Source organism: Taurulus bubalis, assembly GCF_910589615.1.
Source record: "Taurulus bubalis genome assembly, chromosome: 8".
NCBI lineage: Eukaryota > Metazoa > Chordata > Actinopteri > Perciformes > Cottidae > Taurulus > Taurulus bubalis.
Window position 1 is genome coordinate 3783862 of NC_136596.1, and position 69527 is coordinate 3853388.

The window sequence follows — 69527 nt, forward strand, 5'->3', positions numbered from 1 at the left end:
AGGGAGAGCGAGAGGGAGACAGGGAGGGAGAGAGAGAGAGGGAGGAAAAGAGAGGGAGGGAGAGAGAGAGAGAGGGAGGGAGAGAGACAGGGAGTGAGGGAGAGAGACGGAGAGAGACAGAGAGAGAGAGAGAGAGAGAGAGAGAGAGACGTCATGAAACAGTATCCCATATGTGGCCGCTGGCCCCGTCTGTCATGGGCAGAAAGCACCGGCTGCATTCCTCCGCGTTAATCATTGGTCGCGGCCATTAAAGGACACCGCCGCCGCCTACGAAACGGAACGCGGCCCTCACTCCTGCGGGGGTCACGCGCTTTATTATACTTTTTCTTGTCGTTGGCACATCCTGGATGCATTTTTGGGGAATTCGTCCCGACCTTTTTGTTTCTCTGCGCGCCTTCTGCGGTTGAGACGCGTGACGCGTCGCTCGGGATAAGAGAGAGAGAGAGAGAGAGAGGAAAGGGGGCGTGGCCAGAGGAGCGCGTGAGGCCCGGAAGGAAGCCTGCGGTGTTAATGTTCTCCCCGCGTCCCTTTTGATCTGGCATCGCGGCAGCTGTCATTGATTAGTGTGTTTGCAGATGATTACTGAAGGAAGTGGGTGGTCAGACGCAGGTCATATCTCTCATTCACATTTTATGCCTACACACACACACACACACACACTCCCCTTCAAAAGGCCCTCCGGAAGCCTGTTTGGCAGTAGCGGTGCAGACCCAAAATGACTCTACATCAGCACCTTCGCCGCTGCAGCTCCGCAGTAACCGGCTGCTACGATATTAGGAAATGATGTCAGCATCTACTGTAACTGGGCTCACACTGCGGAAGTTGCCTCCCTCCCCATTTTGTTGCGGTGGGTCTGCGTGTTTGGGAACAAATCATTAGCGCAATGGTTGCCACATGGAATATCTGGCATCGTTGCTCGTTTCGCCAGAGATAAGACTCACCGTGAACCTGAACGTGAGGAAACTCTCCCCACTTTTTTGTCGTTGAAGAAAGTGAGACGAGCGCGTCGCAGAGGAGAACAAAAAAAAACTGTATTTTATTTCCACGTGACAGAGTTTCCTATAAAAAGTAGAGAATGCAAAGGAATGCTTGCCTTGTAGGTGTTCCGCCCCCTCTAGTTAAATATTTCACAAAATAAATAAATCATTACAATACAGTCAAAACGCAGTGGTTAAGTATCAAACATTTGCTCTAAATGTGTCGTCCGCCGTTGTTCAATTGCCGTCGTGACCGACCGGCCGATCGTTTCCAATCCTCTCACCGGGGTTTCTATCATCTGGTGACTCGCGGCCCATAAGTAACGTCTCCAGCGTCTAGCCGGGACAGGGGGGTCGTCCACGTTTGCACACACACATATCAGTCCAGTTGCAAACTGGTTGGCACAGAAAAAAAAGGATAAATATTGCATCCCCGTGCCACAGAAAAACACACACATCATCATCTCCCACCAAAATAAAGTCTCAACCAGCAGCAGAGGCTCATTTTTGTACTTTCTTTCTTTTCCCCGTAACAGTGTTAGTGCCTTGTTTCCAAACTGTCTTTATATTTTACAGCTTTTTATTGTTTATTCTTGTCTTCCAGTATTGAAAAGTCTCTGTCCAGTGCTGCATGTCATCCTCCTCTTCCTCCTCCTCCTCCTCCTCCTACAGTCGGAATCCCCGACGTCTTACGGCATAATCGGCAGGAAGTGGGTGGCCGTGTTCTTCCTGCGCGTCTTCTTCCCCCTCAGCGGCTTCCCGTGGACGTTCAGGCCCACGAACATCTGCCGCTTCTTGTTTCTCCACTCGGCCGACGCGTACGTGTTGTAGCCGTTCTCCTCGATCCGCTCCTTCAGGGTGCAGTCCACGCCGAACTCTCTCTGGAAGAGGAAAGGATCAAGAGTTATAACCTTTTTTTGTAGCCCTTTAAGCCCTAACCCTAATAACCCTAACCATAACCCCTAATCCTATTTATTGTTTGAGTTGTGTTTAGAGGTTGTACATCGGGCTTATATATTATTGTAGCCCTGATTTTTATGTTTAATTTGATACCTAACATGTTTGTTTCTTTGGGGGAGAAGGATTTATACCATGATTTTGTCTTGATTTTCCTGATATAAAAGGGTCCCCCGATTGGGAGACCCTAGGGCCGAGCACATGGTCATTTGATGGTGCCAATCAAACTCGCTTATTCCCTGAAGTTTAATCTAGATCGTGTGTTCAGAAGTCGACCCGGCACAGCCGGAAGAGTAAAGATAAGGCCTCCTTTGCTAAGGACAGGAGGGTCCAACACTATCTCTCCACGATTGACCCCTTGACCCGGATACTAACCGCTCCGTACAGCTCTCCCCTCCTGCTGATGGCCAGATAGTAGTTGCTGTTCAGCCCCTTGATGGCCACCACTCCCACGTCCACCGATGTGATCTCCAGAATACCTGTGGGAGGCAGCAGAAAAGAGTCACAAATTAAAAAGAATTCCAGACAAATGGAAAACAGAGAAAGTTCTGTTTTCTTTTTGCCTCGACTCTCGCTAAGATTATTATAGAAGAATCAACACCCTGGGTCGAATCCATAAAGTTTTATTTTACAGACACAGGCCAGGCTAAGTAATGGATATTGCGTGCGGTTGTGGGAATGCTGCGTATCATTTTTGGGGGCGATATTATAGAGCTGCTTTACGGCTTGCACCTGTGCAACAGATCCCAGCTGCGCAGGTCGTTAAGCCGGAGAATTAATAGGTGGATGCGCCGCGGAGATTCTCAGGTTGTTTATGCCCCGTTCGGCATTCGGCCCCTCCGAGTCCCGACGCGAGCGATCCGGGGCTGTTAGAGAGGCTAATTTATACCCCTAGTTAACGAGGGCCTTCTAGTGCCGCAGACAGCTGTGGTTATTTGTGTGGTCTCGGTATCAGAGGTCAGAGAGATATAACTTACTAATGTGTCCTTTGACCACAGAACCCACTTGTCTCGGCCTACGTGTGTGTGTGTGTGTGTGAGTTAACCTCCCCTGTTCCCATGACATGTTTGATTCCATGCCTCCTCCCTCCCCGACTTCCTCTCCCCCACTTCCTGCGAGCTGTCGTTGTTTCATCCCGATAAGCACACACTCTCTCACACACACACACACACACTTCAGCGTGGGGTGTGAAGTCCAGAGAGTCGACGACACCCTTTGATCAGATCAGCCCCCCTTCCTTCTCTGTCTGATGACTGTTTGTGTGGCAGGGCTCTGCTCCGCTGTCAGACCCCTCCTCTCTCCGGTGGCTCCGGGTGGGAAGGGGGGCCGGCCGCACAGCCTGGTACGTTCGTGGACATCCTGGTGCATGAGTGGACAGTCTGGTACATGAGGGGACAGTCTGGTACATGAGGGGACAGTCTGGTACATGATGGGATAGTCTGGTACATGAGTGGACATCCTGATGCGTGAGTGGACAGTCTGGTGCATGAGGGGACAGTCTGGTACATGAGTGGACAGTCTGGTGCGTGAGTGGACATCCTGGTGCATGAGTGGACATCCTGGTGCATGATGGGATAGTCTGGTACATGAGTGGACAGTCTGGTGCATGAGTGGACAGTCTGGTGCATGATGGGATAGTCTGGTACATGAGGGGACAGTCTGGTACATGAGTGGACATCCTGGTACATGAGTGGACATCCTGGTGCGTGAGTGGACATCTTGGTAGGTGAGTGGACAGTCTGGTGCATGATGGGATAGTCTGGTACATGAGGGGATAGTCTGGTACATGAGGGGACAGTCTGGTACATGAGTGGACATCCTGGTACATGAGTGGACATCCTGGTGCGTGAGTGGACATCCTGGTAGGTGAGTGGACAGTCTGGTGCATGAGGGGACATCCTGGTGCATGAGGGGACAGTCTGGTGCGTGAGTGGACATCCTGGTGCATGATGGGATAGTCTGGTGCATGAGTGGACATCCTGGTGCATGAGTGGACAGTCTGGTGCATGAGTGGACAGTCTGGTGCATGATGGGATAGTCTGGTACATGAGTGGACAGTCTGGTGCATGAGTGGACAGTCTGGTACATGAGTGGACAGTCTGGTGCATGAGTGGACAGTCTGGTGCATGAGTGGACAGTCTGGTACATGAGGGGACATAATGGTGCATGAGTGGACATCCTGGTGCATGAGTGGACAGTCTGGTGCGTGAGTGGACATCCTGGTGCATGATGGGATAGTCTGGTGCATGAGTGGACATCCTGGTGCATGAGTGGACAGTCTGGTGCATGAGTGGACAGTCTGGTGCATGAGTGGACAGTCTGGTGCGTGAGTGGACATCCTGGTGCATGATGGGATAGTCTGGTACATGAGTGGACATCCTGGTGCATGAGTGGACAGTCTGGTGCATGAGTGGACAGTCTGGTGCATGAGTGGACAGTCTGGTACATGAGGGGACATCCTGGTGCATGAGTGGACATAATGGTGCATGAGTGGACAGTCTGGTGCATGAGTGGACAGTCTGGTACATGAGTGGACAGTCTGGTACATGAGGGGACATCCTGGTGCATGAGTGGACATAATGGTGCATGAGTGGATATCCTGGTGCATGAGTGGACAGTCTGGTGCGTGAGTGGACATCCTGGTGCATGAGTGGACATCCTGGTAGGTGAGTGGACAGTCTGGTGCGTGAGTGGACATTCTGGTACATGAATGGACAGCCTGGTGCATGAGGAGACAGTCTGGTGCGTGAGTGGACAGTGTGGTACATGAGTGGACAGTCTGGTGCATGAGTGGACATCCTGGTGCATGAGTGGACATTCTGGTACATGAGTGGACAGTGTGGTGCATGAGTGGACAGTCTGGTACGTTCGTGGACAGTCTGGTGCATGAGTGGACAGTCTGGTAGGTGAGTGGACAGCGGATGGCGTGCAGGTCCCCCTTCTCTTAAAGACATAGCAGCGTCCCCTCCTCGTCCGAGAGGGGCTCTCTACCGTATCAGTTTTCCAGTTCAAACGGTGGCACCTCGGGGCGGCGAGGTCCTAAGCGTCCAAGGGCGAGCGTCTTTGTTTCTTCTTCTTCTTCTTCTTCTTCTTCTTCTTCTTCTTCTTCTTCTTTCGGGGGGACTGTGACACGACGGCCATTGAAGATCTGAGAGGCTGCTGGTTCCTTTTATGGGATCGGGTGTCGGTGTACGGAGCGGGGATGTAAGACAATCCACGGCGGTCCTCTGGCTGCTCTGTAAACATGGGAGGGATGAAAGGCGGGAGAACAGAGGAGGACAGAGGAGCCGTGACAGTGAGACCGGGGGTGGGGCGAGGATTAGTAAGGCTGTAATGATCACTGATCAAAGTCAGCCACCGGAGGCAGGGGCGAGACGGGGGTCGTATGTACACACACCGGAACACACTCGCGTACACACACACACGCACACGCACAGAGCTGATATTGTGGCAGGTGAGGGTGCACTTGCACGCAAACTTGCAATCTGGCTGCGAAACCGTACAACATCTCCATTCTCCGCTGAGCGCTCCACAGGTGGAGAGCAATGAGCTCACGGCTGGCAGTGTTACGGGACAAGGCCATCGATCCCAACCCTCCGCCCTGCAGATTACAACCTTAGATCTCAGATGTGACGACTGTTCTTTACATCTGTAGCCGGGTTCTTTTTTTTCGTTTCCTCTGTTGTCGGTTGTGGAATGGAGGCGCACAAGGCCAGCGAGTGGGATGTCAAAAGACATGTGCTTTGCAGCTTTTATTGTTTCTCACTCTTGCTTTGCTCCTTTTAAAAAGAAGAAGAAGAAAAAAATATGTACATTTTTTATTATAGGTTGCCAATCCAATGCAGAAAAACCCGTAGTGGGGCGTAAATAAGGGTAGTAACACATGATAAGGGACCACACTGAGTGTATTTACATCCACATCTCTTTTCCCTTAAACCTCCATAAAAGAACCATCTGTTGGTTTTTCTTGATGTTGTTGTCCCCACTCAACATACACCGTTAGCTTGGCTACCAGTGTTAGCTCACAGAAACACACTCACACACACATTCACAAAGATACATTCATGTCCAGACTGTCTCGCACACACAAACACACACACACACCGTCTCAGCCGCGGTTAACCGCCCGAACCTTTTTACCGCTAATCCGTTGCCTTAACTTTAGCGATATTGCACCCAGAGCTGCAAAGTTCACGCAGATAGCCGCTTAAGCTGACTTCAACACCACCTTCCTCTCTGTAACCTCAGCTCAGGCTCCCAGCGGGTCGGAAAGCCATGTGGGACAGTTTTGCGCTGGCATCCCCATAAAATCTGCGGGAGGTGTGGATGCTGGCTCTTTAACAGACAAGTGAGCCCGGGGTCCTCGCAGGGGCCACAGGCAGCACCCGAAGAAAAACCCCTCCACCTCCCTAGACACCATCTTGGACGCAACATGATAAGTAATATAGGTTTTTAGTTTTTAAAAATGTGTCTTTTCTTTGCAACTTTTGGCTATAGGAAAAGGCGAGCCGTCCTCCATGAAAAAAACACACCAAAAAAACTTGATATTTTCTCACTTCAATGGAGCATGGAGGGTTCTACAAAGGACGTCAGCCCTGGGATCATGTCCAGCCCCGGGGGGCCGGAGCTGAAGACCGAAGCTGCCGTTGTGTAGTATCCTTTACCGTGAGAACCCGATACGGGGGGCACATAATCCACACACAGTGTCCTCAGACCCCCCCTCGGGACACGGCTTTTTGATGGCACCAACCATTGATACTGAAGACGCGCGGGCTTTGATGTGGCCACAATGATGCTCAGCCTCGGTGTCATTCATGAACTTGTGCCTCCAGAGAGAGAGTCCCCTATGTGCGCTCCCTTTTCCCACTCCCTCCCCCAACGCTCATCGGCAGTAACTCCCCCCCAAAAAAGAGAAAAAATGCAACAACACGCTCTTAAAAATGAGACGTTTCAGGAGGTCAAACAAAGAAGACAGAAGGAGTAAATCCTCTCCCAAACGCACGTAAAGATTAGAAGGAATTCACACGCCACTGAGAGTCCGACATCCTTGTTTTGCAACTATAAAGAAACTACACGCAGAAAAAGTGGTTCTTTAAAAGGCCGTGTGGTTCCACGAAGAACCATCACCCACTAAAGAACCATTTAATCTATTGGGTGGTTCTGCATGTTTGTCATATTGTTTTTTTGCAATATTAAAGCGTTCTTAATTCATGTTTGATGATGGGGGGGATGGTATAAATGAGCAAAATAAATCAGTTTAAAAGGTTCTTTAGAGAACTTTAACTTCCACCAGAAATGGTGCCTCAAAGAACCATTTTTTACGGCTCCTGTACCGGTTCTTTGAAGTTCTCTTTGAAGTAAATGTTTTCTTTTTAAAGAACCTTTTTCTAAAAACCTTGATCTGGACGGTTCTTTGTGGAACCGGAAACGCTTCTTCTGAGGTCGTCACGCTAAAGAACCTTTTTCTCCGGTTCCAGGCGTTACTTTTATCTTTCTCGGTGCACCTCTGCTCACGTATGGGCGGCAGTAAACGCATCACGATGTCATACGCTCGGTAAATAAAGTCGCCTCTGTCGTGACCTTGTCAAAACAAACATCTCCCCCTGACATTCTGCCCACACACACCCACACACACACACCCCCACACACACCCTAAAAGTCACTTTGATTGAACGTGTGGTTTGAGCTCTCCCAAGAGGAACATTAAAGGGTTCCGTATACACGGAATTAGGTTGGAAGGAGGGACGGGGAGAAAAAAGAAGCTGTGAGAGATGTATATATGTGTGTGTGTGTGTGTGTGTGTGTGTGTGTGTGTGTGTGTGTGTGTGTGTGTCGGAAATAAGCGAGCACATGTGTTGTCGTCTGTGATCACACACCCGCTGGAGCATGTGAGTCGTCGGTTGGGAAATGCTGGGAGACACACACACACACACACACACACACACACACACACGGAGAGAGAGTCTAAAAGCATCAATGAGTGAGTATATCCTTCATCCCCCACCTCCAGGCCCTGTTCTCTACGTGGTTGGTTATCAGCGCTGTTTACCCAGGGCTGTGAAGACTTCCTGATAATGGGCCGGGTTATCTGCCCCTGGTCCTTTTTTTTTTTTTTTTTTTAAGCCATCCGAGAGCTACCATCGTTGTGTGTGAGTGTTTGGACAGGGGAGATATCAGCGGGATGTCTGCTTTAAAACAAAACGAAACAAAAAAAGACGACTCCAACCGGGGCATCGCTTCATCCGAGCTACACCAAGCTGCCGGTCCTTAAAAATGAATTATTCTTCATTTCAATTAAACGTTTGCGTCAAGTTGTGTGTATCCAATTTGCATATTTGTGTTGTTCTTTCAGTTCAAAATAACTGACCATTCTGACAGCAATCAACAGGTGCTTTTTCCCCACAAGTGTAAGATGAAAAGTGTAGTTTTAAAGCTCAGATGAGCCTTGGTTCCTGACACATTTAACTTAAGCTACAGCAGAGAAGCCTATGAGGTCTCATTCATCCACACAGCTACTTACTGAGGGGGTCATCCTTGCTCTTGGTTCCGTTGACCTTTCCGTTCTTGTCGATCCTCAGGAAAAACTTCTGGAAGGAGAACAGCTTCCTCCTCCGCATGTCCCCTTGGAGATGGTTGTAGCTGCGCACATGCCTCCCCTGCGGCCCTCCGGTCCGACCCAGGGGCCCCCCGGTGGCCCTGGGCCTGGAGACGACCTCGGCCTCAGAAATGTTCAGCGGCACCCTGAGAGTCCGCGAGAGGCCGCCGAGCCTCAGTCTGTCTCTGCGGCGCTGCTGGCATGCCGCGCCGGGCAGGGAGGAGGACAGAAACAGCAGCGCGACCAGGACCGGCAGGAGAGACGGGGGGGCGAAGGGCGGCGTGGACGAGGGCCTCAGTCTGGAGCCGGGACGAGCCCCCAGCCCGGCCCCGGAGCAGGACGAGGCGGAGGCGGCCTTACTCCCTCCAGCAGTCCATCCGATCATGGTAGTGTGCTGTGTGGAGGACTAGAGGCAGCCTCGGAGCCTGGGACATGCTGCTGGGGGCGAGGCGAGGCTGGGTCGGCAGGCAGGGGAGCCCTCCGCGGTCCGGGCCGGGCGAGACGGTCCCCCTGCAGAGTCCGGGTCACCGAGCACCTGGGTGGAATCCTTAGATGCCCCTATTTGGGATTGTGGGGGTCGACCGCTCGGAGCCGGTATTCCACTGACTTCCTCCGCTTGTTCAAGGTTAAAGTCTCGACAGGTTTTTTGGAAGAAAAAAATAACGAAGATAAAAGTCTAAATGAACAAAGTCCAGCACTATTTGTGTGTATTCCAGTAACAAACCTGCGTCTCCCTTCTGTTTTCTACCTCGCTCTAGATTGCAGAGGCTGTCTGCTCCGGTGTGACCTTTGTATTTCCAGGCGGAGGAACAAAAACGACAAAAAAAGCAAAATCATATAAAGTTCACTGACCAATACAGGTAGAAGGCTTGCCAATGCGTGATAAAAAAAACTCCTTAGTTCCAGTGGAATCCCTCCCACCCTCCAGGCGGTCTACCTGTGCTGCGCTCCACGTGTGCAGGACTGCATTTTTCAGATTTCCCTCTGAGGAGGAAAAGCAGGGGTCGAGACTTAAAGAGGGACGCTGGTCACGTCAGATAATCCATCTGTCCTCTTCTGCTGCACCGCTGCTGTCTCCTCATCTCTCTTTACCTTCCTCTCTCTCTTTCTCTCTACCCCCAAATGACTCCACCTTCATGCAGCATCGAGGTAACGGTCCGGGGAGGTCTCTCTCTCTCTCTCTCTCTCTCCCTCCCTCTCTCTCTTGTCCTCGGGGTTGAGTCAGAGTTCTTCTTCGCCTCCTCTTCCTCAGCTCCTCTCTCACGAGGAGGACTACCGGGTGCGATCTCCTCACCTGAAGGCCGATCACAGAGAAATGAGTCGGTGTGTCGCTGGTTGTGTACTCTGTTAGTTATTTGATCCCTCCCTCCTTTTCTCAACTTCCCCCCCTTCTCTCTCACATATGGGAGCAAGTACTGCTCTGCATGTGTGTGTGTGTGTGTGTGTGTGTGTGTGTGTGTGTGTGTGTGTGTGTGTGTGTGTGTGTGTGTGTGTGTGCATGCCATACAAGCAGATCTTAACTTATGAGAGTGGGTGAGAGGTGATAGCAGGGTTTATCTGAGTAGATGCAGCAGGGCAGGAAGAAGCCGTCTGGTTGTGTCGGGTCAGTCCCTGCAGCTACTCTGCTGATTGCTGCGTTGATTAATCAAAGAGTGCTTTTTAAAAACTGTGTACGGTTGCACAGAAAAGTAGTTCCTCCCCCGTTTGTGTGCTATGACAAATTGAAATGGACCCACTTATTCCTCATTAGGATTAAGGGATGATCCTGACAAGTGGGCCGCCCTCCTCGATCCATCAGATAGAAATCATATTAAGTTACTGTTTGCCGGTTCCAGTCTAGAAGCCGGCCTTATCGCCGCCATCTCCTCCCCTCTCTCTTTCCCCTCAGGGCGCTTTATCTTGTCCCTGCAGCGCCGTAATGCAATGAAGCTCTCCCGTTTCACTCGGCAAGACCTCCGCCTTCCTCGGGGGAACTCAGGTGTCCGAGTGGCCCTCGGCCAATGAGACTCTCTCCTATTCTTCTTCTCTTTTTTTTTACGCACCGCTCGCTCCCGGAGGTCGAGGTGGAGGCGAGATATTTAAGGTATGGTCACCGGCCAGAACTTCCTTCTCTCATTGGCCGAAGTGATTTTCTCCTATTGAGTTTGCACGGATTGTGCAAAGACGGCTGCAACCCAACGAGCTGCGAGGCATTCTGGGGCTTATTAGCAGGACGGATGATCAAGGGCCGTGTAGTGACATTTTTAACAATCTGCCGTGATAAAGAAAACTTGTGCTGGCAGCCTTATCTCCTCCCCCTGATCCTGGGGTCTTTAAAGTCGGGGGCCGCTGCGGTTCCTCGCTCTCCTTCCCCTTAAGTCAGAGCTTTTTTTTTTTTTAGTGCCTGCTTTAATGTCTGTCAACGATCTACGGCCAGAGCGGCGGTCTGGTCTTAACTCGGGTCTTGGCACGGCTTTATCTGGGGATACAAACAAAGCTATCTTATCACCGCTTCCTTTGTGGTGTCCCTTCCCGCTGTGATAGCCCTAAATCAGTGCAGAGGAAACAGAGCTGGGAGGAGCAGGCATCATTCGTATGGATTACTGTTGCAGCAATCATAGTGGAGTACGCTTTTCTTTTTTTTACTAGATTCATTTGCGTTACTTCCAATAATCTAAACGGTATTAGTCCACTATTATTTAATCCAAACTTAAATGTACATTTCTTGAGCTACATTCAAGGTTTGTAACTTCTTGTTTAACGTCTTGTGGTCTGCAGTCTCTCAACATATATTGTGAAAATAATAGATAAGGAACACATTAGTATGGCGCAAAATTGTCTATTTTAAGTAGTTGAATCAAGTGGAGGGATTGTATTTTATTTCTCTTCTTCAAAATAAAATCTCCCACTACTAAACACTTAAATACCTTTGCAGTTCTTACTTTCTAAAATAATTTAGGTGACACAATTAATAAATAAATGAATAAATACTATAAAGATAGTGCACCCTTGGCCAAAATTCAAAAATAATAATCATGAAAAATAAAATTTTGGGATGAATACTAGAATGAACACCTTGTTATGGAGGACACTTTGCAATTTGAATTCTTCTGCTCACTGGACAGTCACGTCCTGGAGCGCTGTGCTTCCCATGAGAGCTAAACTGCTGACATGGCTCGACTGACTGCAGCAGGGTTGCCTTTGAAATGATTTTGCATTGATGGCAGCTTCTCAGAGACCGAGGAGTCTAAAACGGTGCAGAAACAAACAGAAACTTAGTGTTCTTAGTGTTCTTTCCACTAAGACAGTAGTTGCCTCAGAGGAATGTAGGCCTGCAATGATGCTGACAAGACTTGCAAGATTTTCAGGATTTCTGCCTGTGTTTTTTTCTCCTAAATGCAATATAAGTGAGATTTGCAGCGGTCTGGATGTGGTCTCATCTCCCTCCCTGCGCTACAGCCTTATCATGCAGTGTATCTTTATAGATCCATCCCTGAATTGCATTTCAAAAGTTCAAAAACAATAAGCAGTAGAAGAGACAAATGTGCTTCTGATCCCTCCCTACAGGCTGCGGCTCTAGCCGGGTTCTTACGCCACGCTCAAAAACGTAATCACAGTAACGGCGATGAAAAGTCAAGTACCGGAAATTGACACGCATCAGCGGAGATTTGGATTTCACACAGCACCGATTGCCAAAAAAGGAAAAAGGAATCCAGGGAGAAACACATGGGAGGATTCATTTTATTCCTTTTAGCGTGTAATGTAAGCAAACTGTTCTCTTTTCCACATTTGTCTTCGACGGAGTGGTGAGATCGCCAGGTGTCGGCTTTTGTTGTATTCAGAATAATAACGTTCAATGTTTAAGAGATCACATTTACGTTTTCATTGCTGAAAATAAATAAATATGCAGTTGCTTGTTGATCATTTGGTAAAAAGTCTGCGTATTTGAATCGGAAGTTTAAAAGACTGCCTGCAAAGATCACAATTTTGGACATTTTCTGAAACTCTTGTTGTGTTTTATGGTATTGTATCTTGTTTTCCATTGAGACGCATTGTAATCACAGTTCTAAAAGGCACTTCAGTGATTAATTGACTTGTTGTCAAGGTTGTTGCACAATGTCAGAAGCAATTATAATATAGAGTCTACTTAAAAGTCACTGGTGAGGTCCCAATCTGTCTTTTATTTTGAAGACATACATCGACTGTGATTTGTTGGAGTTTCTCTGCCTGGCATTTCTTTCTCTTCCTGTAAAAAGCCATGATGGCATTGTTGCTCATGCAGGCAACGTCGTTTGTTCTTTTTCTGCCGCTCCCCGCCAGCATGAAATGCATCACTTCCTGTGTGTCATGATTTAATTTTCTTGATAAGGACCTGCTGGACCCCAAAGGTTTGGAGTAGCAACTAATTACTTGAACTGGGGTTAGTTTGAAGCAGTCAATACATCAACCGAAGCTCAAACTAGAGCGCTGCGCCCGGCCCCCCCAAGTCTTGACACTAATTGGTTGTAAGGCGTTGCAAAACACACATCATTTAAACTCAAAAACAAACGACGATGTATGCCTCAAAGTCAACGTAAAGCACATCTCACCAAGCTGGTGGCTCAGTGGCAGCGATGCACCGGTAGTTCCGTTAGCTATTATTTGTTTGCCGTTAGCTGTTATTTGTTTGCCGTTAGCTGGCATTTGTTTGCCGTTAGCTGTTATTTGTTTGCCGTTAGCTGTTATTTGTTTGCCGTTAGCTGTTATTTGTTTTCCGTTAGCTGGTATTTGTTTGCCGTTAGCTGTTATTTGTTTGCCGTTTACTGTTATTTGTTTGCTGTTAGCTGAACAAACTGTTTCCCCCCCTTCCCACTGTGTCTTTGGTGGAAGTGGTAATGCGAGATTAGCCGTGGACGGGAGAGATAGTAATGGAAAGGAGAGGAGATAGTAATGGAAAAAGTCAGAACGTTACTGAAAACTAGCATTTATTTAGCGGTAGCTTATTGCAGATCCATGCGGCAGCAGGTGGATCCAGCACTGCAATCTGTTGTTCTGTCTATCCAACGTACTGTATCGCATTAGCGAGCTGAACCTTGGAAATTGTCATGTGTCTCTGATTTCGCTTGGCCTCATTTTAAGTACATTGGCCCCTCCCTCTTTGGTACACTATCATTAAGCAGATGTTTTGCAAAGAAAAGCACCACACTCCGAGATACTTCGACTCAAATCCATATGTGGCCCACGAGGGAGTCCAACGCACGACTCACAAACAAACCGTACTGACCTATGGGAACCATGTGTGTGTCTGTCTGCATTCCCTGGGGGCCGCTCTGTGTGTGCTGGGTCAGAGGAGGCCGAGGCTTTAATAAAGGAACAGGCCTGGTGCGGGGATGCCAGTCTGACTGCCTGGGGACATGCAACCTGATGGGGTCCAGATGAGAGCCACCAGACCGGACTGCTCCCTCCAAACCAACAGCCAGTTGGTGCACGGACTACGACCCACTGCCTTCTTCCCCCTGAGCCTCTCTCTGGGTTTACACTGGGATTTGAGGGGGTAAACCGCCAGATTAAAGTAACATTCTCCTTTAATGGTACTTCAAAGCTTATTAGTGATCACAGGCAAATGTGTAACGTCATGGGTCCAGAGACACAACATACAAACGCACTGGAGGCCTCTTTCTTTTCTGTCGGTCATCAAATGTAAATATTTAATATGTTCCTGGCCGATGTGTTGGCGGGTGTCTGGTAACCTACAAGATGAGGTTGCCGTTTCCTGCATTACAGGGATCAATAGATGTTTGTCATGTTATCTTCCTCCTCCTGAACTGACATCATCTTCAGTGTCAGTTTCAGTGGGGAAGAGGAATTTACTTACTGGTCAGTCGCTGGATCCACTGATGCACTCCGACTGTCTTTCTCGGGGGAACATGAGGTGGCATTTTGGAACCAAACTTTTTCATATAACGAGTGAAATAATAGGCAATTTGGCAATACATCCGATGAGAGAATATCCATGTGTCATGTCAACCACCAGGGTTTTAGCCAAAGTGTTTATAATGTGTTAATATGTCTGTGTGAATTAGCCGTTTGCTGGCAAAGTTGCAAATCAATGAGCAGGACAGCTTCATGGAATGAGTGGATTTCTAATAGTTTTACATAAATGTGGTGAAAGGATCTTTATGCTTATATGTATTGCCGCGATACGGCCTCTCAACACGGCGACGGCTGAGCCGGCGACTCGTAGCTTACGGAGCTAGCTAGCTAGCGGCGCTAGCAACAGAAACAGCACGGAAAGAGCTAACGGTGTTTACCTGAGAGGGAATCGGACGGCGTCACAGCGCAGTGCCGTGCGGCGGCCATGAGCTCGCCATCAGGGAACAACAGAGAGACTCACGTGCACTAAAATGCACGTATGACAGCGCTGGTTGTCAACTAAGTACAGACAAACTTGTCACGGTAAAATCTGGTCAGTTTTTAAATAATTGTATTGAGAATTACGTCTGCTTGTTGGTTTTGTTGTGCGTTTACATCAATATTACATTTTTTATTATTTCAGGAAATGCTTTAAATCTTAAAATAATATCTAAATATCACCAAAAAAACCCTTCTTTACATAAATACAAGAAACTAACACATTTTAATAACCTCTTCTTCTTCTTGCTCAGGTAGACATCACTCCGCAAAATCTTTAACGAGCAAATATTAGTTGCTGGATTAGCCAAATGCAGCCATTCCTGTACGCTTATTTTGCCGTTTTATGATGGTTTTGAAGACACTGTATTTTATCGTGATATATATTGACATATAGAAGATTGTAACTATGGACTACCCGTAATAATAAGCCTCAAATACCACATGACTCCTAACAAGGGAGCAATGTGCTTTAGCGAAATTGTTCGCCATGGATCTGAAAAAAATCCGATTAAAATAGATCTATTAATGTATTTTTCAAATAGCGCATTTGTTCACAAATGAGAATGTGTGTGCCCTGAAGCCGAACACTTACTCTCAATAAATACACGTTTAAAAGTATATATTTATTTAATATTTACTGAACATGTTGTCCATGATCACAGAGCTCAACTTGCACGGCAGCAATCTGCTGGTTTGATTGTCTTGAATGGAAATTGTGAGTACCTTTCAGTCCAAAAAACAGCCACTCAAACAAAGGCAACTTTTATAATAATTGTTTTGTTGTGGAACACACATACTCAGCGCTGCATCAACAGAATAAACAGTGGTTTTGCTTTTCGTCTTCACCACTTACATGCCAGTCGGGCATGCGCTCAGCATCAGGCCCCTAAGCCTTTGGAGGCAACATCTGTTTGCTACTGTTGGCATTGTGCAGAGAAAGTCTGGAAATTCCACAAACTTGAAGTAGACACTGCACTATTGAATCCAAACCCACAATTGTTTGGCTCTAGAACACTTGCACATTGCATTGCACACGCTGTTAAACGTAATTTTATGGCCATGCAGCAGAAAATCAGCAGAGCCTGGTCACATCCACACTTCAGTGATGTTTCGAGAAAGTAAAGATGACGGTATTTTCACATTTTTATCGGCCACGTGACTTTCAGTTGAGATATGTATACGTAAATATGTCTCGAACACCGAGGGAAATGTTTAAACATTTAAGAGCTGTAAAATACATTTGCTAACGCCAGGATTGGATATTTCCAGGCATTTCCTGTGTTCTATTTTTCAATCGCTTTTTTCCATTGCGCAACACACTATGATGTAACACAATGAGAGATGCGTTTAGGTAATACGACTGGATGGTGTTTGCTCTGTCATGATAACACACAGACACACACACACGCACACACTGCTGGTTTTGAGGACATCAGGCTCCACATTGACCCAGTATTGTGTTACTCCTTCTATTACTGCTGACTAGCTCTTGGTCTCTGGCTTGAATGATAGCAGCCGGGCACAGGGAGCGAGGGCAGCGACCGTCCGTGTCAAGTTATCTGGCACAAGAGAGAGACTGGGAAATCGGACTGGGCCGGCCGAACCCGATCCCTGAAACGGAGCCCGACGCTGCCGATTCTGGTGTTACACATCCGGCGCTCGCAGGCGAGAATGACCTTGTTGACTCGAAAGGTCATGAAGCAGCGATGCAAAGAAGAGCATCAATGCATTATACCAGAACTTTCAAGATACTCAAAGAATATTTTTTATTTCATGTCTCAGTTACAAAGCAGTTCAGTCACAAACATCTTTTATCGTCACATTTTGTCGGTCGAGACGTGAAGTACAATGACTGGTCATGGTAATGCCTGTACAACATGATACAAACACAGCGGCCATCTTTAAAAAAAAACATTAAACAAAATGGACCTGAGAGGGATGACCTGCAACACCTCTTTCTCATTGGTCAGTCTCACACTAGAGGAGGAGCCCCACAGGTTCGACCACAGAGCTGTGCAGCTCCCGCAGACGATTTTAATTAGAATTATCGATAATCGTGACAAATATGACTGAAGCAGGAACTGGAAAATGTAAACACACAGTGCCAGCTCTGAGGATAAAAACCACAATTGTGCAGGACTTTTTTTTTCTTTTCTTTTTTTAAATGTGTGAGTAAAAAAACTGATTTTCATTACTATTAACAATTTAATAGAGGTCTCAAATGTTTTATTTACATTCGTTTTTTTAACCAGCTCACTTTGATATAAAAATATAACTGGTAAGTTGACTGTGAATCATCAGCACCACAAAAATAAAAGGACTAAATAGAGAAGCTGCACACTGTACCTCGTGTTCGTAATTTATCAAAAATGAGTTGTTAGATTTGTTTTTGTTTGTTATTAATTTGACTTTCTTTTATGTTTTTGTTCAGTAAGTTTATACTGAATTATTATACTTTGCACTTTAAATCACATGCATTTGATGACACATTTTGCACAAACATCCTTAAACTTGCCAGTTAATTAATTAATAAATATATATATATATATATATATATATATATGTATATATATATATATATATATATATACACATTTATTAAGCGCTAATATTTGTAACAGTCTGAACGCCTATTAATCATCAGTGTTTTGACTGTAATCTTGCTCACTTTTTGTTTATTTATTTAACATATTTAATGTTTTTTATGGAACCTAGCACAATCTTCACTGGAAAAGGTTACAAAGAACCTAAATAGATTTATATATATTTTTTTAAATACAATAATATAGTATTACCTATGTTTTACTTTATTGTATATATTCATTTTTTTGATAAATACTGATGATGAATAATGCAGACTGTTAGAGCTTAATGGTCATCAAGCCATGTTTTTCATATATATATGTATATGTATATGTATATATATATATATATATATATATATACATATACATATATATATATTGTACTGTATTTATTTAATCTTAGTGTTTGAGCTGTGCTGCTCCTCTCAGTCTGTGGATGGCGTAGCTTTACACCAGCAATAGGATACAGTGCGTGTTACTGTGGTTGGGATGAGTGCAGCCGGGCTATGACCCACAGGTCACACAACACTGTCTTTGGATGGACCTGAGAGAGCAGCGACCCAGCAGCTTCAGCTTGTCACAGAAGCGAGAGGACATAGTGTTCTTCCTGCAAACTGGACCTGCAGGAGAAGGAACAGGACACAGAGGTTGCATGCCATGAAACACTGCATTACAGATGATATTTAGAGTGATTGTAGCAAAGAGGTCTGTCCCAATAAAACACAAGACGTACTGTAATGTCATATAAATTGTGTCTGTGTGTTGATAGTGAGCCTGCTAGGCCACATTGAGCCTTGTGTTCAAACCTGTGTTGGTCTTGCATTCCTGCATGTTGCACTTCCTGAGTGTTTCTGGTTTGGAAATCTTCTCACAGAGGCTGTTTGGCATCACGGCCAGATCCTGCTCACTCACACAGTTGACTTCACGCTGCTGCAGACCCCCAGCACAACTCACAGCGCACTGCAAATTCACACAGACGCAGACAGAGTGATCATTTTAGTCCACAACGGCCATAACATTTTAGAAAGTCCCTCGATGCTTCGAGGTTCTCTCGCTGCCGCGTGACTGACCTCCTCCCAGTCCCCGGCCGCCCAGCGGGTGCAGGGCTTTAGGCGGCACGCCTCGGTGCCGTTGGGCCTCAGTGGGGCGCTGCAGCGATGGGGCTCGGGGCAATACACCAGCCGCTCCCTGACGCCTTCGCCACAGCTGCCAGAGCACTGAGGGAAAAACACAAGGATTCAACGGAGGTATCCAATTGGAATAGAAATCCAATCTCCCTGAATGTGCAGCTGTGTAAGACGTCCTGAATATCCTCAATGTTGTGGAATTGAAAATGGGATGAAATCTTATCTTCAATAAGATAAGATAAGATAATCTTTTATTAGTCCCACAGTGGGAAAATTGCAGGATTACAGCAGCATTGCACACAAGAGACACATAGTAAATACAAAATCAAGTAATATAAATAAACAGTAAAACAGTAATAAAAACAGTAAAGAAGTAGCAATATTAAATATAAAATATACAGACAGAATAAAAAAAGAAAATTAAAGTATTTTAATGTATTATATATTGCACTACATGGATGTAATTAAAGTGGCCAAAGTGATTAAAGTGTTATAAGCGTTTGTGGTCTACTGTGATCTCAGCATGTTATGCAGCCTGACAGCAGCGGGAAGGAAGGACTTTTGGTATCTTGTAAACAGAACACTAATCATTCACATTCTTTTTTATTTATTTATTAAGTGTTTTTCAAACATTTTCTGCACACCAACAACCCAAAAAGTTACAAAATGTCACATTGTAGCGTAATACAGCATAGATGGTAGGTAATTAATGCGCTAAATACTGGCATGGAAGAGTATTTCATTACTAGGCCAATATATTGCAGGATCAGACGCGCAACAATGGCAAATTATTCATGGCAACTAAATAATATGTTTTTGGACTGTAATGGAAAATCACGTCACAGGACCGATTAAGTGAAATTGGACATTTTCTCAGAGCCCACCTGACGCTCTCTCACGGCACACTGGTGTGAAAATCCCTGATATATATAGTGTTGATCATTTTCAACATTAAAGGGTCAGTTACCCCAAATTACAAAAATATTGGTGGCAGATAGCTTTAAGCCAGGGTTGGTAGACTTGAGAAAATAGAGAAGCATTCACTAGATTAAAAAATGTACAGCACAGTGTTGCCAACTCTTTTCCAACGAAAGCCGCTAGCAGCACTAGCTCCAAAAGTAAGAAAAATCTAGCATCGGCAACACCGGCGGCACTCCCACCAACGGCCACTCCCCCGCAAAAATGATCACAATGAACATAAACAAGGATCGTGGCTATTGTTAGCGCTCACAGCCGTCAAGCTAGGAGCTCACGAAAGACTACGATTACGCGCAACGAGCGTACGAGCCGAATTAAATATATTATTATATATTGTTCAGGCCATTTGTTGTGTTGGTTGCTGTCGGATCTGAAGCAAATAAAACCGAATCCATCGGCATGGTTGCAGTATATTTACATAAACATGGATAACCCAAAAAAGTATATTAAGATTTGACGTGTGTGATGTTCTTACTGGTCCCCAGGGTGACGTACTCCAGGTCATACAGGGCTTGTGGGGGCAGGTCAAGGTGCTGAGCGGCCTGCTGGACGCCGCCTGGCAGTGGAAGGGTCTGAGGGGACGTTCACTCTGTGAATCGACACACTGGACTTCCCGGTGCCTCCTGCCCACCGCCGCGCAGGACTCCGGACACTGTGGACGACATCGCGGCGCGATCAAAGGCTCCGAAAGAACTGTCGCAAACCCATTCCGTCATATGGAAAAGTAACGGATGATAAGCGGAATTGTAATTAGGTATTAAGTGTAACTGTCGGATTCCGTGACCCGGAGACAAATCTAACGTTACCGACCTTGCTCCAGCTGCCACTGTGCCAGGTGGCACAGGGCTGCAGGATGCAGGTGCGTGCCGGCTCAGGTCTCTTCAGGCTGGCACAGTCCTCGTCCTTTTGGGAGCTGCACACCACCGTCCTCCATATCGCTCCGATGCCACACGTTGTCGAACACTGGGGAGGAAGAGGAGATTTCTGATTGGGTTCATGCTTGTGCTGATTTAAAAGTGACATATGAGGCAATGCTATTGTAATAGAATGTCATAAACAACCACCAGAAGTACTTAAAGAACTGCACCTGAGGTTTTACATGTTTTAACCGGATGAAAGCAGATCACTGTTCCCGATGAGCCATGAACATTTAACTGCAGCTTTTATGCAGTTGCAGGCGGGGAAGGTTTTTATAAACTCTCCTTTGTTTGCTGCCAAACAGCTGACTTTGATGAAGAAATTGTCAAATGAATTCCATACTTTGCTCATTGTTAGTCTGCTGCGTTTTCTACTAACATATTGCTTTACTACAACTCTAAATGGACACTCAATACCCGAATAGCAAAAATTCGTTGAAGCATACAACAAGAGTTTCAAATCCCCACAGAAAAAAATACGTTAACAACTAAAGAACAAGGCTGTGATAGAATAAAACAATTCAGGTGTCTGCAGAGACTTTATATAAGAAATGAACGCTGTCACCCTGATGTCACTCATTGGTTAGCAGACTTTAGTTTATTAAGCCTCGAGCTCGGCATTTTGGCCAACGCCATCTTGGTTTTAGGTCGTGGTCAACTTTTTTATGCAACCAGAAACTAAATGAGAGGGTGGAGCTAAACATTACCAACCGTAACCAATCGCTGATGATATTTTCAGACGACCAAAATGCAACAATTAACTTCAGTAAACTGAAAAAATAACTGTGCAAGGGTTAAAGTGGTAACCAGAAAAAATGGACAACTCCCAGACCAGAAAACGCTGTGGTAGCAACCTGTCAATCACAAGGTAGCCCCGCCCTAAAGCGTCCCCTGCTTTATGGTCTGTTTGACTCTAAATGACCATAATTTACTAAATGAACATCATGCTGTATTGAAGAAGACTTGAAACTAGAGTTTGAGACATGAACTCATGTTTACAATGTTTACTGAGGGAATAAATCAAGACAGAAGTAGAGTTACCCCCTGCTGGCCATTAGAAAGAATGCAAGGCACTTGCAAGTTTACGGAATTTCCACAGTGATTTCACTTCTCGCAACCTGGTGTCGCCTGATCTGCAGGAACATTTTCAATGCTTTCATTTCAAAGCAGTCAAAGCATGTTTGGAAGTGAAGATCTTTCAAAGTTATGGTATGCCCTGGAAAAAGGCCAGCGTTGATGTCCTGTCTATGGGCTACGTGCAAATGTACTGCAATGGGGATAATAGGATGATAAAATGTCTGTACCCACCTCGCTCCAGTTTCCCACAACCCAGAATACATCCATGCTGATTGGCTCTCTGGCCATCAGGTTGCTTCGGTCATTGACGGAGCTGCTCATGGGACTTTCTGGTCGCTGGCTTTGACCATTGGAGCGGCTGCCTTTGGACCAGGAAGAGGGCTTTTTGGCACGGGGGGCAGGGCCGTTTTTCTTGGCCGTCACCGCGGGCTTCTTCAGTTTAATGATCGTCACCGTGGATTGCGGTGACGCAGCAGTGCTGAACGGTTTCCACGCAGTTGTGGAAGGAGGAGCTTGTGTTGTGCGGATGCCAGCTTTTGACGTGACTGAGCGGTACACGGGAGTAGTGAGGGGTACCCGGTGTGTCCGGGGGCTTTGTGGATCGATGCGAGGGGTGGTGTGCGGGTTGGAGGACGGATAGCGGTGAGTGGTCCTTGCCCATGTTTTAGTCCTGGTGTTCGGGGTGGAGTAGACGCCGGTTGCCGCTTTGGTAGTGTGCGAGGTGGGTGGACTTGTTTTCAAAGTGGGAGTGACTACTTGTGGCGTCGCCGTGGTTGATTTAAGAGGATTTTTGTGGGATGTAGAAGTGACGACGTCCAGGTCAATAATGCCCTCGTCCTCCTCTGTTGTCCTCTCCTCAACAACGTAGTCGTACCCGGGGGTATACATCATCACATTTGGCGTACTTCCCTCCTCCTCCTCCTCTTCTAATTTTTCCTTTTCCACGTCAGTTGCTTTACTGTCCTTTCCAGCAGAGGTGACTTTAGATGGGAAAACGCTTTCATCATCTTCGATGTTGGGGATTGTAAGGGTTGAAAGGGACGTGGTGGTCGGGGGTAAAGCGGTCGTCGTTCCTTTGGTGGTGGTTTTCTTCCTCGTGGTGACGGCAGTGGTGGGTGCAGCTGTGGCCGCGGCCCTCGTGGTGGGAGCCCAGGTCGCCTCGGTAGTGGGCTGGCTCTTCGGTGGGTAGACGCGCCGGTATTTCGGAGCTGGCCCGGGTCGTCTTCGAAGACTTGAGTTGGGGCAGCTCTGCAACGCGCACAGGGATCTGGACCGAGGCTTGGTCGACGCGTCGCAGGTCTTCTTGGGGCTCAGCTTACACGTGACCGTGCGCGAGCGAACGGCTCCGCCGCATGTGACGGGGCACTGCGAGGGAGGAAGAAGACGAGGGACGCGTTAACTCAGGAAAGGCGGCGATCTGTAAGGCCGACGCCAAAGAGCTGCAGAGAAAGGATAAAACTAAAACAGAGAACAACGTACCTCCTCCCAGTTACCGACAGCCCAGTCCTGTCCACAGGGTACGTCCCTGTTGCACGGCACCACAGGTTTGGGTTTGAGGAGATGCTTGCACTCGACCGGGTGAAGCACCCGTTCCTCCCCAGAGACCGTACGGACACAGAGCACCGTTCGTTTCCGAACCCCTTCTGATCCACAGGTGACGGTGCACTGCTGCCAGCCGCCCACCCACCACCTGGGAGAGGAAGAGACTTCATGGCATTCAGAGAGCTTAACCCGGACCACATGGTAATCACTTGAAAACATGTTTAATACTTTATTGCGGGTGTTAATGGTTTTTTTTTAAACCCTTGTTTGAAGGAAAACACACGAATTTCTACAAAAACCGTTTTCTTTAATTTTACCAAAACAGTCTAAAGTTCTAAACTGTTATATGTTCTCAAAACACAAGCAAATGTGGAATAACTTAAAAGTCTGTAACTGGAAAAATATTGATTTAAATCAGGAAGTATGTCATTATTCAGCCATTGATATACACTTTTGGTACTACAAGCACATTTAAGTGGTGACCCAAAAAGTCTATAACCGGCCCTAAAGATACAAAAATATATAATATAATTGGTTTTATTGGTCAAATTTGGTCACAATGGGGATCTTCAGTAGCCAGTTATATAGCCTGGTGTCTCCCCAATTTTATACCTGCAATGATCATGAAGAAATATGTATAGCGCTAAAACCACAGTTCAATACGTTTTCAGGTCAGTGACAGAAGAAAAAGAGAGTTAAAGAGCATTTGAGAGCAAGCACCTTGCAGGACAATCCATATTCTTGCATTTTCGGTGTCGGTCTTGTGGCCGCCTGGCCGCGTCACACAGAGACTCGTCCACGACCCCTACGTCCACCTCGAAGCACCGCACAGGCTGGTGCTGCTCACCTAGAACGGCCAGGAACACAGTCTCTGGTGACTAAAATGGCCCCCGACATCCTCCAACAATTAGTTTTCTCGTCAAACGCGACACCGACCTAAGCCGCAGGTGGTGCTGCAGTCCGTCCACGCCCCGTGCCTCCACCTGTAAAGGGGCTCGATGACCTCATTTCCTGTCTCCTTGTGCTTCTTGATGGAGAACTCGTAGTTAATACCCAGGTTCTTCTCCTGGAACAGCAACTGGAACGCCCACATGAAGGATTATGCAGAGAATCCTTTATTATTTTATCACATTTGCATGCTCTGATTGATGTTTTTTCCTTGAAGACCCCTTTTCTCTATCCCTGATTGGTTAAGATCCACATTACTGATGGCCCTACCTGCAGCATGACCGGCCGCTTGGTGGGTCCCGGAGCGGTGAGGTTCTCCATGTTCCCGCTGCGCTCGTAGTAGAACGTGGTGCCGCCGGCCTCGTACTCCCCGTTCCACTGGATGATGAAGTTGCCGTTGAGGAAGTACTCCTCCGACGTCACGCTCCTCAGAACCAGGAAGTTACCCGCCGCCTCCACTTCCGTCACCAGGATGTCCCGCGCCCCCTCGGGTATCACACCCACGTCCACGTACCCTGGGAGAGTGGAGAGGGGAGTCGGAGTCACGGCGAGGTAATGGATGGCCCACCGTGGCTGCTGCTGCCGCCGTGCTCTCACATCCAGACTACCAGACAGTTTCCTCTCTGATCTTTAATGGAGGGTGGGCTCGGTGTGTGGGGGTGGCTGGCATGTGTGTTTGTGTGTGTGTGTGTTTGTGTGTGTATTCGGCGTGGGGGGCACTGCCCTGTCTCTGTTTTTTATTGTGTGTGGATGGGGGGGAGGACGAAAGCAGCTATGAGTCGGTCTCTGGAGTTTAATGATGTTTGTGGGAAGGTGTGTGTGTTTCTGTGTTTGTGCAAAGGGGAGGAGGGGGGGGGGGGGGGGGTTGCCTTCACTCCAAGCCTTTTGAAGTCCTACACATCTGGGCCTGTTATCTGGAAAGGATGCTGTGCGGGACAAACTCACACAGACGGAGGGAAGAAGAGCGGAAAAAGGAGGAAGGATGGCTTTTTAAAATTGTTTTAGAGCTTTGTTTCTCTATTAATCCTTCTTTGCCGTGTGCCGATTGTGCACTGGAGTTGTACTTTTACCCAAGCACAGTCAAATCAGGCACGTCAGTCTGCAGACACACACACACACACACGTACACACACCAAGTCCAGCAGGACGAACAGCTGCAGTGTGTGGACGAGAGGGCTGCCATGACAACAAAGGAACAACACAATGGCGTAACGCTAATGAACCGTCCTGAAACAACCCCCCGCCCCGGCCTGTGGACATGAATTTAGAATTTCTGTGCTTTTTTTCCACACTCTTTAAAGCCTCCCCTCGTCAACAAGGGGCCTGTTTTGAGGTTTTAATAATCAAATCAATATTTCCATCTGGGTGACTCCATTGGTTTCCAGCTTGCATCGACTCACCGAAGCCCTCTCCGCCGGCGAACGACTTGTAGACCGTCTCGCAGCTCGTGCCGTCGCCCAGGCAGACGCCGCAGCGGTCCTCCTCGGCGTTAGAGTCGATGCCGTTGTCACAGCCCACCGCCTGCAGATGCATGTAGGACATAAAACACCCAAATCTCCTCCTCATGACCATCAGGCTGCGGCTCGTCTCATATCCTGCTCCGCTATCACGCCCCCCCCCCCCGCCACCCCCGTCTCTCTTTTTAGTCTCTTACCCAGCCACACTACCTTGCACACTCCGTTGACGCAGATGTTTCTGGACGCGTTGTTCATGAAGCACGGCGTGCCGTCCGTCACGGCGTCGAGCATCCTCTCCGAAAAGTACTCCACGACTGGTCGGCAGTGCAGCTCGCAGGGGCTCGCTGGAGGTGAAGAGGAGGACATTTTTTAATGGAATCTTTTCTGACAAATAACCCGCTCGTGAGCCCGACTGAAGAAAAAAATGTTTGGTATAAAACAGCGAGAATGTGTGCAGCTGCACGGACCTGTTGCACGGAGCAGGGCTTTTCTAGTGTGAATGCCGCCCCCTGCTGGGTGACATCTGCAATCGCGTGTCTGAGGCTTTTGATACTCACTTGGGTTGGCCACAGGGATCCACTGGTAGAGCTCGTTGTGGTAGGGCACGGTGTCAAACTCGCTGCAGAGCATCTCTCGGAAGCTCGGCGTATTCTGCTGGCAGGGTTTGGTGTTGCAGGTCCGGTAGCGCTTCCTCTCCCCCGTGCAGTACTTACCCCCGAACTCCGGTCTGCGGCGAGAGAGAACACTTTGAATCAAACATCAGTTCCCCGGATGTCGAGAGGCGGCTCTCTTACTTACTTGGGGTTGCTGCATTCGCGCTCTGCTGACTGAACCCCAGTTCCACAGGTCCTGGAGCAGTGAGACCAGGCGCTCCACTGGCCCCAGCCTCCGTTCACCGTCTCCGGGAGTTTACCCACAATCACGCACTCGCCCGAGATACACCACTGTAGTGAGAGAGAGAAAGACATACACGAGTAATTCGACACATTTATATACGGGTGGGCCTTGTATCCCACGTCCATCCCCCGGGGGACCAACGGAATCCACACCCACAGCGAGACAAAGCAACTCAGCACCCACCTTCTCCGGCCCGCAGCGGGTGCCGTCGATGGGCGAGTCCAGTTTGGAGCGACAGGAGCCGTTCACCGAACACCAAAGAATCTGGCACATGTTCTGAGGGAGAAAAGACGCAATGAGGGAAAAAAAAGGGACTCTTTTCCGAGAGGATTTCCGACATTGCTGCGTGACACTCACGTCGACCTCGTGGCAGAAGGTGGCGTTGTGCCCGTACTGGAGCTGGCACTGGTGGTGCGTGGTGTAGCGGATGCCGAGGCGAGCCAGCGGGGTGGTGAGGTCCCTCTTGGAGGGACGGTCATCCAGACAGAAACCCCAACCGCGACTAGGACAGAGGAACGAAGGTGTGAGAGGGAATGTGAGTCCAGACCCTGATGATTGGTGGGACGGAGTGAACTCGGACCTCTGGCGAAACCGAGCAATTCTAGAGTTCACCACTGTCACGATTATCAAGAAGAAATAATCAGAGTCAAAGCAAACATTTAAGGAAACTTGTGCAACGCCCCCCCCCCCCCTCTCTTTTGGGCTCCTTTTTGCCTTTTTTCCCCTTCACATGCTGGATTTTTCTATCGAATGAATGAATTGCGCTTGCTCAGCACATTTGCCCCCTCGTCAGGGTTTTCGCCACATAAAATATATGTTTGCAGAACGTTTTTTGTTTTTTTTGGACTAACTTTCACCACCTCTATGTCCAATCCGCACCAGCACATCCACTTCATCTGCATCCAGGGAAAAGGTTCAAACCCATTTCCACACTTGACTTCACAACCCAGACGATGTCATACAACCTTTGCAGGCCAATTCTTCCCCCCCAAAAATATCTTTTAAATGCATTAAAACCGAGGGAGTCGTGTCGGATTTTTTACGATTCGTGGCTTCAGAGTGAAAGCATGAAACGCAGCCTTACTCCAGGAAGCGCGTGATGTATTCTTTGGAGCAGGAGGACCAGGTGAGCGGCGAGCTGTCGTACATCAGCTGCCTGGACATGATGAACGGGTGCCTCCCCGCCAGCTCGCAGTCGTTCCCCTGACCGTCGTGATGGATTCCGAAGCTGTGCATGAACATCAAGCAACATGACCATTAGTTATGATAATTAGATATGGATTTAAAAACTGCCATCATCTGATTAAACTGACACTGAAGCTACAATGCTCTGGTTTGAAAAGAAATGTGATTAGACCAAGAAAATAAGGTTTTCTGTGTCCCAGTACATTGTCGGGTTACAAGCCGCTACTACCTTCGGTGGGTGTCCTCGCTAGTTCCCCGCTGTAGCCAGCTAGCGCTGCTGCTAGTTCCCCACTAGCTTCCGTTAGCTCCCCGACAACCACCGAAGGTAGCGGGGACCAGGCCCGGCTCGACGTCCGACTCAGGCAGAGGGGAGTAGCAGCAGCAGCGGGGAGCTAGTGGCAGCGCTAGCTTGCTACAGAGGGGACACCCACCGAAGGTAGTAGCAGCTTGTAACCCCGCTAGTTCCACCCTGTAGCCATCTGCGCTGCTGCTAGTTCCCCACTAGCTTCCACTAGCTCTCCGCTAGTTCCCCGACAACCACCGAAGGTAGCGGGACCAGCCCCGGCTCGACGCCCGACGCGGGCAGAGGGGACGCAGGCAGTAGCAGTAGCAGCAGCAGTGGGGAGCTAGCAGCAGCAGCGGGGAGCTAGCAGCAGCGGGGAGCTAGCAGCAGCAGCGGGGAGCTAGCAGCAGCGGGGAGCTAGCAGCAGCGGGGAGCTAGCAGCAGCTTGCTACAGCAGGGACACCCACCGAAGGTAGTAGTGGCTTGTAACCCGACTTTTATGGTAATACAAATCAAACTATTCTGTCCATTTACTTCCACTATTATAAAATAATAATAAACTACACCCACATCACATCAATCTCATGTATCAATCTCCTTTTTTCTTCTCATGTCTCGTTACAAGAGACTAATGCTAGGAGAGTAAATGAAGCATCTCTATAGTCTTTGTCACATGGCCATTTTTTCTTCTTCCTTTTTTTTTTTTTTTTTTTACAATATTTCACACACAGACGGACCTGTGGCCCAGTTCATGAGCGACGGTGAAGGCGACCGGCAGACCCGAGTCCTCGTTGATGTTGCAGCTGCGGTGCGGTTGGCACATCCCGGACAGATGGGACAGGCCCAGGGTCTCACAGGGCTGGTTCCTCCCAGCGCAGATGTCTTTCCTGGGGGAAGGAAGCGCATGGCTCATTACGCGAGACAATCGGCGAGCATCAGCGCTTTCGTTCCGTCTATCGATGAAGCCGACCTAAGAGCGCATGCGTCACTTGCCTCGTGACCAACACGGCCACGTCGTGGTGAGCCGGGTGCGTGTCGCTCTGGGGATTGAGGTTCTTCTGCCAAGCGCAGAAACTGGCCAACGTGGTGTCGGCATGGTGAACGATCTTCAACCCTTTCTGCAACGGACGGCAGAATTAGAAATGACAGTGCATTATTTGGCTTTTGACTTATTTACATTCTGTCATTTGAGAGCGGCTGCCTTATTATTTTGGACATTTGTTGGCTTTCATTCTTCTTTCAAGGGGAATTTAAGCTGAGTAATGTGAGTAATACTTAAAGTATTAGATAGAAATCATCAGAATTTCTTCTCTTTTTGCGATGACAGCCCCCCCCCCCCTCGCACACCTATGAATGCTTCATAGGTGCGCGTGTGCTTTTCTTGCTCGAGCCTTAACAAATGCATCGTCACAAAAGAAATCCCTGACACCGACTTCTTCGGGGAAAGCGTTACCTCGTCTCCCTGGAGTAGAATGAGGCGAACCAAGATGACGTGGATGGCGTTCCCAATGCTGGCATCGTGAAAGATCCCAGCCACCTGTCGACACCAAAACCATTCACCGAATTAAAATATTTCAGATGATTCGTATTAACATGAGATATGAAGAGTTCAATCGGATTCCGGCTCCCCACCATGTTCATGATGGTGAAGATGTAGGACTCCACGTTGTCGCTGCCGTGGTATTCGATGAGCTTAGCGTCGGCCACCACCATGGTCTCCACCCAGCGCTCTCTGCTGACGGAGCGCTGCCAGCGGGACTGGGCCCGGTCCTGGTTGTGGTCCTGGTCCTGGTCCTGGTCCTGGTCCTCTCCATTCTGCTGCTCCCTCTCCCACTCCTCCCTCTCCCTCTCCACCTGGACAGAGTCGCTCAGAGCATCTAGAGGGCGGACGACGGAAGACATCACTTGGGATACACTTATCCTCGCTTGACACAAGGCAGCAGATGGAGAGAAAAAAAGAAAAAACGCTCGCAAACATCTGCAGTTCCACACACACACACTTTTCAGATACACACCTTGAACTCCGCAGGGGCTGGGTGTCACTTTGGACTCGGCGCTGCGCTTGCTTCTCCCACGTCCTGTTGGAACTCGCGGATAGACGATATGAGGCTCTGCAGTCCCCGCGGGATCATCGGGGGATTTCTGGACGGGTTCGATAAAGTAGTGTCCCTCCGGCAGCGAGAAGAAGCCTCTCTGAAGAAGACAGAAATGAACATGCATCGAGTAGAAATGAGGGAGTGTGGATCAATCGCTTCCTGTGCACTGGAAAAAATAAAAAAAAGGCCAAATATATCGTCTCAGTTATGATTAGGGCTCTGAAGTAGCATTACTTTGCGTAAAAGCAGTTACAACAACAAATGTCATACAATTCAGTAATTGCGACTTCAAAAACAAACTTAGAAAAAGGTGTATTGAAAAGAAAGGGTAATCCCCTAGTAATTTCCATTCCTGGGTGGAATCCATCATTAGTCAACAGATCTTGTGCTTTCTCCATGCCCGAGGCACATTCTCCGTCTGCCGCTTCTGCAGCAGCAACACAAAGACGTTTTCCCAAGTATGCCGTGCGTGTTCTGGCTTGGTGCAGACTGTTCGCTCGCCGACCGCCGAGTCCTCTGCCGGCAAAACGCACACAAGGCGCACAGGAACACACAGACGCACGCAAACCAACAAAAACCTCCCGACTTTTCCTTCTAAACCAAGCCCAATGGGAATGCCTCAAGTCCAGCTAAGAGTTTGCAAGTTCTAATCATTTAGTTGATTGTGTGTGTGTGTGTGTGTGTGTGAGAGACTAAACAAGCCCAAACTGTTCCAGGATGAACCCCTCCCTCTTCCCTGAAACCAACTTACAAAACACAGAATGAGAGAGAGATGCATACTCATATCGACGGCCAAACAGATGGAATAAGCACAGCCGATTGAAAGAATTTAAATGTATTTTTCTCAGCAGGGTTTTTTGCATTTTTGTGCAAAAATGCATGAATTATTCCCGAGAATATAAACATTGCTGGCACCTGATTCTTGGAGCTCTTCTCAGTGTTTTGGGAGCAGGAGGCAGATGTGAAAAAGTGCTTACAGTTGTGGTTCCCCAGGGTGCACCCGGCTGTTTACGGCTGTAACTCACTCTTCGGCTTTCTGGGTCATCCTGACACGTTTCTTGTGTTTCAGCTGCATTCATTCAGCAGGCTGCAGAGCTCTGGCTCAGTATCATGTTTCTCCATTCAGGGAGTTCAAATCTAGAGGAGCACTCCCTTTGGAAGGACTTTATTACTCCACCCGTAAAACCAAACCTTGTAAAATAAGATGGAGTGTCCACACTTTGAAGACAACCAAACTGTTCAGGCTTGTTATCGGTGTTGTAGTTGAGACAACCTAAACCGAGACCAAGACCAGAGCGTATGGAGACAAGGCCGAGACTTTGAGGGGTTGAGACTAGGGCTGTGCGGTATACCGGGTTTCAAATGTCCATACGGTATGAATGAACAACTGCTGTATTCGGCAGGCAGCAAAATGTATTTTTCACCGCTGACGGCGCTGCGGCCGGAGCTACTTACGTGTCATGGTTTTAACTTTAGTCATGGTTAAAACGTTATAACAACCATTAATAACCCACAACTAACACTCTTTGACAGGGTAAAACAGTTTGTGACACACAAACAATTTGTAACACGAATAATTGTACATTTATAAAATTACACTGCCAAACTGCATGCTGGGTACAGCTCGCCCGCTATCACACCAAGAAGAAACTCCGTCGCAGGAAGAGACAGACCCTTCCAATCTTACAAAATACCGTGATGTGAATTGTTGGCCATACCGCCCAGCCCTAGTCAAGACCAGTGTATTGAGACATGCCGATGATGAGATGAGGCATATCAAAATATGTGTTCCACTGACTCAGAGCGTGGCCCTCAGCCAGGGGTCCCTGGGTTGCCGTGGAGTCATCCACAAAACATGCAGGCCGATATGCCTTCTGGGAAAGCTCCCCGTGCAGAAGAACGCTCGGCTTGATTTCAACGTTGCTCCGTATCTCATCCGCTCGCTCTTCTTTGCCAGGGTCAACGCGATTTAACCGCAATAATACTTTTGTTTACTTGTGATCCATATAAGGGCGGATACTCTGTCATCGCGCTGTCTCCTATATGTCAAACTTCCAAGTGAGCCCCAGCGGCGAGAGGCAGGTGGTGGGGAGCGGATCAACCGGGAAAGGAATGCTTACAGAGAGGCCTGTCCAAACACTCGGGCCGTGGCTCTGCGTGGTCTGTAGGATCTGCATGCCAAATGCGGCGCGGCACTGTTGGCCCTCGCTCCTACAGCGGGGGTACGTGTGATCCTTAAATCACCATGTGCAGATCCCGTGGGATGTCTGCGCTCCGGCATCAAAGACAACTTGAAAGGATACCAAATAGGACTATCAAAAAATGGGGGATTACTATTCTGCAACCGTATTATTATTGATTTGTTTTACTTGGAGTCTCAAATGCACTTGAATTCACTTTTGCCACCTCTCCTCCTCCTCCTGGAGGAAACGTGTTTGGGTAAGAGGTGCGGAGCCAGAGGAGGTTACCATGACACAGGTCTGTGTTCTAAAATACATCGGCCATGTGGAACTGCTTTACTTCTGTTTCCTGCTTCTGTGGGTTTTTGTAGTGCCGGCCAACTGGGTCTGGAATAAAGGTCTCTGCTGTTAGTGGGACACGAGGAGAGGTGGGGGCAGCCGGTGCTCGCTACCGTGATGTGATCAATCCCAACCAATCTCCTTCCACCACCGGTTCTTGACACCTCCAGGTTTCCCTACGCTTACATGCTTTGAGCTAGTTCTGCCTCTGAGAAGACATTATCTTTTTTTCATCTTGCACACTGCGAAGAAACACGCATTTAAGCGAGGTAAATGCCGACATAATGGGTCTGAACCTGCATGATCTTTCTTTGTGCCGTGCCTCGGGGATTACCGCACCGAGACAGCCTCGGCTTCGCTTGAATCGAAAGGTTTACCCCAGGGGGAAACAGCAAAAAAAGAAAAAAAGGGACGCTGACAGCAACCGCCATCCAATTACTGCAGTCCTCACAGTTTCAACGTGTACAGTGAAGAGCGAAGAGCTTTGTTAAGAGAGGCGATTCTCTGTCGAGTAAATGTGGCTCACTTTGCAGCGCAGCGCAGTTTGTTTATGCAAGTGTGGCTTTGTTTTCTCAACCAGAAGTGGGAGTTTAACTGGCGCTCATGAAGCGGCAGAAGGGGCCACATTGTGGCTTTTACGGCCTTTAAAAAGTGCTTCTTCCTGTCCGTATTCGCTTCAATGACACAGAGGTCATGTGAGCCACGATTGATGATTATCTTGAGTGAAAGCTGAAATGATTTTCACTGACCAAAAAAAAAGAAGGGAGTAGTCGTTTTAATACTTTTTCTGGGAAAATTCCACCGAAACAATGCAGCTTCCATCTTCTCAGATGAGGAGATTTGCTGCTTTTCTTTTATCTTATATGACTTTGACTTATATCTTTGGGTTTTGGACGAGTAATTTGGAGACGTCGCTGATATTTTACAGACGAACGAATACACAATAAAACCGATGAGACACATTCATTGATTATGACGGATCCCTTTTTGAAAAACTGCCCTCCAAACTTTTGTACACCACTGGTGAACGAGGGCTTTGTCGTGTTATTTTGCTGCTTCCTGTTTGTTTCTAGCCTTTAACTCCTGTCTACATAAACAAAGGATTATCATGCATCTATATTTCAGAGCGGTCCATCTCTATCCGTCTGAGGGTGAATGACCTGCAGCTGCAGCTGGCAGGGGTTTCCCTCCCACATCTGTCTGGCTGAGTCTTGCCGTTTAGTGGTCTCTCTCTCTCTTTCTGTGTGTGTGGTTTTAGCTGCTGCAAACCATCTTCCACAGAACAGGAAAAAGAAAATCAGCGGAACATGTCGTTGTGGTTCCCCTGGTAGGTCGGAGAGAAGGGACACACTGGGGCGTTCGTGGATCGCAGAAGAAGAAAAAAAACTCATCCTCCGAGCGCGGTAGGTTGAAGATAATTGGAATTCAGAGGGACACAAGACACGTTTCAAACGAATGCGTTTACGAGATTTGGCAGCATGAGTGCAGTGCAAAAACCCACGCAAACATAACAGAGGAGCGGGAGGCAAGACCCTGCAAGGAGAGGCATTCCTGCTGTGACACAGTGAGACACGAACTCCGAGGACTGAAAAGCGGAAACATCGCAGAGTTCCTCCCTCTTCACGAACCTCTTCTCCAGAAATGTTCATGTGGCGCTTCTCGCGATTAGAACTCCTCATACGTTGAGCGGCGCTCTGGTCTTTCTGTTGTCCAGCTGTCTTCTCTCCTTTGTAGTTTTGATCTGCTTTTTTTGATTCGAAACATTTCAGCCGCATTTAGAGGGAGAGAGAAACCCGGTATGGCTCTATTTCCTGTCTCTCCAGCTGCCAAAACCTTATTGTTCCAGACTATGAATAAAAAAAAAAAAAGCCAAAATATATTACTGAAGCTCTACTCAGGGTAGAACAAAGTAAAGCTGCACATCCAAGAAGAGTGGGGGTTTGCAGAGAGAGTCTCTGCAGGAAACGAATAGTGACGTGAACGGATGAGGATGAAAGTACAGAGGGAGAAACCCTACGAGAGACTACAGGAGCAGCCGCCGCCGGCGCGTCTGCCAGCAAGGTTGTGAGGAAGTCTTTTGAAGGGCAAAGCAACACACGGGGTCCTGTCAGGTGGAAGGGTTCGCTCAACAGTGACTGCCTCCAGAAGCACATACCAGCTTCTTCTTTTTGTGTGTGGATTAAGACAAAAAACCTGCCTGCCAAACAAAAACACATTTAGGGCGGGAGAAAAGCTTCACATGGATGAGAGGATGGATGAGACAGGGGGGTTAAATCAACCTGCTATGCCGGGGAGACGATGAGAGTCCTTACCAGGCCCTGGCAGGTGCTGATGGCAGCGGTTCCTCGCACGCCGGGCGCCTCCACCGTGCCCAGGAGGTGGCAGGAGCCGCTCTGCCCGGGGCGCCGATGCTCGGACCTGCCGCCACCGGCGCCGGTCCCGTTCCTCCTCTCCAGGACGTAGTCGCTGGACAGCAGCCGCTCGTTGGCGGTCAGGTTGAACATCAGAGAGCGACCCCCGTGGTCCACCCTGTAGTAGACTCGACCCTCCTGCGGGCCCAGGGGTCGGAGGTCGCGCCTGGCTCGCCCACCCCCGAAGCGGTGAGCCAGGGAGTGGGACAGGAACTCCCCATCAGCGGTGGCCTTCACCGGGTGGACGGTGGACACGTCAGACGGGGACAGATGACCTGCAGAGAGAGACACAACGGGAAAAATTGCACTGCAGGGGGTCTTTTTTCCCGTGCACGCTGATAATAACATGCACTGTGAACTTTTTTGCCAGTCAATTCAATCCGCGCGTGCACAGACCACGCGGCCGCACCACACTCACCTTGTTCTGCAAAGAGGGAGAAGAGTGCGCCGGAGTCGAGGAGCTCTCCGCGGCCGGCGGCTGCCAGCGAGAGGACGAGGTGCAGCAGACAGAGAACCGGGCGCTCGCGCGAACATCGCATGTTTCACGCGACAGGAACTCAGGCCGCTGCAGAAAGAGTCCCGGGCATCGGGGATCCCGGTGGCGTGAGAGGCGACCACTTCGACCGTGCACTGCACCACCGTGTCATGACATGACATGAACGCGCTCCTGGTGACGGACTGGGAGCCCGCGTGCGCGCGGTTTGGAAGAAGGAGAAAAAGCTGCGCTTTTGCGGAGGGAAGCAGGGGAGGAGAGGAGGAGAGAGGAGGGAGGAGGAGGAGGAGGAGGAGAGGAGGAGTGTTCTCTGTTTTTTTTTTCTTCTTCTTCTTCTTCCTTTGCTGGATGAGTGGGGCGGTCGTGGGTTGGAACGAGGCGCAGTCAGTCTGTCATGTGTCCAGACTTGCACCAAAAGCCTGCACCAGCGCGCATCATTAGAAGAAGAAGAAGAAAAAAATTGAGGAAATTACGTGGAACAATTTGTGGGGGAAAACTTAATGGTTGCTGAGATGAATTATAGATCCGCCTACAATATTACAGCTGTAAGACTACAACAAGTCCTCCAATAGGCCTTATATTCCTCCTACGGCTAATATGATAAACGTTATGGCAGCTGTGTCAGATAAGATTAAATACCTGACACAAACTGCTATGAAAAGGTATTAATAACAATACAGTTATGTATTTGTGGCCTGTTTACAGACTGATATGTGCTCCAGAGTCTGACATGGGACGGTTTGGGGAAAAGAGCAATATTAAACTTTAAAGTATTTACATCAGCAACATTTCTTTTCTTTTCTTTTTGCATATTGTAAACTTATTTTTGCATTCCATAAAGAAGAAGTAGTCTTAAAAGTGAAACGACAGACCAACCCTACACACGTGCATTCTTTAGTTTTATTTGGGGCAAAGCAACACATATTAGACAATGATTCTTTCATAAGGTTTAGCTCTAATTCTGCTATAATGATGCCATTAGAATTAGATTCCACGGTGCACGACTGTGGCGGGTTCAGGGGGGAAACTGGCCCAAAAGAATCGAGGTCCACTGCCAAAGTAGACAAGCGTGTCTGATGTTAACGGCGCTCTGTGGAATAACAGCCCTCTGCAGGACATCATTTATTATTTCCAGACAACATTAAAAGCCCCTGTGAGCCGTGGAGCACTGTGGCTCTGGGTAAAGGGCCTTTTCCAGTTCTTTATCCCTGGAGCAGAAGGCAGAGACACGACACATTCCTCCTGTCCTGCTCCATGGCAGGTGAACTCACTAATCTCATTGGCATATGATATATTTATATATATATATAAATATATATATATATATATTTATATATATATATATATATGCTGCAGGAGCTGCAGGCCTGGGCCGTCAGCCTGATTCAACAACAATTGGTGATGCCATTTTGCTTAATCGCAGCTGTCTCATGTGAAAAAAGATGTACTTTACACATGCATTGCATCATACTCTTGCATGTTCCCGTGGCAGGCAGAGATTTCCTTTTTAAAAATGCATCTTTGCCAAGTGGCCGTTACCCTGACTGACCCCCTGAAGGCCCTGTTACAGTAATGTGCAGCAGACTGTGACATGTCTGAACCTGGAACATAATCAAGACCTTTTGTTTCCTCTGAGGGGAGAGAGGGAGGGAGAGAGAGAGGGAGAGAGAGAGAGAGAGAGAGGGGGAGAGAGAAGCCTCATTCCTCATCAGGGCTTCACCATGTCATGTTCAGCAACATGAGGTTTGTGACATTTCATCACAGTTGTTTCCCGGCATGGATCAGTTTCAGGTCAGCACATTTAGCTGCTTAGTGGCCGCTGCTCTCAAACGACAAGGATCACTATTGCACAATATTTATATATAAAACAGTTATTTATATATTCATCTAGATAAAAAATAGAGATAAATATATATAAATAACTGTTTTTTACAACATATTTGACATATATACGTATTGTGGATTATTTTTCTTCTTTACTGTTTTTATTGCTGTTTATTTATATTACTTGTTTTTATTTTATTATGTCTCTCTTGTGTGTCTGTAATCCTGCAATTTCCCCACTGCGGGACTAATAAAGGATTATCTTATTGTATCTTATATATATGTATAAATACATATATAATTCCTGCAGCAGGTAGACATTCCAGATACATATGCACATATATATTATTATTATTATGAATGTATTAATTTAATACAAACACCTTACTATAAGCCCCACATATGTCCCGGACCTTTCAGCCATATTCTGTGGTCTTCATCAGGGGGATAGAGTTAACTTTGCTTTGAAGGAAAACTCCAGAAGAAAAAAGTGGAGCCGCTTCTGTCCAGAACGAAGCAACTGGATCACGTGATGTATCCGGTCACACTCTTTCTTGAAGAAGGTGTAAATGTTCTGCAAAGGAAAACACAAGAAGTGATCCCCCAGCAGAACGTGCGCAGAAGCCACGTGTCCGGTGTGTGTGTGTGTGTGTGTGTGTGTGTGTGTGTGTGTGTGGGGGGGGGGGGGGGTGCTCCGTGAACTTTGTTCCACTAGTAAATGGGCGTGTTTGCTCTCTGCGCTCGAGTCCTCTTGAGTTGTTCTGCTCGAGGAGGAAGGACATGGATTCGAGTCTGACAGGTACGGTGAAGCTGCTGCGGGTCGAACCAACAGAAACGATCCAATCTGGTCGGACCGAGCGGTCCCGGTCCCGGTTCTGTTGTTAGAAGAATGAGTTAGTCTCGGTAGGAATGCACGTGAGAACCGATCGTGTCGCGTCTCCTGTGTGTGTGTGTGTGTGTGTGTGTGTGTGTGTGTGTGTGTGTGTGTCTCTCTCTCTCTCTATGTCTGTCTGTGTGTGTGTGTGTGTGTGTGTGTGTGTGTGTGTGTGTGTGTGTGTGTGTGTGTCTCTCTCTCTCTCTCTATGTCTGTCTGTGTGTGTGTGTGTGTGTGTGTGTGTGTGTCTCTCTCTCTATGTCTGTGTGTGTGTGTGTGTGTGTGTGTGTGTGTGTGTGTGTGTGTGTGTGTGTGTGTGTGTCTCTCTCTCTCTATGTCTGTGTGTGTGTGTGTGTGTGTGTGTCTCTCTCTCTATGTCTGTGTGTGTGTGTGTGTGTGTGTGTGTCTCTGTGTGTGTGTGTGTGTGTGTGTGTCTCTCTCTCTCTCTATGTCTGTCTGTGTGTGTGTGTGTGTCTCTCTCTCTATGTCTGTGTGTGTGTGTGTGTGTGTGTGTGTGTGTGTGTCTCTCTCTCTCTATGTCTGTGTGTGTGTGTGTGTGTGTGTGTGTGTGTGTCTCTCTCTCTATGTGTGTGTGTGTGTGTGTGTGTGTGTCTCTGTGTGTGTGTGTGTGTGTCTGTGTGTCTCTCTATGTGTGTGTGTGTGTGTGTGTGTGTCTCTCTCTCTCTATGTGTGTGTCTCTCTCTATGTCTGTGTGTGTGTGTGTGTGTGTGTGTGTGTGTTTCACATCAACGCAGTGTCATGCGTTGTGTTTAGTCTGCTCCACTCCTCACTGGGCTGGCGGCTGTATATATAATATATATATATATATATATATATATATATATATATATATTAAAAACACACACAACTTCCCCCTCCACCCACAGGGCTGCTCCACTCCTGAGCCACCGGGCTGATCCTCCTCACAGCGGCAGAGATGGAAGACTTCTGGACCCTGGCCCTGTGGGCCCTGGAGACCTGGCTCTGCCTCATCGTGGGCCTCATCATGGTCCCGGCCATGTTCGGCTTCTCGCTGGGCGTCTCCGAGACCTACATGACCATCCTGGTGAAAACCTTAGAGGTACACACTGCTGTCTGTGTGCTGATCCTGGGCCCACATGAACATGAGACATGCCCGTGATTTGTTGTGTGTGTGTGTGTGTGTGTGTGTGTGTCCTCCTCCACAGTGGGCCACTCTGAAGATACAGAAAGTATACGCAGAGGAACGGACGCTCAAAGCCTCTGCCTCTAATGGTGAGTAGAGATCTAAATGTGGAACAAAGTTCTGCAGTGGCTGTCACGACCTTTTTATTGTGAAATATTGAGGGTGCTGCTCCCATGAGACACTTTATGACACGGGGCGTGTTGCAATCCTGTCGTGGAGATTTGAAAGAGTTATTGATTTACCTTTTTGTTTCTGCATACGGATGCAATTCCCTGAATGGTGACAGCCCTGTAAATAAATGCCAAATGATGCCAATGATCGCCTTATTTATACTGCATCTCTCATAACGGGGAATGCAGCTCAAAATGCTTCATATATACTTAAATATAGGCATTAAATAAATATCAAACTAGACTAGAGAACTTTCATGAACGTCACCTTGTTTCCTATCTCACTCTTTATCAGACACACACAAAGACACACACACACACACACACAGACATAGAGAGACACACAGAGACAGACAGACACAGAGAGACACACACACACAGACAGACGTAGAGAGACACACACACACACATAGAGAGACACACAGACACACACAGACATAGAGAGACACACACAGACACACACACACAGAGACATACACACAGACATAGAGAGACACACATAGAGACACACATAGACATAGAGAGACACACACATAGACATAGAGAGACACACACACATAGAGAGACACACAGACACACAAACAGACATAGAGAGACACACACACATAGAGAGACACACAGACACACAAACAGACATAGAGAGACACACACATAGACATAGAGAGACACACACACATAGAGAGACACACAGACACACAAACAGACATAGAGAGACACACACACAGACATAGAGAGAGACACACACAGACACACACACAGAGACATACACACAGACATAGAGAGACACACATAGAGACACACACACACATAGACATAGAGAGACACACACATAGACATAGAGAGACACACACACATAGAGAGACACACAGACACACAAACAGACATAGAGAGACACACACACATAGAGAGACACACAGACACACAAACAGACATAGAGAGACACACACACAGACATAGAGAGAGACACACACACACAGACACACACACACAGAGACATACACACAGACATAGAGAGACACACAGACACACAAACAGACAGAGAGAGACACACATAGACATAGAGAGACACACAGACACACAAACAGACAGAGACACACATAGAGACACAAACAGACATAGAGAGACACAGACACAGACACACAAACAGACAGAGAGACACACAAACAGACAGAGAGAGAGACACACGCACACACAAACAGACAGAGACACACAGACACAGACACACACACACACACACACACACACACACACACACACACATAGAGAGACACACAGACACACACAGAGCTACAGGCACACACACACAGAGACACACACACACATCGAGAGACACACAGACACACACAGAGAGACACACACAGGCACACACACAGAGAAACACACACACACACACACACACACACACACACACACACACACACACACACACACACACACACACACACACACACACACACACACACACACACACACACACACACACACACACACACCTCTGCCAAGTCCAGAGTAAGCCAGTGTTACATTTCTAAACATGGAAGGCGCGATATTGAACGCTAGAGTTTTCCTCCTCCAGGTTTTTTGGACTTTGCCTTCCGAGTGATCGGATGACACGTCGCCCAACACTTAGCTGTGCTGGGATCTGTTCACCGGCGTATCTCATCGGGGATCTGAGTCCGCTTTGTTGTGCCAAGTTGCGTTGCGTTGCGTTGCGTTGCGTTGCGTTGCGTTGCGTTGCGTTGCACATCCTCGTGAGAAACGCGAACTTTGATTTATTTTTCTTTCCGCTCCGTCTTTTCAGCCACTATCTCCAGAGATATGGAGAGGCTGACTTGTCTCCCAGGCTCGTTTGTTGAGATAATGATTCCTATCAGATGATTGCGTTTGACTGTGTGTTTGTGTGTGTGTGTGTGTGTGTCAGGTCTCATCGAGAGGGAAGATGGCTCCATGGAGGAAGAGTGGGAGGAACTCAGACGCAGTCGCCCCAAACCGCCAGTGGGCGGCGACTTCACACTTAGCGACTCCTTCTACTTCACCCGCAGAGGAATTGAGAGCATTGTAGAGGATGAGGTACAGTTGTTGTTGTTTTTCACTGCATGTAAACGGTGATGAGTGGCCCTGTGTTGAGCTACCGTGGATTTAAAATGTCATTTCTAAGTCCAGGTGACGCAGCGGTTCAGCTCAGAGGAGCTGGTGTCGTGGAACTTGCTGACTCGCACCAACGTGGACTTCCAGTACATCAGCCTGAGGCTGACGCTGCTCTACGGCCTCGGCATCGTCGTGAGATACTGCATCCTCGCCCCGCTCAGGTACACACACACACACACACACACACACACACACTGCCTGGAGGTGTGAGGCCCCATGTCAAGGGTCGAGTCAAAGCTCATGCAGGTGGAGGCGTTTTGAGGATGTAGGAGCTGAAGTTAGAGGCCCATTGCAAAATGCAGGAAATCATAAAAATGCCAACTCATCAGTCCTCTATCAGATTAATCAGATTATGATTAATGTATATTTGTGAAGGCAACATTTTTAACCACAGTTGGAGAACTAAAGTCCCACTGAAACCAAATAGTTGAGCGGCGTACAGGCGCAAGAGGGATTTAAATAACATCCCTTGAATTTGATTGGACTGCTAAAAAAAAGTGGGCGGGGTCAGATTGTAGGCACAACCATCTCTCTCTCTCTCTCTCTCACACACACACACACACACACACACGCACATGCACACTTGCCTTGTCTCTAAAAGTTGCAGATTGATGGATGGCTGTATACAAATACATACACATTTTATTTGTCTGTAATTTCTTTTCACAATAACACCTGATCCCTGATCTAAAAAGGCATTTTTAATTAGTAAAAACTTGTATACCTGTTTGATCTGTGTCTGGCTATTCTGTATTTTCTTATTTCTCCATCTCCACTTCCTCCAGGATAACGCTGGTCTGCATCGGCCTCAGCTGGTTGGTCATAGGAACATCTGCAGTGGGATTCCTCCCAAACTGGAGGTGACCACACCCTCTAACCCACCACTAGATCCCTGCTCCACATCTTAACTCTAAAGAAATGGTGTGTTTGTTTTCAGGATGAAGTTCTGGCTCAGCGAATGGGTCCACGTGATGTGCTACCGGATCTGCGCTCGAGGACTCTCCGCCACCATCCGCTACCACAACAGGTAGGTAAGCCCCGCCCACTTTGAACCGGTCCGATCGGGGAACGCCGTCTGATGTCCGCCTGTCTTCCTCCAGGGAAAACAAACCCCAGAAGGGAGGCATCTGCGTGGCCAACCACACCAGCCCCATTGACATAGTGATCCTCTGCAACGACGGCTGCTACGCTATGGTACCTGCACGCCTGTCCTATTGCTTTAGTTGGAACGTTTCCACTTTGGTGGGTCGGTTTCTCTCCTCCGTGCTGCTATAACTCCCCGTGTGCCCGCCAGGTGGGGCAGGTCCACGGAGGCCTGATGGGAGTCCTCCAGAGGGCCATGGTGAGGTCGTGTCCTCACGTCTGGTTCGAGAGATCAGAGATGAAAGATCGCCACCTAGTGAGCAAAAGGTCTGTTCTTCTTTTCTTTCTTTCTCTCCCAAAGTCCAGCACTTCTCTTCAGGCTTGTCGGTGCATCTCTCTCTCTCTCGCCCTCAACCTGTCTCTGTTCCTCTCTCTCTCGCCCTGTCTTTCTCTCTCTCTCTCGCCCTGTCTCTCTCTCTCTCTCTCGCCCTGCGTCTCTCTCTCTCTCTCGCCCTGCGTCTCTCTCTCTCTCTCGCCCTGCGTCTCTCTCTCTCGCCCTGCGTGTCTCTCTCTCTTGCCCTGTTTCTCTCTCTCTCGCCCTGTTTCTCTCTCTCGCCCTGCGTCTCTCTCGCCCTGTTTATCTCTCTCTCTCGCCCTGTGTGTCTCTCTCTCTCTCTCGCCCTGTCTCTCTCTCTCTCGCCCTGCGTCTCTCTCGCCCTGTGTGTCTCTCTCTCTCTCGCCCTGTCTCTCTCTCTCTCGCCCTGTCTCTCTCTCTCGCCCTGTCTCTCTCTCTTTCGCCCTGCGTCTCTCTCGCCCTGTGTGTGTCTCTCTCTCTCGCCCTGTTTATCTCTCTCTCTCTCTCGCCCTGTGTGTGTGTCTCTCTCTCTCGCCCTGTCTCTCTCTCTCTCTCGCCCTGCGTCTCTCTCGCCCTGTGTGTGTGTCTCTCTCTCTCGCCCTGTTTATCTCTCTCTCTCTCTCGCCCTGTGTGTCTCTCTCTCTCGCCCTGTCTCTCTCTCTCTCGCCCTGCGTCTCTCTCGCCCTGTGTGTCTCTCTCTCTCTCGCCCTGTTTATCTCTCTCTCGCCCTGTTTATCTCTCTCTCTCTCTCGCCCTGCGTCTCTCTCGCCCTGTGTGTGTGTCTCTCTCTCTCGCCCTGTTTATCTCTCTCTCGCCCTGTTTATCTCTCTCTCTCTCTCGCCCTGTGTGTCTCTCTCTCTCTCGCCCTGTTTATCTCTCTCTCGCCCTGTTTATCTCTCTCTCGCCCTGTCGCTCTCTCTCTCTCGCCCTGTGTGTCTCTCTCTCTCTCGCCCTGTTTCTCTCTCTCGCCCTGTGTGTCTCTCTCTCTCTCGCCCTGTGTGTCTCTCGCTCTCTCTCGCCCTGTGTGTCTCTCTCGCTCTGTCTCTCTCTCGCCCTGTGTGTCTCTCTCTCTCTCGGCCTGTGTGTCTCTCGCTCTCTCTCGCCCTGTTTATCTCTCTCTCTCTCTCTCTCTCGCCCTGTCGCTCTCTCTCTCTTGCCCTGTGTGTCTCTCTCTCTCTCGCCCTGTCTCTCTCTCTCGCCCTGCGTCTCTCTCGCCCTGTGTGTCTCTCTCTCTCTAGCCCTGCCTCTCTCTCGCCCTGTGTGTCTCTCTCTCTCTCTCGCCCTGTCTCTCTCTCTCTCTCTCGCCCTGTGTGTCTCTCGCTCTCTCTCGCCCTGTGTGTCTCTCTCGCTCTGTCTCTCTCTCGCCCTGTGTGTCTCTCTCTCTCTCGGCCTGTGTGTCTCTCGCTCTCTCTCGCCCTGTTTATCTCTCTCTCTCTCTCTCTCTCTCTCTCTCTCTCTCTCTCTCTCTCTCTCTCTCTCTCTCTCTCTCTCTCTCTCTCTCTCTGGTTGCACTGACACCGGTTGGCATGTGGGGAAAAAAAACAAAACACAGAATGAGAGTTTCCAAAAGAGCGGATACGTTTTCGGAGAGCCGTACGGAGCGGTGACTCACGCGGTTCGGATTCCAGCGTCTCACCGCGTCGCCACGCAGATGTTTGATGTTTGATGTCGTGTCGCCGTGTTCAGGAACACTGGGTTCCATTACCCTCCTTTGTGTGTCTCCAGGTTGACGGATCATGTGAACGACAAGACAAAGCTCCCCATCTTGATATTTCCAGAGGGTAAGAGTGACCACGGAGAGGGGTGAGCGTTACCTCGTTACCTCACCGCGCCGGGGTTTTGGGTGTTTTTGTGTCTTTTGAAGATTAGACGGGTTGTCACTTTAGCCCCCCGTGCCCGGCGGCGGGAACAAGCAGTTTATTTTATGTTTTCCATGTGTGTTTTGGACGGAGCTCACACACGGACTCCGTCCCCTTTTTGAATCCCCGATGTCTGCCGTCCGCAGGAACCTGCGTCAACAACACGTCCGTCATGATGTTCAAAAAGGGGAGTTTTGAAATCGGAGCGACGATCTATCCGGTGGCCATTAAGGTACTGGGGTCCTGTCTCCGGTCCCGTCTGCGTCCCCACGCTCACATGCCCTCCCTGGCCTTTCTGGCTTCTGTGTTTCAAAGCACACTTCCTCACTGCACTCACTAGTTATTCTCTCTCTCTCTTTTTTTTAAATCTCAGTATGACCCAAAGTTTGGAGACGCATTCTGGAACAGTTCCAAGTATAGCATGGTCAGCTACCTGCTGAGGATGATGACCAGCTGGGCCCTGGTCTGCAACGTCTGGTACCTGCCGGCCATGCACCAGCAGGTGTGTACCAACACCCCCACCCTCCACACACACACACACACATACATGCACCGCGGTCGACTGATTGTTGTTGTTGTTGTTGTTCCGAAATGGCAGGAAGGGGAAGATGCTGTCCAGTTTGCCAACAGGGTGAAGTCTGCCATCGCTCACCAGGGAGGGCTGGTGGATCTACAGTGGTAAGACTCGACCTGTTTCTTTGTTCTGGAGCATTGCTCTTCCCTTTCTAGAGCTTATGGAGGTCAGTCCAGTCCAGGTCAGGGCTTAAAGGGACACTTCACCCCCAAGATAAAAACGTTTCCTCTTACCTATCAAAAACATCAAATCAATCTAGATTGTTTTGGTAAGATGACGGCCGTAAGGATGTCTGCACTTTCATATATCAGATAATTCATGTGAAATGAGCTTTTCAAATGTATTTTTATTTTGGGTGCACCACAAGCCGAGTCCCATAAAGTCCCATTATATTGGAGAGAAGGCCGATATCTCCAAAACTAGGCGACTCCCAACAAAACAATCTAGATTGATAAATAGCACGACAGGTAAGAGGAAAAATGTGTTTTTGACTTTGGGGTGGAACTATCCCTTTAATCTGTGCCTAAGAATTGTGTTTTAACATGCGTTAGTGTACCGTCATATCACAGCTGGTGGGTACAAATATATTTCACCCCCTCTACTGAGCGATTGTTATATAAAACTGTAAATCATAGCTTGTTTTATGAAGAAAAAAACAAACCCAAAACTGCTGTATTTGGATGTATTGAACACCATAAGTAATATACAAGTGAAACATATGGTTTGGTACATGGACAAATTCAAATGTGCCCTAATGCAAATTTTGGAGACCTGCTTCACTTTATCAAAGTCAACCTTTACAGAGAGAATATTCACATATTGAGCTATGATTTGGGTTAGAGAATGTTCACATATTGAGCTATGATTTGGGTTAGAGAATGTTCACATATTGAGCTATGATTTGGGTTAGAGAATGTTCACATATTGAGCTATGATTTGGGTTAGAGTTGGACCTTACAGCTGCATCATTTCAAAGAAATACTCATCCTGAAAGTGATTTTTTTTTATTTATTTTTTTATAAGCCTTTTAATTTTTTTTGTGTGTGTCATCTTCATTTACTCTTAACCAGTAACAAGTAATATACACTGATATTTGCACATCTGAACAACAATCTCACATGTGTACCTTTTTATTATAACACCAACATTATTCAAATAGCCCTAGTGGTTGCAGAGATACACCCTTTTTAGTTTGGGGATGACATTTTCAAGGAAAGGGCTGAACAATAGGTTGGTTTTAAAAACTAAGTTATAAATTCCCCAAATGGCTTTTTCATAAGGTTTTCAAAAATAATTACAACATCCACAAGCGACCCTTTTTAAGTGATAATAAATAGTCATGAAAAATGAAAAAACACCACTTTTTTTTATAATTTTTCGCATGAGCTAACACACGGTTGCCTCCTGCAGGGATGGAGGCCTGAAGAGAGCGAAGGTGAAGGAGTCGTTTAAAGAGGAGCAGCAGAAGCAGTACAGCAGCATGGTGGTGGGAGACGAGAGCAGCAGCAGTGACTGAGCCGGGACCCCCGCCCCGCCCCGGCCTGTGGAGGACACGGCCCGCCTCCTGGTTGTGTTTTCGCTAGCTGGGCCTGATGCCGCCAAGTGGACTTTTAAAACCCCCACTGTGAAACCTCAGGTACCGCCAAAAGAGAGGGGAGAAGAGTGCAATATTGAACGTCACGAGGAGCTGAGTGTTAATGCTGCTGAAGAAACCGTAGCCGCGGTTGCGATTTAGAAAACCTGGGACGAGCCACTCAGAAAAACTGGATTCCCGAACGCCTCACGGGCCGGTCGACTTCATTCGTGTGAAAATTCATTTTTGTTTACAACTTCTCGCATGTGATCATGCAGAAAAGAACCTGGACGTATTTTGCTGTTGTGCTGTTTTCTTCTTCTTCTTCTTCTTCTTCTTCTTCTCATCTAAAATGACATTATATAATGCAGATACTGAGATAATCAGGATTTTTAGCATTCAAATATTGTTTTTTTAACGCTTCAGATCTTGCAGTGTTGTACTGTAACACAATAACACTGAGACCCCACATGACAGTTTCCACTGTTTGAACAATCTTTTGTTGTTGAATTTCACACTGTAGAGGGGGGGGGGGGGGGGGGGGGGGTTGTTCTTCAAAAAAGGAGCTTCTTGCACAGTTTTTTCAACATGACATGGACACATGAGACACGAGGGTTTGGCACTTAATTAATACACGAGAACGCTAAATGTGCAAGAGAATTCATTAAATGTCCACACGAGACGTGGCGGCCTCAAAAGAGGACGCACAGCCGAGACTTTTTGGATCTCTCTCCACTGAGCGGTTCTCCTGAATTGTGATCCTCCGTGCTGCCGTCTTCCTGTGGGCTTCCCTTGTTGGCTCCTAGAAGCAAATTAAAGATGGATTTAAACCCATATACCGTAAAAGTCGGGTTACAAGCCGCTCCTACCTCTGGTGGGCGTCCCCGCTGTAGCAAGCTAGCTGCTAGCTCCCCGCTGCTGCTAGCTCCCCGCTGCTGCTAGCTCCCCGCTGCTGCTAGCTCCCCGCTGCTGCTAGCTCCCCGCTGCTACTGCCCTTCTGCCCGAGTCGGGTGTCGAGCCGGGGCTGGTCCCGCTACCTTCGGTGGTTGTCGGGGAGCTAGTGGAGAGCTAGCGGAGAGCTAACGGGGACACTGACCGACGGTAGTAGCGGCTTGTAACCTGACTTTTACGGGTATAAAAAAAAAAGAATACAAATGTAACTGTCAGCGTCCTCACCCTCACTCTCCTCTTTCGGCCCTGTCTTTTCCCGGATGCCCTGCGTAACAAAACAAACGCCACTTCAATCACACATCGTGTGTCACGGCCCTCTGAACCCAACGTGACGGCGGTACTCACCTGCAACAAGGCGCTTTTGAGTTTCTTTCTCCTTTGGAGTTCCTCGTATCTGCATCCATGACGGTACGTTTAAGGAATATTTCTGAGCCTGATTTGTGCCTCTCGTGTGTGTGTGTGTGTGTGTGTGTGTGTGTGTGTGTGTGTGTGTGTGTGTGTGTCGGGTTGCGGTCCGTTGGGGCCGTCAGTGTTTTAATGAACACTCTTTGCAATAAAAGTCAATGAAGCTGCTCTGTGGCAAATTCTTCTGTGTTTGAACCTCTATGAGTACAATGCTGCTGCTTTAATGAGTTTGTTTGGTTTTCCTCACTTATGCGTAGCTTTAAAGGAACGCTATGCAGGATTTAGGGGGATGTATTGGCAGAAATTGAATATAATACGCATAAAAATGCTTTTTATCAGGGTATAATCACCTGGCATTAAGAATTTGTTGTGTTGTTGTTGGCTTAGAATGAGATCTATCTCGTGAAGATGTAAACTCATCATTCTCATCTAATGGAAACCTAAAATCTCATTTATTTGTGCATATTATTCTATTTTTGCTGCTGAATCCCCCTGTATCCTACACACATGTATCCTCCTGTCTACAAATGGTGCATGCCTTGTGTCGTCCTGTGTCCATGTGTTGATGTTCCTCATCCCGCCCGCTAGGTTTTGAAAAGGTAACACAACCCCCGTCACACTGCCTTCCACCCACCGTTGCAGATAGGAGTCACAGTTCCTGTTGGCGGCGGGTTTGGTCTTCCATGACGTGCCGGGATCCGTCCCCCTGTGCACCCGGCCTTCAGCTCCAGAAGCAATGGGCATTTCTGCTGGAAGAAGCCAAAGGGGAAGTGTCAATTATTCGGCTGCAACTCCTGCTGAAAGCGCAGCTTGCCTTGCAGTATTTTCCACTCACTCCTAGTCCCCTTTGTTGTTGACTGGGAGTTTGTTGTTGTATCCATGGCAACAGTGTGGGCAAAGAATGGAACATTGATGACGCCTCTTTGGACGCAACGGGACTGCATGGCTTCTTCTTTACGTTACTTTACTGTGAAATATTTATCACTGTGAAGTCTTCTTTGTTCGTGAGCGTTCATGCTTCAGTTTATCCACTTGGTCACCAAAAGGTTTCATCATGGTTGTCGTCATTTTATCGATGAATGGAGGAAAACAATTTAAAATAACTAAAAAAAACACTTATTCATAAGCTTACGCAAAATATTTGATTCACCTATTAAATTCTCTCCTGTCTTTAAATTACTTTGAATGTAATTGTGTATGGTGTGTAGATATGTTTCTGACTCCAGTTACATATTTTCTGAATTATTTGATTTATTTATTCATTTTTGAAATAATCAAAAATAGGACACACATTCACATTTTCCGCCTCTTGGATCACAGCAATGATAATCCAATGTTAGTCTTATTTCATACCCAGTGTTTTATTATTTGTAATCAACAAAGTGCTCCTTTTGATTCTCAGTAGCAAACAAACAAATGAAACCACTTCTGACGGCAACAGAACTTCAGCATTTATAACCTTTAACAACAGAAATTTAATGAATGAGATATTCTAACATTACTCCATCAATCCTCCATGCTTCACAACGATAACCGGCCCGTTTTAAGGAACTGGCTCTGCAGGTTTGGGTGACCTGTGTGACCCCGGCTGCGGTCCTCGTTAGGATTCTTCCTTCTCGTCTCCGTGCGTGATGGTGTAGCAGAGGGACTTGTAGTCGATGTTGCCGGTCGGGTCGATGGGAGCGAGAGCGAAGGCCTGTTCCACCTGCAGGTTTATGAAGCGGTGAGAACGACGGTCTCGGAGAACAGTTTGAGAGTCACAGTAAAGGTAGAAAACACAAACCTCCTCTGCTGTGAATTTATCAGCCTGGTTCATCAGCAACCGCTTAAACCTGGATAAACATGGAAAAAAGATGTTATGGATAATATGGAAAATATGAATATATGAGCAACCTGGAAAATAATGACTAAAATGTGTCTTACTCGTCCTTGTTGACAAAGCCCGTCCCGTTGGGGTCAAACAGTTTGAAGGCAGCAAGGATGGTGTCTTCAGGGTCCGTGCCTGGGGGGACAAAAGCATCGTAAAAGAATCTTCTAAATGTATGTGTATATATATATATATATATATATATATATATATATATATATATATATATATATATATATATATATATATCAGGGTTCTTACGGTCATGGAAAACCTGGAAAAGTCATGAAATTTTAAAATGGTTATTTCCAGGCCTGGAAAAGTCCTTGAAAAAAAAAATTCATTCATTCAAGTCATGTAAATGTGTTATATTCATGTGTTCATGCCGTTCATTTACGCTGAGTTTGAAATAATGAATATGCTTTTAAAAGACAGACGCTCAAAATATAAGCAGGCATACATACAGGCATCTATATAAATGTTTATTCTTTTAATCAAACTATTGTCTCATTCATTTGAGTCATTTAAGGTTTACTGTATGCTTTGTATTCTCATTGTTAGTTTAAATACTACATTTACTCACTTTTTACTGTTTACACCCAGATAACACGAAATGTTTGGTCATGGAAATTTGGTTTAAAGTCATGGAAAAGTCATGTAAATCCATTGGTCAAATGTGTAAGAACCCTGATATATATATGTTATTATTGTTGTAATTTTTTTTAATGAAAGATTTTTTTGATTATCAGTAAAAAAAATAATATTAAAAAGGCCTCACCGTTGAGTTTCTCCCCAAAAAGAGAGAGGAACACGGTGAAGTTGATGGGACCCTTCCCTTCTTGCAGCATCTCTTCCAGCTCCTCATCGTTGACATTCAGCTTCCCTGGTACACAAACACACACAGTAAACCTATTTATATTTTATATTTGTATAAATATATATATATACATGCAAAGATAAAGAGATTCAGATTAAGAACATACCCAGCTGCCCATAGGTCTCCTTCAGGTCCTGTTTTTTGATGACACCGTCTCTGTCTTGGTCAATGCATCCAAAAGCCTGCGAGATAAAGTACAAAAATAACAATTCAAATAAAATATGAAACTTTTTTCATTTGAATGTCAAGTGGTAGGCTGATGATCATTCATGAAAATGACCTGGCTTTTCTTCCTTCAGCGAGGGTGTGAATCATAAATGTACAATGTCCTCTTTACAATCGGTGCATCAGAATTTTAATTTGTGCATTTCCAAAATAACTTCTCTATTTCCTATATTGTTATAAAAGTAAGGATTTGTTGCAACAATCTTTTACATGGTGTCTTGCCATGTAAAAGCCATGTACTCTTAAAACTGAAGAATGGAAAATGTATTCTATGAAAAGCTGAATGACGCTTTTAACTCAAAGCTCTCCTACATGTTTTATTCCTCCTGCATGAAATCACCTGTGCATGTTGTTTATACGGCCGCTCCATGTCCAACTAAAGGCATTCAATTGCTTGAATATTTCCATTTCCCCTTTTTCTTTCCCTTGCAAGGATTTATAATTCAAAAATCACAAATCCCCCCCGAGAAAGTGGAGCTGTGTGAAGGCGGCTCTGTACCTCCTTGAACTCCTGTATCTGGGACTGCTCAAACATGGAGAAGACGTTGGAGCAAGACTTCTGTCCTCCCCTCTGTCGCTTATTGGAGGCCTTCTTACTCGCCTGAGAAGAGGAACACAAACACATTAAGTTTACACGCCGATTAGTTTTCTGGTCTGCAGAATTATACTGAACAACTATACAAACGTGTTCTTACAATGATTATTTTTGTCTTTTTAAGTCATCAGTAACTGAAAGTATGAGCGCCTTACCATGTCTGAAGGATCGTATGTGGACTCCCAGCAGAGGTGTGATGCCGGGGTGGGTTTTATGAACGGCTCTCTTATCTCCTCCCTTCCTATAATAGCCTGTGGTGGGCAGCACAGTCCCTTACATGGCCAGCGCTGCTCTGCGTGTCACTGAAGGTGATAAGACGTGAAGCAGCCCGGATTCCTCTGGGCTGGGAAACAGAGATAGGAAGAGCGGTCACTCAACCAAATAAAGTTTACTCCTCAGAGGTCAAATCTGGCTTTGTGTGCAACTTTAATGTAAGCAGTGGCAGGCCGAATGAAGGGCAGTGGCTTTTATTTTATTTTAAAAGGCACCAGCATGCAGAAGGTTTTCCAGCATTTAGGGCATTCTATTCGGCACTGTATCATGTTTTCTCCATTTACGGGCCACCCATTGCTGCTCTGCGCTTTGTTTCTCCACCGGACGGGTACCTTAGAGGGCACTTATTCATGTTTTCTCCTCTGGAAATGAACACCAGAGGGCACCTTATTATGTTTTATCTATAGGAGCATTCGATAATGCATTTCATCATGGCAAAAGGAGACTTTTTCTCCACCGAAATTGCACCTCAGAAGGCATCTTTTTATGCTTTATCTACCACAGGGGCGTCCAAGAGGGCACGGGGGAACTTTAGAGTCCACCAATGAATGTATATTCTATGTGCACTATTATTAGGACTTAAGTAACAACATTGTAATGCTACATCTCCCTTCAAATACCTGTTTTTCCCATAAAATTATATGATATCTCCCAAGGTCTTCTTTCCTCTCCGATTTAAAAAAACAAAACAAAAAACTGATGTTTGAGAATATCGCTGCTGGTGTATTGAAATAGTGAAGAAAAAATATGTCAAAAAAACAAAATAACAATACATTTAAAGTATAATAGTTTAGTTTAATTATGCAATTGTATTTACAGTAAAGCCTCTAAGGCACATTTCATCATGTCATCATGCCCATATGGAAAACCTACAACCTAACACACACAGAGTGGTAAACAAAACATGTAAATATACAATAGCAAGGGAATAACTCACTACACGACAAAGCAATGAATCTGATTTAGTCCCAGTTAACAGCAGCCTATAAAAAAAAAAAAAAAAAAAAGAATCCTTGTGTTGTTTGCACGGGTATCATAATATATCATCAATAATACTTTCGTAATAATACAGTTAGGGTCATACCCAAACACGAAATTGCGACACGTTGGTCTAATGCTACTAAAATACAGTTGCTTTCCTGTCCGTACATCTTCCAGCTGCGAGTGTCCGCATCCCTTCGGAGCCCGAAAGAGGCCCGAGCCGCCGGCTGTGGGCGACGCGTGTCGTCAGAGTTCTCGGGTCAGAGTTCTCGGGTCAGAGTTCTCGGGTCAGAGTTCTCGGGCTTGCTTCACCGCTGTCCCAGCGCACACGGCTCCCTTTCTTTCTTTCTTTCTTTCTTTCTTTCTTTTATTTATCTTTACTGTGTCAGCATGCTGGTGGCCATCTTGCAGGCCACCGCTGAGATGAGAGCGGCGCCGCGGCCGCTCCCTTCCTCCGACTGGATGAAGGTGATCTCGCAGTGAGGCGTGAGGTCCCTGACCATTTTGTGGAACCTGTCACGGAAACTGCGATGGAGGGGAAAACACACGCGTTTAATAAACAAGCATTCACAAGCGATCTCATCACATTGGCTTGGTGCTTAAGAAAACTAAGGTGTCCATAAGTTCCTCACCATGGGTGCAGCTTGTAGACGGATCCGTCGATCCCCACCGTGATCTTCAGGTCCTCCTGGCTGCGCCGCTCCCGCATCAGGTTGATGACGGCGGCGAGCCCCGCGCCGCACATGTGAGCGGAGCGCGTGGACACGCTCTCGCAGACCAGACGCACGATGTCGCAGTCCAGCTCCGAGGGCAGGACGCCCAGCGAGGACAGGATGTTGTAGATTTTTTTTCTGTCCCCAGTGTCACTGATAGACAATAATGAATACATAAAAAATATAGAGAGATAGAGATAGAGAGAGCAGTACCGTAAAAGTCGGGTTACAAGCCGCTACTACCTTCAGTGGGTGACCCCACTAGCTCCCCGCTGTAGCAAGCTAGCGCTACTGCTAGCTCTGCGCTAGCTCCCGCTAGTTCCCCGACAACCACCGAAGGTAGCGGGACCAGCGGGCAGAGGGACACGGGCAGTAGTAGCAGCAGCGCTAGCTAGCAGCAGCAGCGCTAGCTAGCAGCAGCACCAGCGCTAGCAGCAGCAGCACTAGCTAGCAGCAGCAGTGCCAGCACTAGCTAGCAGCAGCAGTGCCAGCACTAGCTAGCAGCAGCGCTAGCTTGCTACAGCGGGGACACCCACCGAAGGTAGTAGCAGCCTGTAACCCGACTTTTACGGTAGTTTCTAGTTCCACTACATGGTCACGATGCATGGATATTATATGTATTATAGAAATACCACGCTTCATTGTTCAAATGTTAAATCAAGTTCTACAACTACTGCAGTAACCGTAACATCCAAATTGCGTCCCCATGTTCCCCATCCACACTGTTATACAGGCTAATCTCATCAGATTATATTTGTTTTGTTATAGTAATGTGATAATGGTCTTAATCCTTTTCACCATCAATCCTCTTTTGTCTGATTTGTGTGTGTGTGTGTGTGTGTGTGTTATGCAATAATGATGGGAAAGAGTGTTGAGACACACACACACATATATACATATCATATGTGTGTATACCAACTCTCCTCACCTCTCCATCTGTGAGACGTGGCGGGTCTCGAAGCTGCCACGTGTCTTCAGCAGCTCGGAGGCCTCGCCGTTAAACAGCAGGTCCTCGTTCACCAGCTTTATCAGAACGAGCCGGACCAGCTCGCCCATGTACTTCCCGCTGATCAGCTTCTCGTACCTGAGGCAGGACGAGAGCCCCCAAAAAAGAGAGAGAGAGAGAGACGGTAATTTAAAACAAACATTGATAGGAATTGACTCAAGAGGCGGATGTCGTGCACGTCACGAAACACGGCAGCGAACAGCTGCCTCTCGAAAAGGAGGACGGCGACGTCGGCGCCTAAGAGGCTGGATGAGGCCGGGCGAGGCAGTCGTCTGCGTAAAAGGGGCTGCCAGTGCAAAAAAGGTAAACAGCCATTAGGCCGACGGGCACTGTGGCAAGTGGCGGAGAGGGGTCATTAATCTGACCCCCCCCCACCCGGGCGCGCTGCCTGACTACTGACGTATGAGGGCTCTGGCCATTTACACCTGCCGGAAAAACAGCCGGGAGCTTAGCAACTCCACAGAGGCCTCTGGTGGAAGTCAGGTGAGTATTGCCACGGAAAGGTGATTAATTCAGGAGAACAATAAGAGGACGAGGAAGGGTATGTATGTGTGTGTGCGTGAGTGTGCTCTTTAAACTGCAGTCTCGCTCCGAGCATCGGACACTCGAGTGCGCACGTGCCGGATGAAGTTAAAGGACATGCGTAGGTCGCCGCAGCTTCCCCTCGTGCGGCTTTCGGACTGCGTGTTTTGACCTGAATGAACTCACAGCTGCTGCCCGGGGTTAATCGAGGTCTCGTCCACCACTCTGTCGTACTCCAGCCGGAACTCCTCCAGCTCCCCGTTGTTGCCGAACGCGCCCCACTCGGTGTTCACGCACATGCGGCCCTCCTCCCCTTCCACCAGCTCCACGGTCCTCATCTCCTCCATGTAGCACGCGTTGCATCCCGTGCCTGGGAACAACAAAAACAGATCTTTTTTTTGGGGAAAAAGAACAATATGTCGTCTGCAAAGAAAGCGCACCTCATATCAGGATGGGCTTCGAACTGCTCACCGACAATCATCCCGACCTCGCAGCTGCGGTCCTCGTAGTAGCAGGAAATCATGGTGGCCACTGTGTCGTTCACCATGGCGACCACGTCCATCTCGAAGTCCTGGAACGGCCAAATCGCACCCCGGCCGTGTTAAAAATCAGCCGTTTCTGAAAGAGAGAGTTCTCGCGTTCAGCCCACTTACCCCTCGTCTCTTGATGGCGTCTCGGAGCAAACCCACCACGTTGTTCCCCTCCGCCCCGGAGGCCTTGAAGCCTTTGGTCCAGTTCAGCAGGATGCCCTGTGGAGAGAGGGAGGGGGGAAAAGAAAGAAACACACTTTAAAAAACGTCTTGACCAATCTCAGTTTCGTTTCGAGGCATGTCTCTATTCCAACTATACCTTGAATAAAGAAAGTAGCACTTAAATCACACTTACTTATAGCACTTTGTAGCTTGGCCTTCTTGAAGAAATTGTACTTTCTATGGTTGAATGCACTTATTGTAAGTCGCTTTGGATAAACGCGTCAGCTAAATGTAATGTAACCTCCGATGCACAGCAGGACGTCCTACCTTGTCGATGTCCTCGTGGCGTACAGGAAAGGAGAAGGTGAAACCCAGAGGGAGCTTCTTGTGCTTGATGTGATGCTTGTCCAAGAAGTCGGACATGCACTCTGCTATGTAGTCAAATAGCTGCAGAGAGAGAGACATGAAGAGGATATCGGATGTGGAGAAACTGCACCATAATAGGAGCTTATTTCTTTCTGAGAGAGCGTTTACGAGTCAGATCCTCGAGGTCTCTGAAGAGGTTTAGTTTGGAGTCTGACCATTTGGGCAGTGCCCGTCATGGCATCCTCGGGAATGGAGTACATCTGGTTCTTGGTCTCCACCTTCCAGCTCCTCTCCTCGTCCTCACCCACCTTCACGAGCATCACGCGGAAGTTGGTCCCCCCCAGGTCCAGAGCCAGGAAATCCCCCACCTCTGTCAAAACACACACTACATCTGAACGTGCACGTACTGGCTTTACCTGCGCAGGTGATAATCATTAGGAGCATTATATCTGGGTGACTTTACCGAAGATACCAAAACAAATAAATCAAAAAGGGATCATCTCATGATGGGGTATCTACCTGATCCCTCGGGGGTGGAGCAGACGTACGTCGGGAGCATTTTCACGCTGGCCTCTTCGTGCGTCTCCAGACGCAGCCCTCTGTCCATCTCGCGCTGCATCCTCTTCATCACTTCTTTGAGCTCTTCCTTCTTCAGCCGGAACTCTGACAGGATCTGCTCCGCCTGCGGCGCCGAGAGGCAAGGAGAAAGCGGGTCAGAACAGAAAAGTCCCACGGTTGGGGATGACCAAAGAAATGCACCGGATCCACGCTTACAAAGCTCGCTTATTATGAGAAGATAATTGAGGTTTCAAAAACAGGGGCGGGGATCAGTTACAGCAACAAAAAGGAGTCGGGAAAAGGAAAAAAGAAGAGAAATAATCATTGCTTTATGATACAAAACTACCAAATGAAGGTTGTCTGAGTTCCCAAGCAAATCTGAACATCTCACACAATCAAGCTCTTCGGTCACAAGTTCCTTTTCTGGAACAAGGCAACACCGGACGGCTTAAACCCACCGCGAAGTCAGTCTTACCATGAGGATCTTATCGACCGCCGGGCCGTAGCTGCAGGGCATCTTCACCATCTGGACGGCGCTGACACACGGCATGGTTTAGCTAAATGAGCCTCTGCAAGTGTGTGTGTGTGTGTGCGTCTGTGTGTGTGTGTGTGCGTCTGGTGTTTCTAGGCGTGCGGTGAGTGTGTGTCCGCCCACGCGAGTGTGTGCAGAGTCAGTGAGGTGTGAGTAGCGCTGAATGGGAGCCTCGGCTGCTTTTTATGCTAAGGTGAAGTGGGGCCGGCCCACCTGCCCCAAATAAAAAAATAAAAACTCACACCCCATCTGGCCACCCCCCCCTTGTGACCTTTGTCGATACATCTTAGTAACTTAGAGAGCTGCTGACCTACTTTATCACAATGAATCCTGTTCTGAACTTTATCATTGTGGCAATTTGAAGAGTTTTACAAATAATAATAATTAAAGCGGCTGCAGAATATTCCAAACCTTGTTTTTATGTACATGTTTTGAGTCCTCTGCCTTATTGTGCTTGTCTTGAATTCAGTTTGATGGCTGCTATAGAGGTTTTTCTTGTTTTAAGGTTACATGAACAGAAACAACAACAAAAAACGTCAAAATAAATCATAATGTCACAATTATCTGTGTTATTTCTCAGTGTGAAGAACGGAATAGGGTATACAGTCTATCTCAGAAGGCCTTTTAACGTGGCAACACAGAGCTATGATTTAGTTCTCGTGACCTTTGGCCCAGAGCTCAGCCGACTGAGCCTCGACTCATCTGAACGTGAACCCAGTGATCTGAACTCCTCGATCTTGTCACGGAGAAGAGCGACATCCGATGTCACCGGGTTTGCTCAATGGGGCCTGAGAGGGTTACGCATTTATGTCCGTTAGAATTAGTAACATATCTAACGACCCTCCAAAACAAACAAAAACAGCGCTTATAGTGGTTTATAAGCTCTGACCTCTGGCTGCGAGGTTACCCAGAACCCTGATAGCTAGGAAACCCAAGTCAGTCACACTGACCTCAACACACACGCTTATGTCAAAATAATAACCCAGTGCTGCTCATAATGTATGCTCTAGTCAAGCATGTAATACATTTAATTACATCTTAAGTCACTTTAAATTTGGGAAAAAGCATTTTTGAGATTACATTTTTTTAATTTTTTTTCATCATCTGGTTATTTCATTTAAGCTTCATGAAAAATATTGAAACAGAAGCCGCCATGTCTTGGATCAACAAATATCTTGAGTAGTTGAGTATTTAATGGGTAAATATTAGTTTGAATTCTTGACTATCAACCTATTAAGTATGTATTTATCAAATTAACTGCTAATAGAGAAAGAGAGGAGAGAGAGAGAGATATGATGGATGGATGGAAAATAGATGGATGAACAGACAGCCAAAAAGACAGGTGGACAGATGGACATAAAGATGGAGAGAAAAACAGACAGACAGATGGATAAAAAGATGGAAGGATAGACAGCCCGACACACAGATAGACAAACACAGACAGACGGAAACAGACAAGCAAACCTTTTTTCCGTTTACCTTATCCATCGTATGACGACGAGGATTAAGTCCCGAGTGTCCTGCCGACCATCAGTGCTCCACAGTGGAGATCCCCTCGTTCCTCTGGAGTTCCGGAGATGTTCTGGTGTACTTTACTCGCGAATCGCAAAGAAAATGTTGTCCTTTTATGGGAAAGTTATGATATCCCCAACAGGTCTGATCTACATAAAGTCTCGAGCACGTTTACATAACGGCAGTATTGCCACGGCCTGTATCTGTTAGGTGCTATATTTATGAAAGTAGAGCAGAATTGTTATCAAAATATATTTTCAGGGTGAAAAAAAGGATTCATCTTCATCCCTACAAAAATATACGCATTCATTTTCATTCTAGATATCATCAAGGAGAGAAAAAAACAACCTGGATTGATCTTTAAACCTTTGGATTTGTCTTAATTCTCTGCAGGTAACAGGTCAACATCCGCATCGGCGCAGTGGATGCGCCATCAGCTGCAACAAAAGAAAAGGTAAAACATTGCCTTCCAAGCTCTTGTTCCAAGGATGCTCGTTACACTTTACAGCAGAAAAAAACAGATATTAAGCAAACATCCCATTGGCTGGCCTTCTTGCTGTGTTACCTCGACATCTAAACACGACCAAAACTAGTTCTAGGAAAGAACCCCCCTCCTCCTGGCGCCGCAGCTGTCCTGTCAACAGGTCGCACCGGAACGCTTAGCGGTTTCCATGCCCAAAAGGTTTCAATGTGTTGCCTTGGAAATGAATTACAGGCACACTTCTGCCATGGAAAACACTTACCACTGAGTTAAGTAGCCAGGGGGGAATTGTTAAATGGAGCAAGATTACCAGAGAAAACATCAATTGAGGGTGCCATATTTTTTTCGCAGAAAAAAAGGTAATGCCACCAAGAAATGTAAAAGTTTAGAGCCATTGTTATTATTGTTATTATGAACTACATGTTTGAGCATTTGATTTAGGGGTGACTCAATAATGATAACTAGGCTACTTATAGCCATATTCTGCCTTATAATCAGATGCAAATTAGTATAATTGATTTCGGTTCAATATCCTAATTGTATTGTACAGTTTTGGTTGTTTGGCTTCACGCCAGCTGCTTTTCAGAATAAAATAATGTTGGGCTAACAACAACGAGACACACAGTTATTTAAATGTACGAATATTGAACAAGGACTTTTACCAGACAGCATAAAGGCTGTCAACATTAAAGAAAATACAGAATAAAGTCTGCGTTTCAAGCACACTTTTTCATGACGAGGTCTCGCTGCATTCAACAGTTGAAACTTATATTTACATTAAATCAAATATTATTTTTGAATATTATTTAAAAGTTCAAGATCATCCACTGACGTGTCAATCTTTTTATTATTCTTATTCTTATTCTTATTCTTATTATTATTATTATTATTATTATGTATTTACTATTATTATCTTATTCTTTTTTTTTGGACCAACTTTAACTCGTAACCCAACGGAACCGTGGATGCGCCGGCGTGTTTGTTTCCAACCGGAGCACTTATCCCGTTGGACCGCATGAGGATCGTGACGTGGTGATTGGTCGTCGAACTGCATATCGAAAGCTACTTAGTTAGCCGTACCTACATTGAGATCAGGTCGCCGGGCGTCCTTTTATACACGTCTACGAGTTTTAGTTTATTCGGTTGATTTGGCCGGACTCAAACAGTTTTGATAGCCCGGTAAGTTATCGGAGGCCTCGCGGAGACCAGGAGCTGTCTGGAGCTAGCCTCCCCTACACAGTCTGTCAGAATCTGAGCTAACGCTAGCTATGCAAGTTTAAAAACTGCGTTTACGCACTCACTACCTCGTGGCAAGTGTGTGCTACTCACTGTCACGTTGCCTGTTTATTGATAAAGGTTGACTAGAGATAGTGTGTTAGCATGATCGCTCATAAGTCGGCTACTTTCACTTAAGCTAACGTTAGCACTTGTCAGCTGTAACTTTGTGTTTCTAGCTAGCCGGCCGGCTGAGCTGCATATTAAGGGCTCTAATCGTCTCGTGTCATTTTCCAGATTAGATCACTGGGGCCCGCGTGACCGTGTCTGCTGCCACTGACTAAGCGGAACTCGTACGGCGGCGACATGAAGCTCTACAGCCTCAGCATCCACCATAAAGGAGCGACCAAAGCCAACCTCCTCAAGTCGGCCTTTGACCTCTCCTCCTTCAGCTTCTTCCAGCGCTCCAGGTGGGTCTCCGCGAATGCAGCAACGTTTTGAACGTGTCTTTTAACTTTAGCTTCTCATGCTCTGTGTGGAGACTGCAGTGTGTATGCAATCAGTCAGTTGTTGTTGTTTTTTTTGCAGCAAATTCTGTTCTTTGATTACAAAGCCACAGTGTAGTGTTTAGTCTCGATGTTGTCGCCTGACTTTAACCGCTGTATCGTTATTGTTTTGTTTAGTGTTCAGGAGTTCATGACCTTTACCAGTGCCTTGATTGTGGAACGGACGTCACAAGGAAGTCGCGCCTCCGTCAAAGAACAAGGTAAAAAAAAAATACAATAACAAAAAACGAGCAGGTTCAGCCCAATCTGAGAGTTTCAAACAGGGTTGGAAGCTTTTTTTTTTACTGCCTCAGCACTCACTCTGTTGCACAATACAAGAGAGCATCCTGGTGGCAGAGTGGTTGCGATGCACGGCGTATCTCCCATCATCCCCCATGTTTCCTTGTGCTTCGTAGCTGTCAGCTATTCAGACGAGAAAGACAAAGATGCGTTATAGATGTGCTTTTTTCGTCTTCGAACACCTGTTTGAAAATGCATCACTTTTCCTTCTGCAATGCTTTGGCAGCTGGCTCGGGGTTAACCCGTACGCGGTTTCTCTTCCCCCTTCAGAGTACCTGTGCCATGTGTATGTGAGAAACGACAACCTGAGCGCCGTGGTCATCGCAGACACCGAATACCCACAGAGGGTCTGTTTCACATTGCTCGACAAGGTGCGCACAAGAATGTGGAAATAAGGACGTATCGCCATCAAGCTTTTTGCGGTCAATTTTAATAATCGGATCGTTATCTGATGTCTTTTTTTTTTTATAGGTATTAGAGGAGTTCTCCAGGCAAGTGGACAGTATAGACTGGCCCTCTGGCAATCCTGATACCATAAACTACAAAGCTTTGGATATTCACCTTGCTAAATACCAGGTCAGTTTATAACACGTTTACAAGAAAGCATGACAAAGGAAACTGACTATACTCTTGATTGTGTGCTAAGAAAAACCTTTGATTCCCTTGGGAGCCTTGAATGCGTTTGTGGTCCACACGACATCTTGTTTAACGACTAATGATCATGATGCAGTTTACCGGACAGCTTCTTATTTTAACTGTTTTACTCCCCAGAATCCCAAAGAAGCCGACGCAATGACCAAAGTGCAGGCGGAGCTGGATGAGACAAAGATCATTTTGGTAAGACCCAACAGCTTTATACTCAGGAGGGTGACATCGGTCAAAAATGGTGGCTCCGCGTGCCAGAGACGTTACGCGGCATCTCTGGAGCCCCTGTCGAGTCCCAAACCTCCGTGTCGCACCTAACAACCTTTATGTTTCCGCAGCACAACACCATGGAAAGTCTCTTGGAGAGAGGGGAGAAGCTGGATGACCTTGTGGCAAAGTCGGAGCACCTGGGAAACCAGTCCAAGGCCTTCTACAAGACCGTAAGTGCTGACCGCTCGCCGCTGCTTAAGTCTTAATGGCAGTCAACCGCTCGGGTGCCTGACTTCGTGTTCGTGTTCACTCCCCTCCACAGGCCCGGAAACAGAACTCGTGCTGTCAAGTCATGTGATGTCGCCGCCTCGTCCTCTCGGACACGCCTCTCTCTCCCTCTCTGACTTTTTTTCCCCTTGCTCTTCCTACATCTCCCATCACGCACCAGCCATCAGCTCGTGACACGATGGACGGCGGGCGCCCAGTCTGAGGGCGAGTCTCCCGTGGCTGCATTGCGACTGATGGGTGTGAGGGGGGAGGGGCTAAAGGAGTGACGGGAGTTTGGGCGTGAGGGAAGAAGTACCATTTTTGAATTGTTATTAATCTCTCAAACATCCATGTGGTGCTCCAACACCGGCTGCTGACATCATAGCGTGACGTGTTTTCAGGCGGCGTGTCGTCTGAAGTGCGTCTTCAAAAACCATTTAATGTCGATCAGATGGAACCTCATCTCTTAAAGGTTCTCAAACGAGCAACTCTTGACAATCTCGAGGCCTCATTTGGGGATTTAATTCGATGCGTCGCCCGATTCAGTTCAGTTTCTGTCAAAGCCCAAATTGTTTTTTTCTTCGCCGTTCGACGCCCACTAGGTGGCCATGTTTATTTAATGTCATTACTCCAGTGGGCCTCGGCGTCGAGTTTGATCGGGGGGGAAACTCTTGAGCACAAGACTATGCGGCGTTTTTAAACAATGATTTAGAAATTCGAGTTGGGATGAAGTTACATGACATGTTTTTTTTTTTTTTTCCTTCACTTGTCTCAGTGTTAAATGAAACCTTAAACATTCCCACTCTGGGGTGAGTGTGTTCTTGAGTGTGATGATGTGAAATGTAGAGCGATGTTTCTTCACAGCCTTATTGCAGAGCGGCTAACGTGTAGCCACACACACACACCCAGCTTCTTTAGAGCGTCATCTCATGAGGAGGGCGGGGCTCGTATGCTTTTCTCTTTTATTCTATGCGTTGTCGCCTTTTTTTTTTTTTTTTTAATCACTCTGGTAGTCCACTTACAACACTTAAGCAGGCCAGGGGCTCGTCTGCCCCTCTAGAATCTAGACTCGCTCTGGGGAAAGTTCTCCTGAAACATATTTGAAAGAGGACGGGCGTAAAATTGAGTGAATTTCACATCCCCCTCCTACTTTAAGACACTCCGTATATTTTTTTCTGTTTGCTTTGTGTGCAGAAATGTCTTTCTTCAGGAACTGCGGATCAGTTTAAGATAACGAGATGCCTTCGGTTGAGTGTTTTAGATGTTTCTCTGCCGTACGTGCGTATGATTTATTGATATACAGCATCGATGTCGAGTGCCTGTGCTTGAGGACCTGTGTGTGTGTGTGTGTGTGTGTGTGTGTGTGTGAGAGAGAGATCTGGATCGCTCTTTCTGCTTTTACAGTGTAAACGTTTTGTGCAATATGTCTGCAGACTGTCTCTCTTTAAAAAAAAAAAAAAAAAACACTAAAAAAGGTGAGAGATTAATGGAGACCTCTCTTGAAGGACAGTCACATTGACCTTTGTATATGCTATTCATATGACTAATTCCCATGTGAAGCGTGTCCAAGGTTGTTGTTTTTGTTCTATTCTATTTTTTTCAAAATGCCCAATTAATGTGCTAAAAGCAAAAATAAAATCGGTGTATTAACGGTCTGCATTAAACGTTTTGATCTGGATTTGATGTGTGCTGATTGGAAACAAAGACTTCACATAATAAACTGTTCTTTTCTGTCTGTAGTAACAATGTGTGTTGTATTTATTTTCTTGTCTGGAACACTGGTTGTTTACAGAACGTGTATTCTTGCCTAGATAAACGTCAACAATGACTTCCGGTGTGTTTTGGTGGTCATTTCAGGCATCCGACTGGGTGGCGTTGAGGTGTCGCAGTAAACTTCAGTTGTCCTCTGCAGTGCGTGAACGTCAACAGTGTTATCTCTATTCAACTCAAAGGCTTAAACCAGAGCTGCGCGGCCTCCTTTATGAACGGGTAGTTCAGGCACAGATGCGGCCTTTACTGGCTGTAGGAAATATCAAAGCTAAAGAGGAACCGGAGGTGTAGTATACAATTAGTAAAGTGGCACAATCTGTTTTTTTCTATCAAAATACTTTATTGATGAATATGTACAATATGACATACAAGGATCAGAGTATTTTTTTATTTTTTGTGTATCAGTTTACAATAGTAAGGAAGAAAATGTCAGGAAAGCAAAGCAAACAAAATAAAGTAAAAAATAAGAGGAAATACAAATAATAAAAGTAAGAAATATAAATGAATAAAACACACCCACAAACCCAAGCTAGGAGGTCTTTTTTTAACAAACCCACGTGTAAACGACAACGAGCATTCACTGTTAAACTGAATTATTTGAGACGTCCTAGCTTTCCTGAGGGCGCGTCCAGGCTCCGGTCTCCAGAAGAATGTGCGCACCTGAACGCATCACGAGAGGCGCGCCTCGGCTGAGGTGAAAACGAAAACACGCGAACCGATGAAGTCCGGCTGGCGCGCGCAGACCCGACGGTGTGGACGGAGGAGAGAAACGGGAGCAGCACCGGCGACGGGAACAGCTCGGAGGTAAAAGACACACACACACACAGACACACACACATTTGGGAGGGCTTGGGTTCCATGTACCAAATCAAGAGCGCAACTCTCTCGTGACCTAGCTGGTCTACTTGTTTACAAGCCTTCAGTGTGTCGTGTTGTCAGTAGTGCTCGACTGGAAGCTGCTTATATATATATATATATATATATATATATATATATATATATATATATATATATATATATATATATATATCACCCAGCTGCAGGAGCACGTGCTTCGACGCCAAAACATGTTGGAGGAGACTTTCTTCTAATGGTTTTATATCTTGCGCTTCTTATCTCTGATTCTCCTGCAGCCTAACTTCCCGATCCTGTCTGCGCTTTTCATTTTCTCTCTCTCTCTCTCTGTGCTTCAAACTCTTGTACTTGTATTCAGTGGTTTTGTCCCGTCACACTGAGCCGCTGGTCCTGCGCCAGCACCTCTGCTCCACTTCTTCTTTTTGTTCAAACATGAATGTTTTTGCTGCTTTTCAGATGGTTGACCCGGATCTGACTCTGCAGCTCTTCCACTCTGTTCAGCTGAGGAATGGTGAGTTTCATTCTAGCTTAGTTTGGTTGTAAGTTGGTACATGTGTTAGTTAGTTCTTTACGAAGAGATGAACTATGTGTATTTCCACTAAGTCAGATTAGAGTGCCAGAGAAATGAGGAAATCCACTTCAGGTGAATTCCACTTATCATGTCAGCTTCAGCTATTTGGCAAAGGAGAGCAACACATAGCAAAGAGGCCGACTAGTGTCTGTGTACTGACATACTATATGATTTAATATCATTAAACTTTACTGTAATTTATTTTTAATGGTTTTATTTAATATTCTTTTTCGTTTATGACACAATATAATATTGTTTTTGTTTAAACTTCTTTACAATATACTATTTACTTTAAAAAAAAAATTATTTAATACTATACAACAACTTTATTTAATACTATACAAAAACTTTGTTTAATACTATACACACACTTTATGTTATACTATACTTTGAATGTCTTTTGTACACTTTTCTGGCACTTTTTTCTGACAGCTTATAAATAAAAAAAGAAATGTATGACACTAATCTTTAATTAGTTTGACTTTTTTATGATATACTATGTCATACTGCAACTTGTTTTATGATAACATCTACTAACTGTAACTGGGTGTCATATGAATGCTTCCTATGCACAGATAATGCATATAATAATAATAATAATAATAATAATAATACGGCTAAATTAGCCTTCCAAAGAGTGGCGTTACTGACCAAAACGAAAATGGTGGATGGTTTTAACTCTTATTTAAAATCCTATATAATATTCCAATTAATTATTCAGTCATAACAGTAATGTCTCACGCACTGTTAAGTATTTGTGTTTATTTTCTTTAAGGCTCAACTGCAGCCGCCACTCACCCCTCTGACCCGGAGGACTCTTCAGCCAGCAGCAGCGGCATCATCCCCGGTGAGCTCTAGTCTCTGCATCGTCGCGCAAGCTTCGGCAAATTCCGACCCTGAGATTCTTTCCCAAAAAAAATACTCACTTCTGAGACTGGAGCTTTTATTTTATTTGTCACATATTAAGTCACTTCACCAGAACCGGACTAGACCATCGGAAAGGGCCGGAAGGTCGTCTGCAGAGCTCGGAAAAGACGACATTTACAAGCCTCGGACAGGAAGGGAAACATTCCCAGAGACTTTTTTTGGGTTTATTTTTCAATACATGACGGATAGGAACTTCAGCACAAATGAGCATACAGTCAAAGAACCTGTTTTTCGAGGGATTAAAAGCAGCTAAACACATACTTTCTGCAGCACTCCGTCCACTCTGTGCATGTCTTATTAACGCGTATGTTTTTATTTGTGCTTTCAGGTGCAATTGCAGCCGCCGTGTTCATTTCCTTCTTGCTGGCTCTCTACGCCGTCCTCTGGAAGTGCATGGTGTCCCCGCCCCAACGGTAACAGACCGACTCGTGCCGGAGCTCCAATTTAAAAACTTGTTGACGCAGCAGCGCTTCTGAGCTGCCATTTGTTTCACTCCACATGTCTGGACTTTGTATCCCAGCTCATCAAAAGAAAGATAAATTACCTTTTTTTTTTTACTACTTGTCATGTGAACGCACTCATTTGTTTCCCTTGTCTTCCCCCCCCACAGAAAGCACAGCAAGCTGAGGGTGAGAGTGAAACAGAGGACGTCTGTGTGAAGACCGGGTCATCTTTGGATCTAAATGGTGTGGACAAAAAAAAAGTATAATCTGAGAGCAGAAACAAAAAGCACCAAAATGCCACAGAGGAAGATCCTCCTAATGGATCCAAAGATCAGACTCTCAGACTGCTGGTCACTCATAAGCTCCATGTTGCCGTGAAACGCCTGTTCAGATCGTGTTTCTTCTTCTTCTGTGAACTCTGCGTCGCTGAGGGCGACTCGGGTCACCGTTCGCTCCCGTGACCCCGATCAGCCAATCGGCCTCGACGCGAGCATCTGGTGCGGAAATCTAGAAATGTCTTTCTATATTTGTCCTCTGCTGTCTGCTTTGAACTCCACTCAGGATGTCGTCACTGCTGAAAGACTTGATGAAACCAGCTTTTCCTCTCATTTAGTGCAATGGGAAGAGGAATACATGCTAATGTCACGCTTTGGTGAGACTTCAAGTCAGACTCAGTGGTTTCTCTTTTGATACGTGTTTCTACTTTCTCTTTGAATATGGAACGAGGAAATAAATGTGTGTTGCCTTCTGCAGAAACCTACTTATCCGGCAGTTCCAGTGTAAACGCTGCAGGTCTATACACTGGTTTCTACAAGTACCAGAACCGGTTCTGGAGGGGAACACAGTGTGTGTCACAAGCAGGGGAGGAGATCTGACAGAACTAGGAAGAGTGTTAAGCGGACATTCTGCTAAGAAATAATAATAATCAAAGCAGAGCTGCTGTAACTGTGAAAGATACCAATCTTTTGACTTTTGTCCACATGAAATAAAGAAAAACATCAAGGAAGATGGTTTGGATTGCACCGACTCATGGAAGTACAGTTTATGCTTCAGAGGTTATATAACTGACTTTGCTAGTGCACGTCAACTTCTCATGAAATAGTTCACCAGTCCAAACTGTCAATGTTTAGGACACCGGTCAGCGAGCGCTTCGATTGTGACCTCAGATCCTGTTCTTGGATTCAAAAGATACGGCGACACACACGTTATGGCTGAAGGCGAGACGTCCCGCGTGTTTATTGATGAAGCGGCACGTTGTGGGAACAATCACACACTCGGTTCCTCAGATGCTTTCAAAAGAAATGCAAATACCAAACGTTAAATACAGAATATATGATATTATCATATGAGTAATGGTGAAAGTTAAGGTCAAAAATACTGCTGTGTTCAGCTTCCTTATCAGTGCTGCCAGTAGCAGAGAGACCGACTCACAACTTTAAAGTGACTTCCTCTTTCGTGGTGTGGTGGACACACTTTGAACCACGTCACATGTTGTGATATGTGGCCTAAAAGCAGAAGTGTGAGCGCTGCAGACTCATGAACAAAAGCGTCTATTTACAGTGTTTAAACTCCAGAAACCGTGTCAGCAGTTTGGGATTTGGTCTTTCTCGCTGGAGATGTAAACACTCAAACCTTGACTGGATTCCAGTGAACACGAGCGCTTGTGCCTCAGACAAATACGTCTCGTTTGCGGTGCGTGCGATTGGCTGCAGGGCCGGTCGGTGCTGCGGACGGTAGCCTGCTTGGAGCGGCGGGGCCGAGGGCCGGGGATCGGGGCCTCTGGGGTTCAGGATCTCGATGTCGCAGCTGCTGCACTCCTCCGCCTTCTGGGCCTGCAGCCGCTCAGCAGTCTGTGCACAAGGGGATTAACACATGAATACATGGGGACAACAACTCCACCAATGTCCGGCAACAGAAGCAGGACTGTGGGCCGATTGCACATGGAATCTGTAGGGGGGCCAAAGGGGCCACCGCTTATTATTATGGACCAGAAATATGAGCATGAAACCCAGACTTGACAGATAGCGTATTTTGCCAATGCGGCTCTTTTGTATAAACCGTAAAAGTCGGGTTATACGCCGCTACTACCTTCGGTCATTGTCCCCATTTGCACCCCGCTGTAGCCAGCTGGCGCTCATGCTAGTTCCGCGCTAACTTCCGCTAGCTCTCTGCTAACTTCTGC

At 46.9% G+C, this 69527-nt stretch overlaps 7 protein-coding genes across 9 annotated transcripts in view; 2 read left to right on the forward strand and 5 right to left on the reverse strand.

Annotated features, from left to right (window-relative positions):
- Positions 1 to 1666: 1666 nt before the first annotated feature.
- Positions 1667 to 8914, reverse strand: fgf10b (fibroblast growth factor 10b; the record flags this gene model as incomplete). The annotated part of the gene is made up of 3 exons (XM_079222272.1): positions 1667 to 1858; positions 2310 to 2413; positions 8455 to 8914. 3 exons carry the CDS (start codon positions 8912 to 8914, stop codon positions 1667 to 1669), a joined length of 756 nt encoding a protein of 251 aa, XP_079078398.1.
- An 8847-nt stretch (positions 8915 to 17761) lies between these two features.
- On the reverse strand, positions 17762 to 35481 carry LOC306740058 (A disintegrin and metalloproteinase with thrombospondin motifs 12-like). Its single transcript, XM_079222165.1, has 24 exons — positions 35342 to 35481; positions 34825 to 35198; positions 29913 to 30090; positions 29530 to 29774; positions 29351 to 29434; positions 28891 to 29015; positions 28635 to 28784; positions 27514 to 27657; positions 26787 to 26931; positions 26613 to 26705; positions 26331 to 26476; positions 26090 to 26259; positions 25743 to 25876; positions 25476 to 25596; positions 24346 to 24590; positions 24064 to 24205; positions 23848 to 23974; positions 23065 to 23275; positions 21817 to 22950; positions 20402 to 20554; positions 20067 to 20243; positions 18557 to 18703; positions 18293 to 18446; positions 17762 to 18106 (listed from the first exon to the last, which is right to left on the reverse strand). The coding sequence occupies exons 1-24, from the start codon at positions 35460 to 35462 to the stop codon at positions 17991 to 17993; spliced, it is 4836 nt and encodes a 1611-aa protein (XP_079078291.1). The 5' UTR covers positions 35463 to 35481; the 3' UTR covers positions 17762 to 17990.
- Positions 35482 to 39051: 3570 nt separating this feature from the next.
- agpat9l (1-acylglycerol-3-phosphate O-acyltransferase 9, like) lies at positions 39052 to 47551 on the forward strand (the record flags this gene model as incomplete). 2 transcript variants are annotated; one of them, XM_079222158.1, is made up of 13 exons in its annotated part: positions 39052 to 39195; positions 39302 to 39368; positions 41371 to 41519; positions 41613 to 41758; positions 42383 to 42457; positions 42535 to 42624; positions 42698 to 42791; positions 42892 to 43007; positions 44761 to 44816; positions 45041 to 45126; positions 45268 to 45396; positions 45493 to 45572; positions 46879 to 47551. In XM_079222158.1, the coding sequence occupies 13 exons, from the start codon at positions 39052 to 39054 to the stop codon at positions 46982 to 46984; spliced, it is 1338 nt and encodes a 445-aa protein (XP_079078284.1). In that variant the 3' UTR covers positions 46985 to 47551. The 2 variants fall into 2 exon arrangements, with proteins under 2 accessions (XP_079078284.1, XP_079078283.1); XM_079222157.1 differs by having other exon boundaries at positions 45268 to 45572.
- Positions 47552 to 49997: 2446 nt separating this feature from the next.
- myl7 (myosin, light chain 7, regulatory) lies at positions 49998 to 51991 on the reverse strand (the record flags this gene model as incomplete). The annotated part of the gene is made up of 5 exons (XM_079222273.1): positions 49998 to 50229; positions 50321 to 50399; positions 51043 to 51147; positions 51248 to 51323; positions 51866 to 51991. 5 exons carry the CDS (start codon positions 51989 to 51991, stop codon positions 49998 to 50000), a joined length of 618 nt encoding a protein of 205 aa, XP_079078399.1.
- Positions 51992 to 53592: 1601 nt separating this feature from the next.
- gck (glucokinase (hexokinase 4)) lies at positions 53593 to 57622 on the reverse strand (the record flags this gene model as incomplete). Its single annotated transcript, XM_079222539.1, has 10 exons — positions 53593 to 53740; positions 53848 to 54081; positions 54857 to 55012; positions 55643 to 55826; positions 55928 to 56027; positions 56110 to 56205; positions 56476 to 56595; positions 56730 to 56884; positions 57034 to 57196; positions 57548 to 57622. The coding sequence occupies 10 exons, from the start codon at positions 57620 to 57622 to the stop codon at positions 53593 to 53595; spliced, it is 1431 nt and encodes a 476-aa protein (XP_079078665.1).
- Positions 57623 to 61173: 3551 nt separating this feature from the next.
- On the forward strand, positions 61174 to 64270 carry ykt6 (YKT6 v-SNARE homolog). Of its 2 annotated transcripts, XM_079221978.1 has the most exons (7): positions 61174 to 61282; positions 61496 to 61578; positions 61928 to 62028; positions 62129 to 62233; positions 62429 to 62494; positions 62641 to 62742; positions 62835 to 64270. In XM_079221978.1, the coding sequence occupies exons 1-7, from the start codon at positions 61179 to 61181 to the stop codon at positions 62868 to 62870; spliced, it is 597 nt and encodes a 198-aa protein (XP_079078104.1). In that variant the 5' UTR covers positions 61174 to 61178; the 3' UTR covers positions 62871 to 64270. The 2 variants fall into 2 exon arrangements, with proteins under 2 accessions (XP_079078104.1, XP_079078105.1); XM_079221979.1 differs by lacking the exon at positions 62641 to 62742.
- Positions 64271 to 67466: 3196 nt separating this feature from the next.
- The window catches only part of osmr (oncostatin M receptor), a gene marked incomplete at its 3' end in the record, with an annotated part of 10782 nt that continues 8721 nt past the window's right edge, over positions 67467 to 69527 (reverse strand). Inside the window, exons 17-18 of the mRNA XM_079222274.1 lie at positions 68978 to 69195; positions 67467 to 67581 (exon numbers count right to left, since the gene is read on the reverse strand). Of these exons, the coding sequence (XP_079078400.1) occupies positions 67467 to 67581; positions 68978 to 69195 (333 nt within the window). The remainder of the gene's footprint in view (positions 67582 to 68977; positions 69196 to 69527) is intronic.

Bases quoted from the DNA above. Each gene is read 5' to 3' on its own strand.
- LOC306740058 (XM_079222165.1), bottom strand. From the start codon at position 35,462: ATGCGATGTTCGCGCGAGCGCCCGGTTCTCTGTCTGCTGCACCTCGTC. The intron at 26,932-27,513 runs GTAAGGCTGCGT...CCTCTGTCCTAG, and splicing joins TACATCACGCGCTTCCTGGA to TCGCGGTTGGGGTTTCTGTC. The intron at 26,260-26,330 runs GTAAGTAAGAGA...CTCTCGCCGCAG, and splicing joins CGCGAATGCAGCAACCCCAA to ACCGGAGTTCGGGGGTAAGT.
- ykt6 (XM_079221978.1), top strand. From the start codon at position 61,179: ATGAAGCTCTACAGCCTCAGCATCCACCATAAAGGAGCGACCAAAGCC. The intron at 61,283-61,495 runs GTGGGTCTCCGC...TGTTTTGTTTAG, and splicing joins AGCTTCTTCCAGCGCTCCAG to TGTTCAGGAGTTCATGACCT. The intron at 62,234-62,428 runs GTCAGTTTATAA...TTTACTCCCCAG, and splicing joins TTCACCTTGCTAAATACCAG to AATCCCAAAGAAGCCGACGC.